Below are 72,089 nucleotides of genomic sequence, written 5' to 3'. Positions count from 1 at the left end.
TTTGTGTTTATATTTGTTTTGTTCAGAGCAGCAGCATTTTTTGTTTTATCCCATAAATCTTTTAATGTAGAACAATCTTATTTTTTCCCCCTGGTTGAAGAAATCAGGTCAGTTTTCTTGTAGAAATGCCACATAGCCTATAGATACGCACCTACTTTCTCATGGTGTTATGTAACTTATTTCTTGGTCTTCTGGTATTTCCTGTGAATTAGAATATCTTGAAATTTTTGAAATACCTGTATTTTTGTAAAATGTTAAAAGTCCACAAATTTGATTTCAATCATGTGATTTCTTTAGTATTAATTTATTCAACAAACATTTGAGCACCTCCTTTGTGTCAGGTGCAGTTCTTTTTTTAAATTTTTTTTTCTAATTTGTTATATGTGACAGTAGAATGCATTACAATTCATATAACACACATAGAGCACAATTTTTCATATCTCTGGTTGTTTATAAAGTATATTCACACCATTCATGTCTTCATACATGTACTTAGGGTAGTGATATCCATCCCATTCCACCATCTTTTTTACCCCCATGTCCCTTTCCTTTCCCTCCCACTCCTTTGCCCTATCTAGAGTTCATCTAATCCTCCCATGTTCCCCTTCCCAACTTCACTATGAAGCAGCCTCCTTATATCAGAGAAAACATCCGATATTTGTTTTTTTGGGATGGGCTAACTTCATTTAGCATTATATTCTCCAACTCCATCCATTTACCTGCAAATGCCATGGTTTTAATGTCTTTTAATGCTGAGTAATATTCCATTGTGTCTATATGCCACATTTTCTTTACCCATTCATCTACTGAAGGGCATCTAGGTTGGTTCCACAGTTCAGCTATTATGAATTGTACTGCTATAAACATTGATGTGGCTGTGTCCCTGTAGTATGCTGTTTTTAAGTCCTTTGGGTATCGACCGGGGAGAGGATAGCTGGGTCAAATGGTGGTTCCTTTCCCAGCTTTCCAAGGAATCTCCATACTGCTTTCCATATTGGCTGCACCAATTTGCAGTCCTACCAGCAATATATGAGTGGCCTTTTCCCCCTGCATCCTCGCCAACACTTATTATTGTTTGTGTTCTTAAATAGCTGCCATTCTTGGAGTATTACTCTGCACTAAAAAATGACAAAATCATGGAATTTGCAGGGAAATGGATGGCACTAGAGCAGATTATGCTAAGTGAAGCTAGCCAATCCCTAAAAAATAAATGCCAAATGTCTTCTTTGATATAAGGAGAGCAACTAAGAACAGAATAGAGAGGAAGAGCATGAGAAGATCACAACTAAATAGGGATGAGAGGGGGGAGGGGAAGAGAGAGAGAAGGGAAATTGCATGGTAAAGGAAGGAGACCCTCATTGTTACACAAAATTACATATAAGAGGAAGTGAGGGGAAAGGGGGAAAAAAAACAAGAGAGAGAAATGAATTACAGTAGATGGGGTAGGGAGAGAAGACGGGAAGGGAGGGGATGGGAGGGGAGGGAAGGGGAGGGGAGGGGGGATAGTAGAGGTTAGGAAAGGCAGCAGAATACAACATACACTAGTATGCCAGTAGGTAAAAAAGTGGACGTGTAACCGATGTGAATCTGCATTATGTATATAGGGTAAAAATGGGAGTTCATAATCCACTTGAATCAAATGTATGAAATATGATATGTCAAGAACTTTGTAATGTTTTGAACAACTAATAAAAAAAATAAAAAAAATTGGAAAAAAAAAACATAAATTTGCCATATTAAAAAAAATAGCTGCCATTCTGACTGGAGAGAGATGAAATCTTAGAGTAGTTTTGATTTGCATTTCTCTAATTAATAGAGTTGCTGGACATTTTTTTCAAATATTTGTTGATTGATTGTATATCATCTTCTGAGAGGTGTCTGTTCAGTTCCTTGGCCTATTTATTGGTTGGACTATACAATTTTCGTGTTTAGCTTTTTGAGTTCTTTATATACCCTAGAGATTAGTGCTCTATCTGATGTGCGGGTGGTAAAAATTTGCTCCCAAGATGTAAGCTCTCTATTTACCTCACTGATTGTTTCTTTTGCCAAGAAGAAGATTTCTAGTTTGGATTCATCCCATTTATTGATTCTTGATTTTAATTCTTGTGCTATAGGAATCTTATTAAGGAAGTTGGGGCCTAATCTGACATGATAGAAATTTGGGCCTACTTTTTCTTCTAATAGGCACAGTGTCTCTGGTTTAATTCCTGGGTCTTTGATCCACTTTGAGTTGAGTTTTGTGCATGGTGAGAGATAGGGGTTTAATTTCATTTTGTTGCATTTGAATTTCCAGTTTTCCCAGCACCATTTGTTGAATAGGCTATCTTTTCTCCAATATATGTTTTTGGTGCCTTTGTCTAATATAAGATAACTATAACTATGTGGGTTAGTCTCTGTGTCCTCTATTCTATACCATTGGCCTACCAGTCTATTTTGGTGCCAATACTATGCTGTTTTTGTTACTATTGCTCTATAGTATAGTTTGAGGTCTGGTATAGTGATGCCACCTGCTTCACTCTTCTTGCTAAGGATTGCTTTAGCTATCTGGGTCTCTTATTTTTCCAGATGAATTACATGACTGCTTTTTCTATTTCTATGAGAAATTTCATTGGGGTTTTGATGGAATTGCATTAAATCTGTATAGTGCTTTTGGTAGTATGGTCATTTGGCAATATTAATTCTGCCTATCCAAGAAAGAGGGTGATCTTTCCATCTTCTAAGATCTTCCTGAATTTCTTTCTTTAATGTTCTGTAGTTTTTGTTGTAGATGTTTTCACCTCTTTCGTTAGGTTGATTCCCAAGTATTTTATTTTATTTTATTTTTTGAGGTTATTGTAAATGGGGTAGTTTTCTTCATTTCCCTTTCTGAGGATTTGTCACTGATATACAGAATGCCTTTGGTTTATGGATGTTGATTCTGTGTCCTGCTACTTTGCTGAATTTATTTACTAGTTTTTGGGTGGAATATTTTGGGTCTTCTAGGTATAGAATTATATTGTTGGCAAATAGTGCTAATTTGAGTTCTTTTTTTTCCCTATCCATATACCTTTAATTTCTTCTGTCTGTCTAATTGCTCTGGCCAGTGTTTCAAGATCTATGTTAAATAGAAGTGGTGAAAGAGGGCATCCCTGTCTTGTTTCAGTTTTTAGAGGGAATGTTTTCAATTTTTCTCCATTTAGAATGATGTTGGCCTGGGGCTTAGCCTCGATAGCTTTTATGATGTTGAGATATGTTCCTGTTATCCCTAGTTTTTCTAGTGTTTTAAACATGCATGGGTGCTGTATTTTGTTGAATGCCTTTTCTGCATCAATTGAGATGATTATATGATTCTTATCCTTAAGCCTATTGATGTGATGAATTACATTTATTGATTTCCGTATGTTGAGCAAACCTTGCATCCCTGTGATGAACCCCACTTGATCGTGACATTGGGAATTTTTTTTTTCAGTCTATATCCATTGTTCAGTAACTTTCTGTGGATATTTCTATATAAGTTTACCTATGACCATATGATTTCTTTTCTCTTTGGGAGATACTTAGAAGTAGAAAGACTTAGACATAAGGTAAGTATCTATTTTTTTTAAAGAAATGGTTAACTCATTTTCCGAAGTGTGGTTGTACCAATTTGCATCCCCATCAACAGTGAATAAAAAGTCCATTTCCTCCACATCTTTCCCAACACTATGTACAGGCATCATTTTGATTTTAGCCATTTCAGATGGTACCTATTGTGGCATATTATGATGGTTTTAATTGGTAGTTCTCTAATGACTAAGCATGTTGAACAAATTTTTCATATGCAAAATTTATTCTCTACATCTTTTCTTTGATAATGTATCTATTTCAATCTTTTATCCAATTTTTATTAGGTTGTTTGTTTTCTTATTGTGATGTAAGTGTTCTTTATATATTCTACATACAATTATGAGTGTGTGTGTGTATATAAAATCTTTTCTCCTAGCCTATTGTTTGCCTTTTCATTTAAAAAGTGACTCTTAAAGACTTGGACTATTCCCTAAAGAACTTAAAAGAGCGTACTATAGGGATACTGTTACAACGATGTTCATAGCAGCACAATTCACAATAGCTAGACTGTGGAACCAACCTAGATGCCCTTCAATAGATGAATGGATTAAAAAAAAGTGGCATTTGTACACAATGGAGTATTACTCTGCACTAAAAAATGACAAAATTATGGGATTTGCAGGGAAATGGATGACACGAGAGCAGATTATGCTAAGTGAAGCTAGCCAATCCCTAAAAAACAATTGCCAAATGTCATCTTTGATATAAGGAGAGCAACTAAGAACAGAATAGGGGGGAAGAGCATGAGAAGATCACCATTAAACAGGGACGAGAGGGGGGAGGGAAAGAGAGAGAGAAGGGAGATTGCATGGTAAAGGAAGGAGACCCTCATTGTTATACAAAATTACATATAAGAGGAAGTGAGGGGAAAGGGAAAAATAATACAAGGGGGAGAAATGAATGACAGTAGAGGGGGTAGAGAGAGAAGAGGGGAGGGGAGGGGAGGGGAGGGGGGATAGTAGAGGATAGGAAAGGCAGCAGAATACTACAGACACTAGTATGGCAGTATGTAAAAAAGTGGACGTGTAACCGATGTGAATCTGCAATATGTATACGGGGTAAAAATGGGAGTTCATAATCTGCTTGAATCAAATGTATGAAATATGATATGTCAAGAGCTTTGTAATGTTTTGAACAACTAATAATAAAAAAAAAAATAAATAAAGACCAAAAGTTTATAATATTGATGAAATCCAGTGCGTTGATTTTTGTCTTTAATAGTTCATGCTTTTTGTACTTAAGAAAACTTTGCTAAACTCAAGATCATTAATTTTTTTCTCTTCTTCCTTTTGAAATTTTATAGTTTTAGATTACGCACTTTGATCTATGATCCATTTTATTTTATTTATTTATTTTTTTAATTTTTTATTGTTGGTTGTTCAAAACATTACATAGTTCTTGACATATCATATTTCACACTTTGATTCAAGTGGGTTATGAACTCCCATTTTTACCCCATATACAGATTGCAGAATCACATCAGTTACACATCCATTGATTTACATATTGCCATACTAGTGTCTGTTGTGTTCTGCTGCCTTTCCTATCCTCTACTATCCCCCCTCCCCTCCCCTCCCCTCCCCTCTTCTCTCTCTACCCCCTCTACTGTCATTCATTTCTCCCCCTTGTATTATTTTTCCCTTTCCCCTCACTTCCTCTTGTATGTACTTTTGTATAACCCTGAGGGTCTCCTTCCATTTCCATGAAATTTCCCTTCTCTCTCCCTTTCACTCCCACCTCTCATCCCTGTTTAATGTTAATCTTCTTCTCATGCTCTTCGTCCCTACTCTGTTCTTAGTTACTCTCCTTATATCAAAGAAGATATTTGGCATTTGTTTTTTAGGGATTGGCTAGCTTCACTTAGCATAATCTGCTCTAATGCCATCCATTTCCCTGCAAATTCTATGATTTTGTCATTTTTTAATGCAGAGTAATACTCCATTGTGTATAAATGCCACATTTTTTTTATCCATTCGTCTATTGAAGGGCATCTAGGTTGGTTCCACAGTCTAGCTATTGTGAATTGTGCTGCTATGAACATCGATGTAGCAGTGTCCCTGTAGCATGCTCTTTTTAGGTCTTTAGGGAATAGACCTAGAAGGGGAATAGCTGGGTCAAATGGTGGTTCCATTCCCAGCTTTCCAAGAAATCTCCATACTGCTTTCCAAATTGGCTGCACCAATTTGCAGTCCCACCAGCAATGTACAAGTGTACCCCTTTCCCCACATCCTCGCCAGCACTTGTTGTTGTTTGACTTCATAATGGCTGCCAATCTTATTGGAGTGAGATGGTATCTTAGGGTGGTTTTGATTTGCATTTCTCTGACTGCTAGAGATGGTGAGCATTTTTTCATGTATTTGTTGATTGATTGTATGTCCTCCTCTGTGAAGTGTCTTTTCAGGTCCTTGGCCCATTTGTTGATTGGGTTATTTGTTATCTTATTGTCTAATTTTTTGAGTTCTTTGTATACTCTAGATTTTTCCCAACCTTTCACCTTCAGCCTATGTATGTCTTTTCCTATCAAATGCGTCTCCTGTAGGCAGCATATTGTTGGGTCTTGTTTTGTGATCCATTCTACTAGCCTGTGTCTCTTAATTGGTGAGTTTAAGCCATTAACATTTAGGGTTATTATTGAGATATGGGTTGTTCTTCCAGCCATATTTGTTTATTTCTGTTACTAAACATGGTTTGTTTTCCTCTTTGATTATTTCTCCCCCCTTTACTGTCCTACCTCCCACTGTTGGTTTTCATTGTTATTTTCCATTTCCTCCTCCTGTAATGTTTTGCCGAGGATGTTTTGAAGAGATGGTTTTCTAGCTGCGAATTCTTTAAACTTTTGTTTATCGTGGAAGGTTTTAATTTCATCTTCCATCCTGAAGCTTAATTTCGCTGGATACACAATTCTTGGTTGGAACCCATTTTCTTTCAGTGTTTGAAATATGTTATTCCAGGATCTTCTAGCTTTCAGAGTCTGTGTTGAAAGATCAGCTGTTATCCTGATTGGCTTACCCCTAAATGTAATCTGCTTCCTTTCTCTTGTAGCTTTTAAAATTCTCTCCTTATTCTGTATGTTGGGCATCTTCATTATAATGTGTCTAGGTGTGGATCTCTTATGATTTTGCACATTCAGCGTCCTGTAGGCTTCTAGGATTTGGGATTCTGTCTCATTCTTCAAGTCTGGGAAGTTTTCTCATATTATTTCATTGAATAGATTGCTCATTCCTTTGGTTTGGAGTTCTGTACCTTCCTGTATCCCAATGACTCTTAAGTTTGGTCTCTTAATGTTATCCCACATTTCTTGGATGTTCTGCTCATGGTTTCTTAACAGTCTTGCTGAGCTGTCTATGTTCTTTTCAAGTTGAAATACTTTGTCTTCATTGTCTGATGTTCTATCTTCTAAGTGTTGTACTCTGCTGGTAGTATTCTCCATTGAGTTTTTAAGTTGGTTTATTGCTTCCTGCATTTCTAGGATTTCTGTTTGTTTGTTTTTTATAACCTCTATCTCCCTGTATAGTTGATCCTTTGCTTCCTGGATTTGTTTGTGTAATTCATTGTCAAAGTGATCTTTCATTGTCTGATTTTGCTGTCTAATGTCTTCCTTGATACTCCAGATCATCTGAAGCATGTATATCCTGAATTCTTTATCTGACATTCCATCTGCTGCAGCTGTTACCTCTTCTAAAGTTGAGTTGACCTGCATTGCTTGTGGTCCTTTCTTTCCTTGTCTTTTCATACTGCTTGCGTTTCTTTCTGCTTGGTGAAACTGTTGTGTTTTTGAAATGTTTTTTTCCCCCTATATATTTATATTGCTCTTGTATAGTTGAAAAGTCTCCCTTGCAGGGTCGGGCTGCGGTCTGCCTACCTTGCAGGCGCGGGCAGCGGCTCTGCTCTCTCCTTACTCCAATTGGGGTGTCGTGACTACCACGCTGGCAGGTCATTGGGCCTGTTCCAGGCGCGGGCGGCGGCTCTGTTCTGCCCTACTCCAATTGGGGTGACGAGTGTACCACGCCGGCAGGCCACCGGGCCTGATCCGCCGGTCGGTTGCAGGTCTGCCTACCCTGCAGGCGTGGGCAGCGGCTCTGCTCTGCCCCTACTCCAAATGGGGTGACGTGTCTGTCGCACCGGCAGGCCACTGGGCCTGTCCCGCTGGTCGGTCGCAGGTCTGCCCACCTTTCGGGCACGAGTGGCGGCTCTGCTCTGCCCCTACTCCAATTGGGGTGTCGTGACTACCACGCCGGCAGGTCGCTGGGCCTGTTCCTGGCACGGGCGGCGACTCTGCTCTGCCCCTACTCCAATTGGGGTGACGTGTGTACCACGCTGGCAGGCTCCTGGGCCTGATCCGCTGGTCTGTCGCAGGTCTGCCTACCTTGCAGGCGCGGGTGGAGGCTCTGCCCTGCCCCTCCTACCACACCTGCGGACCGCTGGGCCTGATCTGCAGGTTGGTCGCAGGTCTGCTCACCCTGTGGGCAGGGGTGGCGGTTCCGCTCCGCCCCCACTCCAATTGGGGTCACGTGACCACCACACCAGCGGGGCCTGATCCGGGCGCGGGCGAAGGCTCTGCTCCGCCCCTACTCCAGTTGGGGTGACGTGTGTACCACGCTGGCAGGCCGCTGGGCCTGACCCACCAGTCTGTCGCAGGTCTGCTTACCTTGCAGGCGCGGGCTGCGGCTCTGCCCTGCCCCTCCTACCACGCCCATGTACCACTGGGTCGCGGGTCTGCCCACCTTGCGGGCGCGGGTTGCGGCTCCGCTCCGACCCCTCTCCAATTGGGGTCACGAGATCACCACACGAGCCGCTGGGCCTGCTCCGGGCGCGGGCGGCGGCCCGGCTCCTCCCCTCTGGCTCGATGACAAATCGAGAGAGACTCGGGTGTCTGTGCCTTACCCTCCCTACCAGGAGACCAACTGTTTCTTTCTCCGCTGGTATTGATGAAGTTCTCTCCTCCACCGCTTTCTGATGACATCAGATCTCTGCCATGTTGGTATCCTATGCGAATGGCAGCATTTCGTTCCCTTTGCCGGATAACCAAAGCAACGGGTGAGTCCTGACCGGCCCTCAGCAGGACCCGGACCGAGAAGCAGTTTCCGCGGGCTCCTTAGCCCTGGGCCAGAGCAGTTCCGGGAGCCGGAACTCGGCTGCTCCGTGCTCAGTGTATGCTCTGATAAGAGCAGGCTCCAAGAAGCACTCAGGCACTGAGCCTGAGTAATCTGTTTGCAAGCCGCAGGCGAATGGCAGCCTGAAATTACCTGTTCTATGGCTGAATGAGCTGCGGTCAGTCGAAAACAGGGATGGTGACGTCAGCTCTCCAAGGTGGTGGCCGCTGGCCTCCTCTGTGGTCTGACCGTGTGGAGAACCGAAATGGACCACTTCCTTCCCCGTCTTGAACCCAGAATTCAGCACTGAGTACGGTGCTTGCACGGCTGGCAGAAACTGCAGCGCTGTATCCCTGCGCCACTATCTCCTCCTCGTTTCCCAGCGTGCGCTGCAGACTCTAGCCGTGGGGCGATTTGCTGAATAAGCAGTGTTACCCTCCTTGCGACAAATCTCTCGCGTTTGAGTCCCCGTAGCTGATCCTCGTGCGATGGAAATCCTTCCTCCAGGTTCCGGAGCACCCCACTATTGCTGGAAATTCCTAACAAGATAGCCTTTAGCCGTCCTGACTCGTCATACTCCCACACAGTGACGCAGCACACGGGGGCAATGCACTCCCCTCGCCGCCATCTTCCTATCTGCCCCTATGATCCATTTTAATTTTTTATGATATGAGGTAAATGTTAAGGTTAATTTTTTTGCAAATGTCTAGTTATTCCAACACCTTTTACAAAAAAGATTATTCTTTTCCCCACTGAATTACTCTAGCATCTTTTCCAAAAAAAAAAAAAAAAAAAAATCAATTGACCATATATGTATTGGTCTATTTCTGTGCTCTCTATTCCATTCCCTTGATTTATTTGTCTATTCTGATACCAAAATGACATGATAATCTTGACTTCATAGTATTGCTTGACATCAAAATCCTTTAACTTTGTTATTCTTTTTCAAGTTATTTTAGCCATACTTTTTTCTCTGCATTTCCATAACGCTGGGCTTTTGATTGGGTTTACAATGAATTTATAAATCAAATTGGGGATAACTGACATATTTACCATGAGAAGTTCTCTGAGTGTCCTGCAACCTTGCTAAAGCATTTAAAAATTTATTTCCCAGGAGTTTTACATAGACAATCATGTTCTCTCTGAATATAACTGTAGGGTTTGACTGAGGAAGTTTCCTTCTTGGTTTGCTGAGAATTTTATCAAGAAATATTTTTAGATTTTATCTAATTAATGCTTTTATGCATCTATTGGGATAATCATATACTTTTCATAATTTTAGTATTATCGGCATATAATTTCCTTTTCTGGTTAATTTTTCTCTCTTCTACTTAATTTCTCTTTGATTTTATCTTTATTATTTTCTTTCCTATGTTTGTCCTAGGTTTAATGGGCTCTTCTTGTCCCAGTTTCTTAAGGTAAAAGTTTCAATCATCAATCAGACATTTATTCTTCAATGCTATAAACTTCTTTTTATGTACTTCTTTAACTGAATTTCACACATTTTAGGTGCTTGTGTTTGATTTCTACTCATTTAATGTCATTTATAATTTCTCTTTTGCTTTCTTTGTTGACCCATGGAGTATTATGAAGTCTGTTATTCAGGTTTTAGAGGCTTCTGCACATTTTTTGTTGATTTTTAATTTAGTTCCATTTTGATCAGAGAATATAGTTCAATTGCTTTTAATCCTTTAAACATTTTTGAATTTTGTTTTGTGGCCCAGACATGGTGTATCCTGATAAATGTTTTGTGTATTTGTCAAGCATGTGTATTCTGCTATTGTGGGTAGTAGAGTTCTATAACTGTCATTTAGGTCTAGTTGATTGATAGCCTTATTCAAGCTGTTCATATCCTTATTTATCTTCTGTCTACTTTTTCGTCACAGTTTTCACAAAAGGCATAATGAAATCTTCAATTCTAATTATGGATTTGCTTATTTCTCTTTGAACTCTATCAGATTTACTTCTTTGATTGTTGAAGTTGTGTTATTAGATGTATAAATATGTAGGATTCTCTATCTTCTGAATACACTGACCCATTTGTGATTATGAAATAACCCTGATAATATTTTTTTGCTCTGAAATCAACATTGTCTGATATTAATACCGTTACTCTAGTTTTTGTTTGGTTAGTGTCTGCAGCTTTTATTTCTCTCCATTTCTGTATCTCTAACTTATTTGACTGCTCATAGTGAAAATAGACTTCTGTAGGCTCCAAGAAATTTGACTTGCTATATTTTTGATGAGAATTCTACTGTCATTTTTATCCCCATTCCCTTGGGTATAATGTATCTTTATTTTTCGTTGATTCTTTATCAGTGGTTTTAAACGATTGGCTATGATGTATCTTTGTGTACAATTCATCAGGTTCGTTGTATTGGGAGCTTATTGCTTCTTTATGGTTTTCATTACATTTGGGAAATTTGGGGTCACTGTTTTCTCACATAGACTTATGCTCCCTCTTCTTCAGGGACTCTGTTTATATATTAAACTGCCTGAATTTGTTCCAGAGCTCACTGAATCTCTGTTCAATTGTTTTCAGTCTTTTTCTCCATGTATTTTATTTTGGATATTTCTATTGTTGTTTTGAATTTGTTAATTTTTCCTTCTATAGTGCTTAATAGTTTATTAATCCTGTTCACTGATTTTTTTCATTTATTTATTATATATATATATATATATATATATATATATATATATATATATATTCCATTTTGGTCTTTTAAAGAATATCTTATTTGTGTTTAACATGTTCAATCTTCATTTTCTTCAATATACGTAATATGCTTTTTTTTTTGTACCAGGCATTAAGCTTCAGGGGTGCTTAACCACTGAGCCACATTCCCAGCCCTTTTCAATGTCTTTATTTTGAGACAGGATATCAATAAATTGCTGAGAGTCTCTTGCTAGGTTGCTGAGGCTGGCTTTGAACTTGTGATCCTCCTGCCTCAGCCTCCTGAGCTGTTGGGATTATAGGCATGAGACATCAGGCCTGGATGGAATATACTTATAATAACTTTTTATTGTCTTTTTAAACTAATTCTATAATCAGTGTCATTTTTGGCTCATTATGCATTGAATTTCTTTACTCTAGGCATGTCTGGAATTTTTGGATCAACTCTTAGAACATATGAATTTTACCCTGTTGGAACCGAATATTTTCAAATCCCCATATTCTTTTTTAAAAAAATCTTTATTTTATTTGCTCATTTATTTTTATGTGGTTCTGGGGATTGAACCCAGGGCCTCACATATGTGAGGCAAGTGCTCTACCCCTGAGCTACAACCCCAGCCCCAAATCCCCATATTCTTGAGCTTTTTTTTTTACAGGATCCATTATATTCTTTAGAATACAATTTGCCACTTTCAAGTCTTGCTTTGAAGCTTTATTAGGCAAATGCAAAACAATCTTTAGTCTAAGGCTAACTTTTCTCCACTATTGAGGCAACAACTTTTTCAGGACTCTACTCAGTCTCCCTTGATTGTTAAGATTTTCACTGTGGGTGAGAGACCACGGAGTGCCCCCATCTCCTGTGACCCTTGGTTTGAGCTGCTGCCCTCTTGGCAAGGTTCCTTGCCCAGGGTTGGGCAGTTTGCTCCCAGGTGGGCACTGGTTAGTATGCTGCTGTAAGTTGAGGTGGGCCCTCTTCAGAAGGCTGAGTTCTTTCTTTGCACATTTCTCTTTCTGAAGATGGTCCTGTGAACCTTAATCACCTTGACTTTGTTGGACTCCCAGGTCCATTTCTGATTCAGGGAGACTTTGAGGTTTCACTTTTGTTTCCCTTCTCTGCACTGAAACTGGGAAACTTTTTCTAGTTGGTAAGCCAAGTTTGGACAAACAGAGGCCATATCGTTTTGTTTCCTTTCTCTTGAGGATCACTGTCCAGAGCTGCCTGATGATCAATATCTGAAGACCACTGCATCATGTATTTTGTCTCTTCTTTTTAGTTTAATGTAGGAGGATGACCCTAGCTCTTATGCTGCATAAGGGAGCATCTCTCTTAGAGATGTTTTAATTTGTAATTGTCTATTATGTGTGAGATTAAGAATTTTGACAGGGCACGATGACACATGCTTGTAATCCCAGCAGCTCAGAAAGCTAAGGCAGGAGGACCACAAGTTTAAAACCAGCCTCAGCAATTTAGAGAGGCCCTAAGCAACTTAGCAAGATCCTGTCTCAAAAACAACAATAACAACAACCCCCCCCCCCGCCGCAAACAATTTGAATTATGTTTATGAGCCATTTTAATTTATTTTGCTCTCTGAAATGTCCTTTCCTTTTATCCCATTGGGGTTGTTAATTTTTTTCATTTCTAGGACTTCTTCATGTATTATGGAGGTTAGTCTATTTTGGGGGAAATCTTTGTCTCTAATTTGTGTTTTTATTTTGCTTAAGATTATGACAAATTCCAAGGCTGATAGGGAAAAACACCAAGAATGACTCATATGAGGTTTCTTACTAGCTTGGTTGTATGGAATCTTGAATTTAAAATTAAATCATTTATAAAAAATAAAGATATAAGTTGAGATAAAATCCACTCACTTTAAAAATATTTTGATCAATGGTTAACAAAGATTTTAGCTTCCTAAAGTGAGGGCTTTGAAGAATTATATAATTTGTCTCCATGCTGAGGGAATGGGGTGGGGATGGGAGAAATGAAGTCAACCAAATTCGTTTCTTTTGTCCCATCATAGGAATTTTTAATTTGAAGTCCACAGGCTTCCAAGGGATCTCTGTACTTGAAGGCAAAAAAGATTGAATCTTTACTAACTTCTAATTGAAATGTAGCATTTCCTTCCATAAGAGACAAGGTTACAAACCACAAGAGTATTAATAAAAACCACAAATTTGTCAACACCTTTTTGTATGATAGTGTAGTTATTGTAAATATATGAAGTGTTATTTACTTCATACATTATGTTATAGTCATACTTAATGTTCATTTCTATTCATCACTAATTTAAAATTAGGTAGTTTTAGATTTGGTGCTATATCTTGTTATTTAAAAAGAAGCACTATTATTACCTTATGAATATGTTTCAAAATATTTGGGTAACTATTTTAACATAATTCATTTTCTTTGTAATCATGTGTTTTATTTTGTGTCTAAACATCATTCTGACTAGAAGCCCATAGACTTTTATAGATGGGCTGAGGGTAAAATAGATGAGGAGTCCATGTTTTAGTTATATGTAATAAAATTCCTGGCTGGAGTCACCTCAAGAAGAGAAGAGGTAGCAATAAGGCAGTCCCTAGCTTTTCATTTGCAGCTCCTCCTCAGCTGGATGATTTGAGGATGTAACCTGACTCTGAGAGAATTTGACCTTCCGCACTCATTTCAGGCCCAGTGAACTGCAGGAGCTCAGCAGTTTGCCTATCTGCTGTGATCGTTTCCATCAGGAGCAGGGCTCTCTAGGTCTGGGGGCTGAGACTTCTCTGCAAGGTTTAGCTGATGACAGAATTGCCTCCCGTCTCTCCTGATGAGCTGCTGTCTAGATGACTTTCCACATCAATGAAATAGCTTTAAATCTGACATTCTGGCCTGGGGCCTCTTTTCCATTTAATCAGCACCAATTCCATCTCCAGTCTTGGAATCCATCACACTCAGGACACAGGGCCTGTATCATCTCCCTGGTCTCCATCTCCACCTCTGCCCTCGAGGTCCTCCTCCTCCTCCTCAGTCCATATTCTTTCCAGCTGTGGCAGGTGATGATGCCAGGAGACTGAAGGCTTCCAGCATCCCAGCCCTGCAAGACCCTGCTGAGACAAGCTGTCAGCTTCCACTCTATGACAAAAAGAGAATGGTAACAAAATCAAGCCCAAAGCAAAGGGCGTGCAGAGTTGGAGTCTCTGATCTTGTCATTCTTTGAGCACAAAATTCTCTGACCCAGAATGCTCTTTTTCTCAGACTAACCAAAGACAAAACCTTTTTTTGGTCTCTGTTATCTGAAAACATTTTATCGCACGCACCTCTGTTTTTCTGTTTAACCATAGTTAGGAGAACTAACGTTTCACAGTTTGTGAAGTGCTTTTTTCTAGTTACGAATTCATTTAATAATCAGAGCAATTGTGTACCTCAAGTTTTCTTGTTTGAAAAATAAGATGTCTATCTAGGCCCAGAAAGGTTCAAGGCTAATTCCATAAATGTTCTAGAACTCGGAGCTAACCTGGGACCCCTGCCTCCAGGAGCAATGTTAGTTCTACTGCCCTGTGTTTCCTGCTATAGGAAGAGATAAATGGGCCAACACATAGGAGAGCGCTCAGTCTCGTGGCTTATATGCTTTTTGTGTTCTGCATGTAGGCTTTGTTTCTTTCAAACAGTGTTTTTAAATAATTTGTATAAGTTCTCAGGGTTTAAATATTTGAAAAATTTTGCAAAATATAGATGTCTGATCTTTCTCCACCTTCAAATGAAGCAGGCCTCCATGACCACAAAGCAGCCATTCGCTCTTGCTGAGGGTTGGTTCTCCTTTTAGATGGAGTGTGATTTTCTGACTCTGTAGTCCCCACCATTCTGTATTGCTCCCCACGTTGAGGCTGAGTGTTAGTTATCATTTGTTATTGTCTCTGTGCCGTTGTTTTTCTTGTAGCAAAGTTAAAAGAGGAAAAAATAAAAACATGGAACATATTTCCATCTTCAAAGTGGGAAAATATCTAAACCTTATGATGGTTAATCTTAGGTGTCTACTTGACTTGATTGAGAAATCTTTAGAAACCTGGAAATGCATTACTTTGGGTGTGTCTGTGAAGGTGTTGCCAGAGGAGATTAGAAGTAGGAGAGAAAGATTCTCCCTCAAAACGGGTGGGCACCATCCAGTTGGCCAGGCAACAGAATAAATACAGAAAGTAAATCAGTACCTCCCCCTGAGAGCAGGGCATTCTCATGTCTTGCCTTGGAAAGGAGAACTCCAGGCTCACTGGCCTTTGGACTCTGGGTTTTATACCAGCGCCATCCTACTCTCCCAGGTGCTTGGAGTTTTGGCCTCAAATTGAGTTACGCCATTAGTTTTCCTGGTTTTGTAGCCTATTTAGAATGGGACTGAGCCATGCTACTGGCATTCCAGGGTCTCCAACCTGCAGATGATCGGTTGTGGACTTCTCAGATGCCATAATTCTATAAACCAATGTCTCTAATAAATCTCCCCTCCTACATCTGGATACATACTTGATTGGTTCTATCTCCCTGGAGAACCCTATGACTAATTCAGACCTAGAGAACTTTGTGTTTATTATTTTTAGCCTGATTTGCCAGAGCCCTGTAGCAATCTGAATTTGTCATTTCTTACAGAAGCAATTTATCTCTAATCTGGATGTTCACTGTTACCATTTGGGAAACTTGGAAAAATACAAGTCTCTGGGTTGTTACACAGACCCATTGAGTGATACTTTTCAGAAGTGGGCCCTAGTAATCTGTAATTTGAAAAACTCCCCATTTTATTCTGATCAGACAACCATTGATTTAACTTTCCTGGCTTCTTCTTTGGGATATCTCTTATGGAAGGCAGATTTAACTTTTCCCTGAGCCTCCTTCAACAACTCTGAGGTAGAAAACCCAAGTAAGCAGAAATTGACTGATGGATGGAGGCCGTCTGGTGGAAACAGCCCATCTGGAGTTTGTAATGGGTAGAACCTCAGTTGCTTCACTGATTTGCCTCTTAGGTCACTAAGAAAAAAGGCATCAGGAGATCATATCAGTTCTGAATCTCATTAAGGAACATGCTTACTTATAGAAGCATGTCCTCAGTCATGCAGAAGGGGCTATGGCTTGATGGTGCCCTCCAAAATTCATAAGGTGGAAAATTAACCCATGATGCAGCATAAAGGGAGGTGGGGCATAAAGAGAGGTGTTTAGGTCACGCCCTCAGCAAGGATTAAAGCTACTGTAAAATGGGTTTTCAGGTCAGGCGTGGTAAGGGCTTGCAGGAGTAGGTTTGCCCCTCCTGCCTTCTGCCATCTGAGGGCACAGACTTCCTCCCATTCAGAAGACAAAGGTACAAGGCACCATCTTGGAGCCAGAGACCAAACTTGCCAGTATCTTAATCTTAGACATCCCAGCAACCAGAAATGTGAGAAATAAAATTTCTATTCTTTGTGAATTACCCAATCTATATAGTATTCTGTTGTGGCATCCCACAGTGGATTAAGACAGGGACCTAAAAAAGCATTCTGCACTTTGAAATATTACTTCTACTTACTGCCTTTAGCTTCTTCATCTGAAAAACTGAAGTGTAGGAAGAGATAGAAACAGTTAAACAAAGTCAGGACTTGAACAGTGTTTTCCTAAGCCCTAGACATTATTCTTCCAATATGGATTTAATCTCATAGAACTGACCTTTTTTCTCTGAGATTTTTTTTTTAAACAAGATCATGATGGCTTAGGGGTGTGTGTGTGTGTGTGTGTGTGTGTGTGTGTGTGTGTGTGTTTCTGTGTGATTCGCCTCAAAGCAAAAAATAAAAAGTGGGACTTTCTTGTAATTTACTTGCTACCACTTTTTTATGTTAAAGATGAATTTGCTATAATGTTAAATATTTTGTTATCTGGGCCAACTGTTCAAGGGAATCAGAGATATGCTTTCTTTCAGCTTTTTTTTTTTAGGGAAATAAAATTGGTGTTAGTAGTCGTGGATATGCTTTATTGAACATTAATTCTGTATTAGGCACTCTTATTCACTTTCTACTTATTACCTTATTTAATATTTATAATACCTTCTGCAGTAAGTCTTTACTCCCATAATTTACTTATGAGAAGTTGGAATGGAAGCTCTGAAAATAAAGTCAGTTTTTTTGCTATTTATTACTATTCATTGGGCAGCTATCATGCCGTAGCCACCTCGTCGTAAGAGCTAGGGTTTGAATCTCATATTCTGATTTGCAAACCCACGGAAACTTTGTTTTTCAGGGCATTTCCCCATCTTTTCATTGGGTCCCCAATTGTTCTTTATTTCAATTTTGGTTCCCATAACATTTATTTTCTTCATATTAATCTCTCTGATTCAATACTGTATATATTCCATCCAGGTCAGGTCTCCTGAGGTTGGAACCAGTGTGTATGGTGAGGTGAATCGGAAGAGGACATGACCTGAGAACACTTGCCAGGAACAGTCAAAGGGAGGCTGCTGTGCTGGAGCCAGTGCCCCCGAGATGTCTTCACACTATCTGGATTTACCTCTTGAGAACAGTTAGGTGGGACCATGATGCCATAAATCTAGCAGGTCACTAGACAAGAAATACTTCCATTATTTGGAAATGAACTATAATGAGTGAAAAAATAAAGGTAAATATTAATTTATAATTAGTATTTTCATTACATCTTGAAGTTACTTTTCAAAGCATTTTCACATATATGATTTTATTGCATGCTCAGATAAATCCAGTAGCATAAACAGAGTCTGTACTTACAAAGTCAGTCACAGCATATTGGTAACTATCAAAGCTATGCTCCCCTTATTGTCCGAGAACTGTGTTATCTCTGAGTAAAGCAAGACAAATAAACCATGTCCAGATTAGCACAATTCCTGAAACCAGTTGAGTAGAATACTTAAATTATGTATGCATCATGGTTTCTGGGTGGGAACAAGAGTGTTGTTGTATTTGACAATAGATAAACTATGGAACCAGGCTAGTTGTTCATCAATAGATGAATGGATTTAAAAAGTCATATATACACAATGAAATTTTTCTTTTCTTCTATTTTTAATTTTTAATTAATTAATTAATTAGTTCTAATCAGTTATACATGACAGTAGAAAGTTGTTCAATTTATTGCACACAAATGGAGCAGAATTTTTTACTTCTCTGCTTGTACATGAAGTAGAGTCACACCATTCGTGCAATCATACATGTACCTGGAGTAATGATGTCCATCACATTCCACTGTCTTTTCTACCTGCTTTCCCCCACTCTTCCCCTTTGCCTCATCCAGTTTCTTCATTTATCCCATGCACCCCCCCATATGGATTAGTATCCACTAATCAGAGAAAAATTTTGGCCCCTGTTTTTTTTTTTTTGAGATTGGCTTACACAATACAGTTTTATTCAACTATAAAGAAAAATGAAATTATGTCATTGCAGGAAAATAGATGTAACTTGACACCATTGTGTTCAGTGAAATGAACCAAACTCAGAAGGTCAAGGGTCATATGTTTTCTCTTATATGTGGAAGATAGAGAGAAAAAAGGAAAAGAAAGGGAGTGATCTCATGAAAATTGAAGGGAGATCAATAGAGTAAAAAAATAAAGGAACCAGGGAGAAGGAGGAAGGGGCAGGAATGAGAAATACTGGGGAAAGATATTGGCCAAATTGTACTGTTATAAATTTGTGTACACAAATATGTAACAACAAATCCCACCATTATGTACAACCATAATGCACCAATAAAAAAAGGAGTGTTGCATTTTAAAATAAAAATTTGGGCTGCCACTAGTTGGTGTAAGAATGGAAAGGCATTGAAATTATGGGAGACATTGCTAAACAAATGTAAAAAAATAGTTGGAGCAAAAAATTTCAGTGATGTTGGAAAGAAAATAGTTGAAAAGGGATTTATTTATATGCCAAAGGAACAGGATATTGGAAAATAATCACCCAGATTATATTTCACAATATGATCCTTTGGGAAAACTTCATGTAATATAGCTTCTGTAGGTGTGGATAAACCTGAATCATTTTAATGAATTTTTGATAGAATACCAAGCTTAGAAGTGTCAGGGCTGTGCTTCTAGAAGAAGTAATTCTCTTTCCAATCCATTTTTCATTTTAATGTGCAATATGGTGGCCTGCTTATCACTCTTTTCTTTTTCATGTTCATCTTAAGTGCATTTTTCCAAAAACAAACCCCTAAAACCAACAACAAACAAACAAACAAAACTCAAAAACATAAAACAGTCACTGGCAACTCCAAAGCCACTGAGCTGATCTCTTACCCTGCAAGTGTTTCAGGTGATGCTGTCCTTAGTATTCTATGTCATCTTTCTTATGCTTTCATTTACTTTCTTGGCTGCCAAAAGTCTCCCATTTATCTGTCTCTTTCCTCTTCTGTCAGACCATTCTGAGAGGTAATTTTTCATCTTGTCTCTTTCCTTATCCCAATGGTCCATTCATTTCCTTCAACCTCCTTTCCCTTCTTCCTCTATACCCCCTTATGACAGCACTTTCTCTTGTGAAGTTTTAAAGCATTCAAAAGTTGACAGCTGAAGGTGGTAATTAGACTAGAAAGCAAAAGTGAGTTGACTTAATAACTATTCCAGGGTTTCAAATCTGTCAGTGCTCTTGCTTGCCAATGGTGGGGACTCAAGTGAGCTTAAGGAAAGGAGAATACATTGGTTGCTCACCAGAAAAGGACGTTGGGACAAAGCAGAACTGAAGGTAGAAAATAGGACCTCAGAAACTGAACCAAGATTCAGTGCTACCAGGTCACTGCCTCACTTTTCTCCCATTTTCTTCCTGATTCTTTTCAAGCTTATGGCCATGGACTTTCAGCTCCAGATTCAGAGCCTCTAGAAGGCAAAGGCCTTCCCACACCCCACTCTATAGATTACTCCGAGGAAGGGCATCTGATTGGTTTTGCCAGTCATGGTCATATGTTCTCTTCTGCGTCTTAGCCAGACCTGAATCATGAATTGGAATGGAAAGGATTAAGACATGGCACCATGTCTGACAATCCCACTGGAGCCATTGATCAGAGTGGCTTTCCCAAGGAAAGGATGCTGAAGAGAAAAAAAAAAAAACCAAAACAATGTATAAGTACTGCAGAATTTAAAAAAAATATATTTTCCCCCCCAGAAGTACACAGGAAGAAGTCTCTGTCTCAGGTATTACACTGAATTATAGTGAAAAATTACTTTGAGGAAAATTATAATATAGGGGGTTCCCAAATATCTTTTTTAAACCATAACATTGTATCAGTTTCTTTTTTAAATGTCCACTATTATGCCCTTCAATGAATCCATTATAACTACTGCTTAAGTAGTTGCCTTTCATATTTTCTCTGGGCTTGGAAATTGAATTTGCTTTGGCCATTTGGACAAATATGATGCAAAACGGTTGTGAAACGTGCTTGTGCATTGGATCTTGTTCTCTCCTGCTGCTCTTGACAACCTGGGCACACCTGTGTTAGCCTGCTAGATTTTAAGTAGCTCCTTGTCTGGTTAGATCCATTGTCCTTGACAATAGCCACCCCAAACCAGGCATGTTAGTGAGGCCAGCAGCTGACAGCTGACCACAAACACAAGTGAGGGCTTAACTGTTTTCATATAAACATGGGTGGCACATTGTTGCTAAGTTCAAGGAGCCTCGGAGTGTGGTGTGATTGGAGGATTTGGGGAAAGTATTTAACATTAGGCATAGAAAGTACAAGGACTAGTCAAGGGATTGACCAATAGTGGTTTGGACTAGTGCTGAAGGTAGAAACCAGTTCTCTGTGTGTGGCAATGAGGGGGTGAGTTTCTCATCGTCACTGATCATAAATGTTTATCTCCTCTCTCAGGAAAGTGAAGAGGAAGAGGAGAGAATGAAACTGTAGGACACCCTGTTGGTTGATATTTGTATAAATAGCTATTTGACCTGAAGATATGAAGATGGTACAAAAGAGTGCTTGCCAGATGTGATAAGGAAGAGGTTAGTCCAACTGCATGGAACCTAGGTGAAAGCCTTGAGCATGACCTTGGCATAGAGTGCCAGCCCTCTCAAGAACTTAATAGAGGGGATTTCAAATGGAGTTGTTCTTTGACAGTCAAATTATACAATTACAAATGGATAACTCTACAGAAGGGGTGGAATGGTTTCCTAAACCAAAGCAAGCTTTAGCTATCACCAGTTGATGATGATAATGTATTTGAAGAAAAAGCAGATCAAGTTGTCAGGAGAATTACTTCATTAGCCACAGAAGTGGGGAAAACTAACACTGGCAGTGGAGAATCAGTAGCCACAGTCTAGACTCTATGACAGGTACATCCTCATTACAAATGACGTCATTACAACATTTAATCAAATATTCATTTTCCCCTTGCTCAAATCCATGAACACTCAACACTTTTCTGAACACAGTTTGTATATGAAGTATATATTGTGTATAAATATATATATGTGTGTGTGTGTGTGTGTGTGTGTGTATATATATATATATATATATATATATATATACCATATATAATATATAAACACAGTTTATATATACACCATATATATACATATATACCTCATATATATACACCTATACCATGTATGTGTGTGTGTGTATATATATATATATATATATATACACACACACAATATATATATATAGTAGTTGTAGAACATTCATTCAATTCATCCATTCAGGATAAAATACCAATTATTTACTTTGGTTTAGGTATTTTTTTTTTTGTTTAGGTCTTAGAGATACAGACATGAATTAATGAAACAATCCCAGTCCTCTATGGTTACTTTAGTTGTGGCTATGGAGAAAAATAAAGTGGAAGAGGGAGGGAGGAAATGCTGAGACTCTTCTGATTTTTTCTTTTTTTTTTATTGGTTGTTCAAAACATTACAAAGCTCTTGACATATCATATTTCATACATTTGATTCAAGTGGGTTATGAACTCCCATTTTTACCCCGTATACAGATTGCAGAATCACATCAGTTACACATCCACGTTTTTACATATTGTCATAATAGTGACTGTTGTATTTTGCTATCTTTCCTATCCTCTACTATCCCCCCTCCCCTCCCCTCCCATCTTCTCTCTCTACCCCATCTACTGTAATTCATTTCTCTCCCTTGATTGATTTTTTCTTATGGTGGTCAGGCAAAGCATCTTTGAGAAAGTTGGTGTAAGTGAAGATTTGAAGCAGGTAAAGGAGTGAAATTTATGATTATCTGAGAGAAGACCATTGCAGGCAAAGGAAGTAGCTCATAGAATATTCTGGAAGTAGAATGGCCTTGGCTTATTCCAAGTATGACAAAGAGGCCAGAGTGAGTGGAGTGAGCAAGAGGGAGGGAAGGAGGAAATGTGTTCAGAGTGGTAATGGTGGGTAAGGGTGGAATGGGTAGCCTGGGACTTTACAGGCCTTGGTCATGACTGTGGTTTACTGTGAGTGAGGTGGGAAGCAACTGGAAGGTTTTGAACAGAGAAGTAATGTGATCTGACGAAGGTTTTAACACGATCACTCTGGCTTCCATATTGGGACAAGTTAAATGGAGAGGAGTGGGCTGGTGGAAAGGGAGACCAGTTGGGAGTTATTGCAATGATCTAAAGAAAGAGATGGAGAGATAGGGACTTGAACTTGGATAGTAGCAAATAAAGGTGGTAAAAGTGGCTGAATTCTGGCTATATTTTGGAGGCAAGCACCAGGATATGTTCAAAAGTATGAAACGCTCTGTGTGAGAGAAATTGATGAGTCAAGAATGATTCGGTGTTTGTGAGTCTGAGCAACTAGTAGGATGGATTCTCACTCCGACAGTGAAGCTGAAGGACTCATTTGTGGGTGAGCTCTAGTCAAAGCTATTAGACATCCCAGTCTAACAGACAAACTGGCAGCCGGGGGTTCAAGAGAAAACCACAGCTGGAGGGAGACATAATGTTGAGAGTCGTCAACATGTAGATGGTATTCAAAGTCATGAGACTAGAAGACCTTATCATGGAATGTAGAAATAGAAAAGGGAAAGTTCATGGACAAGCCTCAGAGGCATACTAATATTAAAAAGTGGGAGAGGAAGAGGATTCGCAGAGGGTATCTTGGGAATGAGTTTCTAGTAAGGTAGGAAAAATAAACATCAGAGAGTAAGACCAAGGTCTGCTGCCAGATGCCACATTAAGAATTGGTTTCAAAGATGCATAAGAGGTCAGTTGTATTAGCCCAAAATATGCTAATTAGGACAATAAAATCATCATGGGCCATGTGACAATCATAGTCATCATTATAAATTAATAAGTAAGATTTGTAATCTAAGTCTTCTGTGGGCTAGACCCAGAGAAATGAATCTGCTTTGGGCTTGCTGACCAGATTGGCCAAACCTGAGCACCTGGACCAAAGTTAATCCATGTCACCTCGTGAAGCTGTTTGGCAACTACTCCGTACTCTGGTTTTAGTGACATCTATGCTTTGTCACATGCAGAGTCTGAGTGGGAATACAGTCTGTACATCTGCCTGTAACCAGCCTGCCTTGTCAGAGCTAATCCATCAGCTATCTTAAGGGTCACCCCCTCTTGGATTGGTCTTTCATGGATTCACCATCGTGGATGGTGCAGTAGAAACTACGGGCTTTGGTCCCAGAATTGAATTTGTGTAGCATAAAGAAGCCTTGCCTAGGAACTGGAGAATTTTGTTCTTGGTCCAGGTCACTTAACTGAATCTATAACTTAGGGTAAATTATTAAACTTCTCAAGGCTTCTATGTGTTATCAGGGTAGGGTAGGTAACACAGAAGTCATAAAAATTGACACTGAAATCTTAGGGGCTTAACGCGGTGCACAGTACACAATCTCTTGGTGCTGGTGTAGCTACCCCAGGCCTGTGAGAAGGCTCTGCTCCTGGCAGTCACTCAGGGACCCAGCCTGATCTGATGGAGGTTGTGCTATCTGGTAGTTTCTATGGCACCCCTATCATCCTTTATTACTGGAGGAGAGAGAGAGAGAGAGAGAGAGAGAGAGAGAGAGAGAGAGAGAGAGAGACTTACACCTGGGTTTTTCATTACCTTGATTCAGAAGAATTGTGCTTCACTTCTCAGAGTCCATTGGTCAGAACCAGTCACATGGCCTCATCTAATTATAGTCCATTGGTGAGATGTAGAGGAACAAATTGTCATCTTCAATGACAATTATACTCTAGGTCATATAAAATTTCCACATTAATAAAGTTACTGCTGCTGATGCTAATAATAATAATAATAATAATAAAAGTTACCTCATAGAGATGTTGGGAGGATTAAATGAGATAAAGTATATGACGTGCTTAATTTTAAAGCCTGGTCTATAGAAAGTGTATCACAGATTTTAGCCATGACAAATGTTAAGTGGGCAACAAATTACAGTGTTATCATTATGTGATTCTCCTAGGAGCACAAAAACTGGGGCTAAGCTTTTTAAAATTCATTTTTAGTGACACATAATAACTGTACATATTTATGAGGTACATTGTGATGATTGGATGTGTATATACATGATGTAATGAACAAATCAGGGTAATTGGCATATTCATCACCTCATCCATTTATCTTTTTTTTTTTTTTTTTTTGCAATGAGACCATTCAAAAACTTCTAGCTATTTTGGAATATGCAATATATTATTGTTGATGATAGTTACCTTCTTATGAGATTAGAACACTAGGACTTATTCCTATGGACTTGTAACTTTATACCCATTGACCAATCTTTCTCCATCCTCTTCTCCCTCTCCACCTTCCCAGTTCCCTAGTAATCACCTCTCTGCTCTCTACTTCTGTGTGGACAACTTTCCACATATAAGTGATATCATATAGTATGTGTCTTTATCTGATTTATTTCACTTCCACTATAATGTCCTCCAGGTCCAACCATGTTGTCACAAATGAAAGAAATTTGGCCTTTTTTTATGGTTGAACATTATTCCGTTGTGTATATACATCACATTTTCTTTATTCATTCATCTGTTCTTGGACATTTAGATTATTGTGAATATGAATCCCTTAAGCATTTGGGTCATTCCAAAGGCATTCTGCTAAAAGCTTCAGCTCCAGGGCCATTGACAAAGAATTCCAGGAAAACTAATCGTTAAGCCAGCTGCTCTTCCCTCACCCTCTTGGTTTACCCATTTTGCCGGTACTCCTGGCCAAAGGTGCCTCTGAAGCAGCTCAGCAAAGAGTCTGAGGACATTAGAAGCCTCCAGCTCATTCTTCTGAATGGTTTTTCAGGGCCCAGTGTTCTTCCCATGCTCCCAGGCTATTAGAGCATGAGACCCTGCTGTGGTCTTGAGAATCATGTTGGAGCAGCTCAGTTTTCCTAGCAGTAAGTAACCAGAGCGTTTATAAAAATGGTCCTGCTCAAATAGCAGACTTTTCTGTTTTTTTTGTTTTGTTTTTAGCTTTCTATTCTCTGTTTGGTTTGTTGAGATAATAAAGACCCCATGTAACCTGATGAAGAGCAAAAATCAGAAAATAATGATGGAGGAGAGGCCATATTTGTTGGTGGACATGAAAATGTACAACAGATTATGCTAAAGAAAAAGCTAGGTGGCCTTTGAGTCTAAGATTTGTAGAGAATCCAAAGAGAGTGCTGAAGCCTGAGAGCTGGTTTCGTCCTCTCTCTGCCCCCTTGGCTTTTCTCCCTCAGAAGCAGGCTTACAAATCCTCCTGTTCCTCACCACATCCATTCCTTTGCCTATGTTCTTTCTCCAGGATCGCTCCACCCTCCCTCTCCTCTAGTCCACCTGTTGAGTGAGATCTTGCTCATTCTTCAAGGTCTAGCTTAAATGTCACTCACTGCTTCCTCATGGTCTTCCAAGTCTGATTGCAAAATTAAGCCTTCGTAGGATGTTGGCACCCAGCATCGTGTCGGTGCTCAGTAAATGTTGAGTGGAAATCCCTGTCTCCTTTATTAATTTTATTCTTTTGGGTACGTTTATGGAGATTGTCAACCGTGACAAAATTTTGTGGAAAGTTGCTTCTGCCCCCCGGGTCCCTTCAAGAAGTCTTAAGTGCTGAAATTTTCTGAAACTTTTAACCTCATATTTCTTGAAACAGTTCCCAAAACTCAACCTTAACTAAATTGCATCCTCTTACCTTGCTGAAATTGACTTTCAAGTCAGGCCTGCCATCCTCACCATCTAAGTGACTTCTTCCAGGGGAAATCTAAGCTACTGCTGTTGGAACTACATGGGGAGCTTCCCAGGTTGCAAAGCCCATGAACACACATGGCCTTGTTCAGAAGGAAGCATGATAACAAGGTTGGTAAAGCAGGGGACAATCTGAAGTGCTGTTGAGGTTGAAGTGTTGGCGAGGATGTGGGGAAAAAAGCAGTCTTACATTGTTGGTGGGACTGCAAATTGGTGCAACCAATCTAAAAACGCAGTATGGAGATTCCTTGGAAAACTTGGAATGGAACCACCATTTGACCTAGCTATCCCACTCCTTGGTTTATACTAATAGGACTTAAAAACAGCATACTACACTGAGGCAGCCACATCAATGTTTATAGCAGCACAATTCACAATAGCTAAATTGTGGAACCAACATAGATGCCCTTCAATAGATGAATGGATAAAGAAACAGTGGTATATATACAGGATGGAAATATTACTCAGCAATAAAAGAGAATAAAATCATGGCATTTGCAGGCAAATGGATGGGATTGGAGAATATAATGCTAAGTGAAGTAAGCCAATCTCCCAAAACCAAAGACTGAGTGTTTTCTCTGATTTGTGGATGCTGATTCATAATGGGGGTGGAGGAAGCATGGAGGAATGGAGGAAATTTGCATAGGGCAAAGGGGAGGAAGGGGTAGGGAGGGGGCATGGGGGTAGGAAAGATGGTGGAATGAGATGGACATCATCACCCTAGGTACATGTATTAAGACATGAATTGTGTGACTCTACTTTGTGTACAACCAGAGAAATGAAAAATTGTGCTCCATTTGTGTACTATGAACTGAAATGCATTCTGCTGTCATGTATAACAAATCAGAACAAATTTAAAAAAAAGAGTGTGGAATGTAAAAAAAAACAAAAAAATGATTTAAGGCCTGAAGAAGAGCTAAAGGGCATAAAGTCTCTACCACGGCCACACACTGTGCTTGAGTGCTTCCTTTGTGCCTGGGCCTTCCACAGAGGAACCTTGGAAGCTTCCTCCAGGGAGAACAAGACTGGTTTCTAGTTAGAGGCAGAGCTGACAGTGAACTCACCTCCCTCTTATTCCAGCCCCATGTTCTCAAACACAAGGCCAAGCCCACTGGATGAAGAGAGGTTATGCCCAGGCTGTTCTGACGTCCACTGTGGTTGTACGGCTGTTGTCCATTTGTTAGTGCCCTTAATCATTTTCATAGCATAAAGAAACTGTCAGCCTTGGGATCATTAGAACGGGACATGAGGACCCCTTTGGCATGATGCCATCTAGAAATAACGCTGTACCAGTTTGCCTAACCTGGAAAGCTTCATGCCATCCTTGAATAGTATGAGAATTTCCCGCTGAACAGCTGTCGGCCAATTGAGAAGTAATTAGTCCTAGAGCATAAGTAGTAGCTGATCACAGAGGGCACTTCCTCCCACCAGCTGGGGCTCCAGATGCTGGCCCCGTATTTCAAACAACCACTTGGAGGATACGGCTCAATTCCGGCGTGTGAACATGCCCTGTCAGAATTGGCTGCCTCAGAAGTATAAAAGTGCTTGTGGGCAGGATTCCTGGGCCAACCTCAGTCTTCCACTTGCCTCTTGTGGTCACTGACATCTGAGAATCCCTGCATTATTTGGCTCTGGAGATTTGAGGAGACTTTGGACTCTAGGTTAATCTTTCTCGAGTCCTGTTTCTCAGTGGGTCCAGAAAGCTTATTCAACAGTTATCACACAAAGTTTTAGCAGGGCATAAATGAAATCAGGTAAGCATTCTTTCAGGGGTCTGGAAAATCAAATAAAAGCCTTGGAAGAAATTTGGATGGTGTTCTTAAAGAGGAAGCAGTCAGCCTGTGGCCTTTGACGCAGTGACTGAGGAAAGGGCCCAGGCAGCCTTACTTCAGTGTCATTAATTGCTTTCCTTATAGTCCTCATAGTTGACTCAACAGAAGCCACAGACATGAGGAATGTTGGACCTGTCTGCAGATGGGTGTGGCCTGTGTGGTGTTGAAAACAATTTTTGAATCACACAACACATTTAAAAATCAGGAAATCATGAGTATTTACATAAAAATCAGAATCCCCGAAGTCTGTTTTTCTCTCTTCTCTATTTTATATTCTTTGTCAAAAAGAAACTCTGCTCAATATGTTCACTAAACTCATCGAAACAGTTCAATAGCAAAACCAATGAGTTTTAAATTGTCTTATTTTATCTTTAAACAATTTTTAATTTTTAATTGACATAGTAATCATCCATATTTACAGGGCACATTGTTTTAATACATTATTTCAATACATGTATACAATGTCCAGTGATCAGTTCAGGGTAATTGGCATATCTGTCACCTCCAATATTTATCATTTCTTTTATTGGAAGTATTCAAGATCCTCTCCACTAGCTATTGTGAAATATTCAATTAATTATTGTCCTTGCTAGTTATCCTTTTTCATATGACATTAAAGTTACTCCTGCGTCCCTGCACCCATTAACTATTCTTTTTCCATTCATCCCTCTTCTACACCCTTCTCAGGATCTGGTAATGATTATTCTGTTCTGTACTTACTTTGAGATCAACCTTTTAGCTTCCACATGAGAATGAGAACATGAAATATGTGACTTTCTGTGCTTTATTTCACTTAATATCCTCCAAGTTCTAAGTTGCTACAAATAATAGGATTTCATCCTTGTATGGCTAATATTCCATTGTGTATTTATAACACTTTTTCTCTATCCATTTGTTTCTCAAGGGACATCTAGGCTGATTCCACATACCGTGAATAGTGTGCTACAATAAAACATGGCAGTGCAGATGTCTCTTCAACCCTGATTTCATTTCCTTTGGACATATGCCCATTGGTGGGATATTTGGGTCATAGGGTAGATCTATTTTAGATTTTTGAGGATCTTCCTTACTATTTTCCACAATGGTTGTACTAATTTCTGTTCTCACCCATAGAGAATTCTTTTTTTTTTTCTCCTCTGTATCCTCACCTAGCATCTCTTGATAAACTCTATAATGTGGTAGTGTGTGATCTCCTTTTTTGAACCAGCAGTTGAAATTTTAGCAGATGCTGGTGTTTGCTCTTCACCCTTCTATCCAGTTCACCCTTTCCTGTTGTACACCTGGCCACTTATTTCCATTACCTTCTCAGTCTGTCTGCACATTTGACTTATAAACTGAAGCACAACTGAAAAGGCAGGAGGAGGAATACAAGATGGGAGCATCTTCTTGAAATAACCTTCGTATTCCCAATAGCCAAGACTTTGAATTGACCTAAATGTCCATCAACACTTAGATGGATGAAGAAAATATGGTGTGTGTATACACAATGGACTAATATTTAGCCATAAAGAAGGATGAAATTGTCATTTGTGGCAGCATAAATGAAGCTATAAGACATTAAGTGAAATAAGCCAGGTGCAGAAAGACAAATTACCCATGATTCCACTTGTATATGGAATCTAAAGAAGCTGATCTTACAGGAGACAGTAGAATAGTAGTTACCAGAGACTAAGAGTGGGGGTTGGAAAGTAATTAATTAAATTATAGGTAAATGGGAAGAATACACTGGATTTCTATTGCCCAGCAGAATGACTATACAATACTGTTATATTGTATTGAATATTTCAAAATGGCTAGGGAGACAAGGATTTTCAATGTTTTTACCACAAAGTGTCAAATGTATGTGAAGATGTATTAAAAACTCTGACTTGATAATTATTCAGTGTGTATATGTGTATATTTATATACACATATATGTATGCATACAAAAACTCATAATAGCACTGTATCCATAAATAGGAAGCACTATGTGTTAACTAATAACAAAAAACCCTTCCTGACCTCCCACCGATTTAGAATTCCCTTTGCCAACTTGTCATTTGACTATAAAGTTAAGAATGCTTAGAGTGTGAAGGCAGGACTGAGACAGGAAAAGGAAGGCAAAAGTGGCTCCTTTTTTTTCAAAGAAGTGCCACAAATGCAGTGGCACCCAGCTCTATTTGGGAGACTGCTCAGGATTGCTTCTTGTCCTTAGAGAACACGGAAGCTTCCCCATATATGACACCTAGATTCCAGATTTTAGAAAAGATGAGTTGTAACAAATATCCTTATAGGATTTAGATACTACTTGTTTAGATATTGTGACTATAATGAAAAAAGAAGCAAGCTAAGGGATGCAGCTACCAATTCCCCAGCACCTACCTTTTTAGAGCCCACTCACTCCATCCTGTTGTTTTCATACAGATTTAATACAATTCTCCCACAATGTTGGTCTTGCTATTCAATTTTATGGATAGAAAACAGGGGTGAAGAGAAGAGGTCTGATTAGGACACACCAGAGATGTAATAAAAGTGAGTTTTAACACAAAGTGTGCCTGCTATAACATCAGTGACCTTTTTTTAACAGAAGATCTAATTTGATATCCTATTTAAAAAAAAAAAACATGATTTCAAGAAGCACATTATAAGGATGATATATATGTATATATAAAATAAAATACATATATAAAATGCCACCATTGTATTTAACTAATATATCATTGAACAGGGTGTTTTCCAGTGGTACAGATGTTCTACCTGCCTTTGGGCTAGGATCTTCTCACAGGTAGCTACTGAGGGACCCCTTCTAAGAATTTGTGACAATTTTCCATTTACTTTGCACTATTAACTTTTAAAAGATGTTTTCCAATCAGAAACTCTTTCCTAAGATGGTGTGAAAGTATTGACAATTACCTCTTAAGCCATTTATTATTTATATGAGGGAGCTCTAAGAACATTTAATCAGAAAACCTGACTCCAGTGTGGAATGAAGTGTTGACCAGCAGAATTTTCCTTGAGGAATTTACACTTCATCTGTAATCTAAAAGGTAAGTAGGACTTGGCTGAGTAGGAGGTGAGCAAAGGGCTCTACGAACAGGGAACATACTTGTCCTGAAAGGGAGATACTCTCTAGAGGGAGATGATTCCTTAGGCTTCTTTTGGCATTTCATTGAGATTCCCCAGTATCCATAAATTTAATCTCTTCTCTATTTATCATCCCACTCTAAGTTCCTATTTTGAAAACCCCACTTTTCCATTATGAATCTCTCGCTTTAAACATCCATACAATAGCCACCATTTAAGTGCCCGCTTTTTTAGGCATTTAACATGCACCCTTCATTTCGCACAGTCTTCACAGGGCTCAGCAAAACGGGGAAAACTGAGACCCACGGCCACATTAATGGTAAGAGTGAAGCTTCAAATGCTGGTCCATTTAACTACAAATACTAGACATCTTTCCAGTTGACCTGTCCTTGTCAAATTCAGGTAATGGTGGCATTATGCCAGGGATTTTTCTTCATCACATAGTATACGTAATTTATTAGTATCAACGTTACGCAAAGGTTGTGGCAGGAGAACTGTGATCTTTATAATTCCTTCCCTCCATTTAACCATTGTGGTTATAAGGCAAACAATAAACCACAGGGACATTTCACAGGGTGTGGGGCCCAGACATAAGTATCTTTTGAAGCTCCCTGGGTTGGCTGCATAGGCAACAATGCTGAGAATCCATTGGGACCTGATCTGGCTTGTAATATCTCTCACTGCATCTCCTATTACCATTGCCTTGACCAGTCACACTGGTTTTGCTTTATCAACCAGCTGAGCATACCTTTCCTCTAGCAGGCCAGGCCCCTCTGAAACATCTGGGCCCTATATACATCCATTTGTCTAACCATTCTTTTTTTTTATTTTTAAAAATTTATGACAGCAGAATGCATTACAATTCATATTACATATTACACATATAGGGCACAAATTTTTCGTATCTCTGGTTGTATACAAAGTATATTCACACCAATTGGTGTCTTCATATATGTACTTTGGATAATGATGTCCATCACATTCCACAATCATTTCTAACCCCATGCCTCCTCCCTTCCCCTCTGCCCTATCTATTCCTCCCATGCTCCCCCCTCCTACCCCACTATGAATCAGCCTTTCTGTATCAGAGAAAACATTCTGCATTTGTTTTATTGGGATTGGCTAATAGTATTCTCTAACTCCATCCATTTACCTGCAAATGCCATGTTTTTATTCTTTTATTGCTGAGTAATATTCTATTGTGTATATATGTCACTTTTTTTAATCCATTCATCTACTGAAGGGCATCTACATTGGTTCCACAGCTATTGTGAATTGTGCTGCTATAAACATAGATGTGGCTGTGTCCCTGTAGTATGCTGTTTTTAATTCCTCTGGGTGTAGACCAAGGAGAGGGATAACTGGGTCAAATGGTGGTTCCATTGCCACTTCTCAGAAGGTGATATACAATCAATCAACAAATATCTGAAAAAATGCTCATCATCACTAGCAATTAGAGAAACACAAATCAAAAAAACTCTTTTTAAGATTTCATCTCACTCGAGTCAGAACGGCAGCTATTATGAAGACAATAAATGTTGGCAAGGATGTGGGGAAAAAGGTACACTCATACATTGCTAGTGGGACTGCAAATTGGTGCAGCCAATATGGAAAGAGATATGGAGATTCCTTGTCTAACCATTCTTCAAGTCTTTGCTTAGAACCTCACCTTTGCTAAGTAGCCTTCCCTGATCATCCTAGTAATACTGAACACTATTCTAATATTCTAGATTTCTGACTTAAGTTGTTATTTATCTCCATGCCAGGATGTAAACTCTTTGAAGGCAGAGAACCTTGTGTATTTATGGATTCTAAATACCCGGCAGATTTAGAATTGCCATAAGATTGTATACACTTTTAATGCCATAGGAGAGCTGTGTGGTCTGATATAGTAGCCAGTAGTCAATCATGTGTAGCTACTGACCTTTCAAAACCCACTTAATTTGCATGAGAAATTATTCTAGATAAGATGAACAATATGGCATTTGGTCATGTTAACTTTTTTAGACAATGTTTTCCTGGGAAACCAAATGAACTAAATAACTGAATACTCCAATTTACAGCTTATGACACAACTTTTATTAGAAAAGTTATACATAACATAGCATCAACTATTTTCAAGAACAATATTAAACCCGATAAGCAACAAAAACCAGACTAACAAAATGTGTAACAAGAAACTAATGACCTTTCTATAATCAAACATTCAATTATCTACAATGTCTTTTTACAGAGGGGGAAAAATCCATGGTTTACAGGCACATTATATTGAAAATAAAACGGCAATAGCAATTTTATACAATTACCATTCTCAAGAAACTGAATCATTAAAACAGTAATTACGAGTTTACAAATTTAAAACATTTCACATAATTTTAAATTACTGGGTATACACTGAAGTCTGAGTTTTGAAAGTGAGTCTTTTTTTCCCACAAAAGTGCCAACACTTAAACTAGAACTTTCAGTGTAATTTTTCCCTAAAAAGTTAAGACAAGTTTTGATAATCATAATAGTCACATAATTTCTGGTACTATCTGGTCTGTTAATATTAAAGCCTTTATTTGAATGCTTTTCTTCATTTAAATTATAGGAAACCGGATATAGGATTTCAGTTGCAAAGCTATTAAAAGTTCCAACACAGGAGTGTGCAGCATTGGAAAAAGAGATCAGTACTAACATTTATAATAAATATCAGAGAAGCCATTAGTTTTTACAGCATTGTCTGCTTAAAGGTTAAGTCAATCTGGTGTATAATTTCCCATCAGTCTGCCCTTTTGGTAGGGAGGGGAATTTCTATTTTCATGATCTGAACACTCAAATATATCCAACCACATTTTAAAACTCTGATTTATAGCTCCTGGAAGTCACAAATGTTTTTAATAGTCATTCCATTTTAATAAGTCTATTTCTGTTCATTTTGGAGCTGCACTAAAACAACAGAACTCAGGACAGCAAAGTTCTTCATAAAGACTCAGATGGAATGATTTACAAAGTAGACTGCTTTAAACCAAGCCAATCCTCTTGTTGTAGCTGACGGGGATCAGTCACAACACAAATTCACATACATTTGCTCATTATGGAATTATGCTTTCAAGAAGATGATCTCTGATGCAGGTACCACTGCTAAGTACAGTGTTTAACCAGATTGCCAGTTTTACTGATGAGAAGACATTTTCTTTCCTGTCAGAGACATTATACCATAGTTCTTAATTAAACTGTCAGGCATTTTCCTAGACAGGTTTTCCTTTTCAACAGTGATGGAGAACTAAGATAAAAATATGACTTGTCGACAGTTATTCAACATTATTACATGCACCAATATTGCACACATCTGTCCTGAACTGTTAAAATAATCTTCTGGGTCCTTGGGGGTGCTCTTTTCTCCATCAGAACACAAATACAACCCATATAAGCAGTTTCCCTTAAAGATGAAATGGACATATTTAAAATACTGGGGAAAAAAATGAAGAAAAAAAAGGTAGAGATTTTGGATAGACAAGAACCTAAAATTTTTCTTAAAGGGTTTTTTTGTGTGCCCTACACATGGGGGCAATTTGTATGTACTAGTGAATGAACACTAGCTATAATGCTTCTAGCTCTTCAAATAATATGGAACCTTGGTCCAGGTGTTGCAATGATGTCACTGTATGGTTCTTCCTGTGTCAGCTCAATAGCTTGCTGCTTTTTGAGAACCAAGAAGCTGTAGAACTTTGCTGCAGCCTGTTTTCTGTTTGTGTTTCGACATAATTCAAGCAAACTGATGGATTCAGCTCCAGTTTTGGCAAGAGCTCGCTGAAATAAAACAACAAAAGTGAATTGAAGTAACACACACTATATAGTAGTCATTTAAAAAGGATGCCAGTTTTGGTACTGGAAAAAGTGTTGTTCTTTTGGGGGCTAGGGTTGGAAAGGTATGTGAGTGATTCTCATGTTAAGCTGGAAAGTAAAGGGCGAAAACATATAGTACTGTTAAACTCAAAAGCCCAAGGAACAAAGTTGGCCCAGTATATATTATTAAAATAATGTTTTTATTTCGACATCTAACATGGTAATAACAGTAAAATCTAGTACTTAAAAAGTGAGAAAATAGTTTTAAATGTCGGCCTTTAAAAAAAAAATCTATTCTAGGAAATTATAAGCAACACACATGGTATTTCATAGATGCTCAAAACGTCTTATCTGTACCTGGTACATTTAAGTCCCAATGGCAATTGACATTGTGACATCTGATGCCACAAAATGGGAAAATATTCTTCTGAATACTTTCCAGGCTTACTCTTGGCCCAACAATTTGTTTTTAACGAAAATATTTTAAATAATGAGGTTCTCAAAAAAGGTTCACAAAGCTAAGTTTTCTGGTTATAACATGAAACTTTATTTTTGAAGGAACAATGCTAAAAGTATTTGATACAGAATTTTCTTCTAAAATGACATTGGCATACCTGAAGACCATGAAGCATCTGCTGAGTCCTTTTGTTCCATCTCCTTTCTTCTTGATCCTGATCACCCCCTGAAGCATCTTCATCCTGAATGAAAATAACCACCCAAAAAGCTAACAACACTGCTCTGCTGAAAAAGGAATTATTTCCATAGCTCCTGGATGATCTTAAGTTAACTTGGGCCATGTAATCTAACAGAAAACTCTACTAGATGCTAAAAAAAAAAAAAAAAAAAAAATCACTTGGCACTAGTATCAACTTTGAAGTTTGTCTACTTAAGTTACAAAAGAAAGCCTTCTGTATGTGCAGGCAAACATTTAGCTGAATATAAGGTTTTATATTGCTCATGAGGATGTGGTGTACCACAGTGTGGTCCATAGACTGCTGCAGGTCATCGGTTTTTGGTTATTGGTACTCCTGTCAAGGAACTTTGGTAATGATATAAATCAACTATGCCATTAACTAGGACATTTATTTCAAGTAAATGTGTGAAATGTGTGTGTGTATTTGGTAGCATAATTCTAGGTGATTTATATTCTGGCATTTTACCATCATACTATCATGGACCAATACCAAAGGACCTGCAGACTGCTGAGTAATTAGTACTGATCTATATGGTGTATTAAAAAATGATCTATAATCCTTATTATGTTTTACTTTAAGACTGATGTCTAGCCAGGCGTGGTGGTATACAACTGTAATCTTAGCAACTTGGAGGCTGAGGTAGAAGGATTGCAAGTTCAAGCCCAGCCTCAGCAACTCAGCAAGACCCTGTCTCAAAAAAAAAAAAAAAAAAAAATTGCAAAGGGATGGGGATGTAGCTTTAGTGGTTGAACACCCTTGGGTTCAGTCTTCAATTAAAAAAAATTCTGCTGCCTAAACAACTTCTTGAATTCTTTGAATTCTAAAGTTGGTGTGAATGTGGGGAAGCAGTTGTGATATTCTCTGGGTACTTTAGCACATAGGCTGGAGTAGCTATGAAACTAAATTTTGGCTTTAAAATAATGTATTTATATTAAAGATAAGCATAACTGCTATGACTGACATAATGATAAATTATAAATATAAATAAATACCAGTAAAGCCATATTCAATCCATAAACCATTTGTCTTGGAAGAAATTTTTTGAATAGTTTCAATGCTACCTGAAAAACGTCTTAAACTTAACATTTAAGGAAATTAAATTCTAAAGTACCTGTTTTTTAAAACATAAAAGTTCCCTAAAATCTTTATTCAGACTACTTTAGCTGAGTCATTTCCTGCCCTGATCTATTTAAAATAAAATAAAACCACAGCCAAATGGAAGATGTTTGGTTATTTAATTTCTAGGCCACAGACAGAGAAGAGGTTATACCAGAGGCAGATGATAACAGAAGAAAGAATTGACCACTGATCACAAGAAAATGAAAAGCAACTGACAAGCAATTTAGAAGTCAAGCAAGAAGTCAGTGTAGGGACAGTCCATGTCCTTCAAAAGCCCATGAGGGAGCCCATGAATTATAGCACATCAGAACATTTGATATACCTAATGATAAATCTATGCCACTAAGAATTTGTTAGTTGAATTCTGACTCTATTTTTCATCACTTTGATGCCCACTATATGAATTGAAGACAAAATATACAAGAAGGTGAAGACTTTTGCTAAATCTGGAATGAATGGGAATTTATACACCAGATATCTCTTTTATAATTTTCTTACCTCTTCCTCTTCATCATCCTCTTTCTCCTTCTCTTTCTCCTTTTCTTTTTCTGGCAGAAGTTCTAACTCTGGTATTAGCTGACAAATATTTGGAGGTTCTTCTGGGGGCAGCTCTACAGGTGGTATTTCCATCTGTTCTACCTGCTGTGGCTTAAAGCAATAAAAATTAAGGCATTTTAAGATACACATTTTAAGAATAGCATTTTAAAACATGCAAATATAGTTAAGGTTTTCCAGATGGAAAGATTATATCTCCCCACTTTCCTACTATCAAAAATTGATCTGCTTTTTTAAAATTACAAAGTGACAACATTAAATTAGCTTTAAAAAGAAATTAGCCATTACCCTAAAATGCAAGTGTTTGTTTTTTGTACTTTTTAGGAGTCATGGTTAAAAAGTCTATATGAGAAATTTAAAGCTAAGAAAAAATCATAGGCGTTAAAAATAAAATAAAGCAAAACCCATTTTCCAAAAAACCACATATGGACTCCATGGCAAAATAAAAAGTTAATTATCCCAGTACTATCAAAGGTTACTGCATGAAATCCTTAATGGTAGCAGACAGCAATAAGGAGACCTTTTCTGGGTCTGTTTCCTGTATTTCCTTCCTTTTAGGCTTACTATAAAAGCTGAGAAACATTAAAAACAAAGTCTTTAAGAAACCAAAGAACTATCAGAAGGACAGTGATACTAGAGTCACATACCCACTACTGAGCTCATTCTGAGCTCCCATTCTGAGCTCATAAAACTGGCAGTTTCTACTACCAATACCTCTTAATGGAGGCTGAACTAGGAATCCAAGGTTACCAAAAAAGGACCCCTTTACTCAATTTATCCTATAACTTGAGAAGCCTAAATCAGACCCCTCTATACTTTGTTTTCCTGTCCTAACTGAACTTAATGGTAGCTAAGTATGAATGAAGTTGCCAGTTGCTTTAATTTTTTTGGAAAACTATATGCTGATAACTTAATAAGACACCTTAAAACTGCCCAGTATTGGGAGACTGCCAGGAAATGTTTGCTGAAGAATAAACCAGAATCAAAGTTCAGAGTCAAGGATTCCACACTGGCCAAGGTTTTGCTCACTTTGGACCTCTTTGAAGTAAGACTATTCAAAAGGAGTCAGGCAGATTCTGTAGACTCCCAGAACATCTTCTCCCACTTAAGGCAGACTACATTCATATCTTCAGCTCCCATCCCTTTCCATTTTCTGTCTAACCCAAGATAATTCAAAAGGACTCCTTAAATACCACTTGCTATGGACTATAAACATCTTCTAATGATGTGCTTACTTACAGGTATCACAGGCTCTGGATCAACTTGTCCAGCTTTTCGCTTAACCCCCTGAGGTGGTGGTGGGGGCATGGCCGACTCATCCAGGTTTGTTCTGCTGGCCTCCATCACTGACTCTTGGAGGCGGCTGGGCTCCTCCAAAATAGGCTCATCTGCAATTAATCATATGAAAAGACTTAAGCCATACGGTTCTGAATAGCATTTTGAGTAATTTACTTTCAAAATTGGTACACTTAGGCACAGGCATAGTTACTCTCAAATTAAGATAGCAGAGGTAAACTTTTCTCTGCTTAAGACTACTTAGTTTATAACATATATGTAAGGGGGGAAAAGGTCTTAAAAATCCAAATCTCAGTCCTGAGGACAATCCTTTAGCAGACAATCAAGCCAATTCAGACAAGTCATAACCCTTACACCTTTCTGAACCCAAAGCTTCATATCTAATAAGGTAAATGAGATCCAATGCACTTCCTGTTCAAAAAATAAAGGTAAATTCTGGCATTTAAATTTCTGAGAACTATCCCAAAAGAACAGACCAATAACATCTCGCTGTTGATGCTGCTGTTGCTGGTCCTCTCTAGGAACCTCTGGATTTTCAAATTCTTTGAGGAACTCATCCAAATTATCTGCCTCTCCTCCTTTTCTCCTTTTTCTAAGATCTTCTGGTACAAGTGGTGTAAGACAGCGTGTAAAGAGCTATAAAAGAAAGAAAAAGTAAATATAAAATAAATCACACCAATGAAAACAGACTGACATTTCTAATATTCATTAATGCTTTAATAGTTGTAATCAGTATGCCATACCACTTTTTTTTTTACCTAGCATTATATTTACACTCTAGTCTACCTTAAAATGACTCCAACGTCAGTTCTCAAATTGTCAACTAAAGCATTCTTCAGAAAAACTAAAAGTAATTTATCCGCTCCCACCCCTTGAGGTTTTAAATTTAAATATTTGTCTATAGTTTATTTTCACATTCATGAAGTGAAAATTCAATCCAACTTTTACCATAATAGTTTTCCATTATGCTTTTCACTTAACATATAGAATAATCTTAACTATCATTTAACTATTTTTAATGGTTATAATATTCCTGTGTTTGTGTGAGAGAGGATGTTTCTACCTGAAGAATACTATTTCATATTTACTGTATTAATATTTTAGGTGACGAACACCTGTAATCCCAGCGGATTGGGTGGCTGAGGCAGGAGAATTCCAAGTTCAAAGCCAGCCTCAGCAACTTAGCAAGGCCCTAAGTAACTCAGTGAGAACCTGTCTCTAAATAAAATATAAATAAGAGCTGGGGATGTGGGTTCAGTGATTACCCCTGGGGTTCAGTTCCTGGTACCAAAAAAGGTTTTACCATAAATTTCCTACACTGGAGTATTTTATAGACTCAATCCCAGTGACTTGGGAAACTGAGGCAGTAGGATCACAAGTTCAAGGTCAGTCTCAGAAACTTGGTAAGAACAGCAAACTAGCAAGACCATGTCTCAAAAAGGACTATGGATATAGCTCAGTGGTAAAGCACCTCTGGGTTCAAGGCCCAGAATCATTAAAAAACAAAAACTTTATTTTGGAAAGAGCTTGAAATCAGCAGAGGCAGAGAATATTATATTGGTTAGGAAAAAAAAAATTCTCTTAAAGTGAAAACTTTCTACTGTAGCAAAAATTAGAACTATCTCATGGTTTACTCAGAAAATAAAGAATGCAGACTTAGGCACAATACAAATTAAGGCATTATAACTAACAGTTTCTTTTAGGAAGCTGAAAAGAGAACTATTATTAAAAATGTCAGTGGCTTTTTCATATCAGAAACATTCTATATCTATCTTTTAGAAATGCTGGTGTCACTCATCACTATTTCAGATGAGGTCATGGTCAGTATATTGTGATTTATGGATGAAAATCAAGAAAGATGCCATGTTGTTGAAAAATATTTGATCAAAAATGATTCAGAGGTTTAAAACATTTTTTAAAAAAATATTTATCTTTTAGTTTTAGGTGGACACAATATCTTTATTTTATTTTTATGTGGTGCTGAGAATCAAATTCAAACCCAGTGCCTCACGCATGCTAGGCAAGCACGCTACCACTTGAGCCACATCCCCAGCTCTAAAATATTTTCTCCCTAAAAAAAAAAAAAAAAAAAAAAACCCAGCAGAAAATATATATAAATAAAAAATTCCATATTACCTTCAGTAGTCTGTTATTCCATAAAGGCTGAGCAGGTAAAGAGAAAAGTTTTTCCACTCCTCCTGTTTCTTTCCACATCATCAATTTCTTGGTAGGTGGTGCCAGATCCAAAGTAGTAACAATATCAGAATAATCACTAAGTTGGGCTCTAATTGTCTTGCTATCCAACTCTTTGACACTGTCAACAATTAGCTTCCTCTTCCTCTTGGCTTTTGTTTCTTTGACTAGAATAAAATATAGTCATTTTCTTCAGAGGCAAGGATAGAATACACCGCAACTAGACTTGGCATGACTATATCCTTCTTTTCTATGCACAGGGCCCTAGTAGGAAAATTAAGCCTCATGAAGGCAAAAGTTTTAACTAAGATTCTCTAAGCACTATTTAGAACAAAGGATGGCATATACTAGGTGTTCAATAAAATCCTGCTGAATGAAAATAATATGCACTGAGTTTTAGCATAAACAGTAAAATAATGCAAGGGATAATACACTTTAACCCATATAGCTTTATGCTAAAACACTGAATGTATTACACTGGATTCAAAGTTGGGCTCAAGTCTTAGGTTCTGAAATTTCTTAGTTTCTGAACCTGGAAAAATGATTAACTTCAGCTTGCTTAAGTTGTCTTCTTTTTTAAAAAATCTGAAATAAGGCCAACCATTTACAGAAGTTGTAAAATAGCATTGCACAAATGGTTATAAATATTATTTTTATTGGAAAAGTTCTAATTTATATATATGGCAGTTGTATAAGCTGCTTGATAAAGTGAACCAAGTCCAAGCCAAGTGACATGGACCTGAAACTCCATCTTAAATAAATATTTTTTCTGTGTGTTTATTTCTTACAACTATGCAAAACAGGCAAAATTATCTACACTTAAGAAGCTCGTGGGATTAAATTTCTCAAGATTTTACCCTGGCCAGATGTTATACTGCATAACTTTTTATATACAGAACATTTATGAGGTTCAAATAAAAAAAAATGTAAATATAAGTGATAGTCTGTTACCTGTCCTTCAGGTACTGAATTCCCCTTCTTAAAAGTAAAAGTTCAAGATCTTATAATTATCCATGTTTCCCTAATTAGCATTAGAATCCCATGAAAATAAAGACTTTTCACCTTTATAGCTTAGTTCTTAAATAGAACTAAGTGAAATGTCCTAAAAGATCTGGAAATGATTTCAAGTATACTTGCCCTACCATCTCCATAAGTCATCAATAAGTTTCACATCCGAACTATGCATCTTAAATTGCCTCTGTTACTCAGGAGCGGTTCTCCAAGAAAATATTGTTGCCCAATGTTTCTCAATGAGCACTAAATTCAGAAAACTCTGATTTTACAGAGTAGCTGTTATTTTCACTATTTTTTAAAAGAGTACTTTCAGGTTGTTCTAGATCGTAGCCCAAATGTACATAATCTAGAACTTTGGAAGATAAATCGTCAATCTTGTACTTTATTGCAAAATGTCCTGCAATGTTTTCTAATTGTTACACACAATTAGAAAGCTAATATCTTGGGAATTCTATGACACCAAAATATACACAATAGAAGAAAGCTTGATCTATATTTTTATACTTCCAGTAACCTGTATAGGTAATTCTACAAAATTCTACTCAAACTATAATTGGATAGAATAAAGACTGTGATACTGACTATGCCAAAGAAGAAAGAAGCTTAGTTATCTTCAACACAGGGAGCAGATGATCAGCAGGCAGACAAGAGCCAGAAATAAGATCTTACACATTCTACATGACCGTAAATATCTGAAGGTTTGCTCACCAGTTATATCAATGGGTTCCAAAGCAAATGCTTCTTCCTCATTTGGAACAAGTGTTGTCTGATCAGTCATAGTTGGCATTGGTTCAACAGGATCCACTGAATCAGGACTGTCAGGCCCACCCACTACAAAAACAAATATGCTTACAATAGGCTTGGGTATAATAATATATATCCCTACAAACAGAAAAAGAAATGTCTCTTTGAAACTAAAAGAAACCCCACTAGTACTAAAATACTTTTTCATTTATGAGGCAGTTCCTCCAGAGCTGAACTGCAGTGGACAAGAAAGGGGAGGGACACAGGGTTAAACACATGAAAATTAGAACTAGTCATCAACCATAAGTACTATATTCAAAGACATTTATGGTTCACTGAAAACTAAACCTTTTGGTGTGGTCTATGTTAAATTATCTTTTGGATGTCATATAATCACCCCAAGAATCACTGCTGAACATGAAATGCTTACTTGATACATTATCGTCTTCATCCATATCATCGTGTGCAGGCTGCTCTGGCAACATCACCCCTGCCTCAGAGAGGGCGGGGGGATCATCAAAGATACCGCCATCATTATTACTAATAAGTTTGTCATCTGAAATAGGGAATGTAATTTAGCTAAAATTTGAAAAGGAAATGCTACAAGAATAGTCAATCACTGGAAAAAGAAAAATTATGTTAAAGTAGATGAAATTTGGGGTATTAAACCTGAAATACATTTATATGTGTTTCTCAAGGTTCTTTGTAAGCATATAAAATGTTCAGTATACCAAGAATTTGTCATTTATTTTTTAAATTAAGTATCTATTTCAAAATGTTCACTTAACATATATATCAATATAAATAGAGCAGTTTAAAGAAATAGCAAAATTTAGAATTTTTAGATAAACATCTTTTAAAATTGAGTTATTTTTAACATTTTAGGCTCACTGTACAGAACTTTTACTGAATCCATTGATCAAATTAACATATGTACCTAGCTGCTCAAGCAGAATTTTCAACTGCTTCAAAACATCAGTGAATACAGAAATTAGAATAGCCAACTTTCAGTGACCTACCTAATATTCCACCATCATTTCCTTCTCCAAAATTATCATCTTTATATTGGTCTTCATATTCTAAATGGTTAATTTTCTCATTCAGATTGCTGGTGCTCTGTTCAGGTTCTAGGAGTAGGTTAGAAGCACTCGTGCTTACTAACATGTCATCATCCTCAAATGCACTGCCTTCTCTCATTATCTCACGATCATCCATTCCAAAGTCACCTAAACAAATTTTGGTAAAGCATTAAATGAGAAAGGTTGGAAACACCACTGTTAAAAAGACAACAACTGATTTATTAGAATTATGTTACACTTGCTTACTGAAATCTTTGAATATTAAAACATAATTTTTCTTTTTTTAAAAACTAACCCTAGGGGACATGACTAGAACAAAATCAGACTTACATCCAAATTTAGGTTACCCTAAATATGTCAGGTAAACCCAAATATATATTATATGTTAGGGTTCGTTAACATTCAGACTTAAACTTTACAATGCTTTTTCATCAATAAAATGTGGCTTGTTATCAGTTTTGAATACCTAAGTTTTGGACAGTGGTTACAAATACAATTAATTGTTCCAAAATGATTATTTTAAAAGTGAGCATTAGTTCAACACTGGATCTTTTCACACAAATCAAAACATAGCTTCTTTTGTGTATGAGGAGCAGGAGCAGGCAAAGAGTGACTCTATAATAAACTGATGTGTTAATGGAATGAAGCTTAATATGCCAACAGGAAGGCAAATTCTTTTCTTGATGAAAATGAATTAGATGAAACTTCAAGTCTTTGTCAGCATGAATGTAATATTAAGTACATTTTTAAAATTGCTAGCAGTGTCACAACATAATTATAATATTATAACTAATAGCAATTTTTTTCTTTTACCAAAATCATTTTCTTGTAGTATACTGATGTTCCCAACTTCCTCTCTCATGGTTATCTCTTCCACTCTACTCTGGTTCAGGCTGAACTGCTGGGCTACATCAATGTCACTTTAAAAGAAGTTCAAATACATGTTAGATTCAAGTCTCATAATAATGTATTTATAAGGGAAATATATACCCCAATTCTCCCTATAAATACAAACTATCTAGTTTTAGAAGTCTGATATTTAAAACTCAGCATTATTTCAAAATAATTCATGCATGACGAGATCTAAGCTGTATTTAAAGATTTTAAATCACTGATGACCAGCAAGCAAAATATGCTGAAATCACTATCTAAGGCAATCTAAGGCAATTTGCATATACTCTTAGATGAAAAAATTAGAAATGATGGGCTACATAGGATGGGTTTTCATCAGGGCCCCACAACTTATTACTACCTGTGAGAACTCTGAAGTTCTTTGGCTTTTCTGAGACTCAATTTCTCTATCAAAAAATAACCACCTCATGTAGTTTAAAAATATAAAAAGTATGTAATGTTCACCAATCTGAGATACTTCTGGCCAAATCTAGATCATAAACAATTTACACAAATGACTGTTTGCTTAGTAAATAAACAGGATGCAAACATAAAAGGGATGCAAGATTCCTTAGAATCTTAACACTTGTGGGACATATTAACCAAATGCGGTCTGTAGACTTTGTGTAATCTCAAACTGAAAAGAAAAATAAACAAACACACCCAAAGAGGAGAAGGATAAGAAAAAGTCTATGTGTCAACTGAGGACATTAAATTCTGACTGGATAGTTCATTTCGGAATTACTAGTGTTTATGAGGTGTGAAGTCACAGGTATGTTTTAAACATCCCTTATCTTTAAATCCAGAAAAATTGAAATATTAGCAATGAAGTTAGATTATCTTATTTAATTTAAAATAATCTAGTGGGAGTGGGAGGTGAACTTGAAAAATATAGATGAAAAAAATAAAACTGGCAAAATATTGATAAAGAAGCTATACATGAGGTATATAATAGTAATTTATTAGTTGTTCAAAAAATTGCACAAGATTTTTTTTTTTTTTAAATAAAGGTATAAGGAATGGGGGGAGGCCGAATAAGTGTTCAGCATAACAAACACACATACAAAATGAAAACAGATCAAAAAATGTACTCAAATTAGGAGTCACAGATCATTTCAAACACCAGATAAATCTGTTATAAAATAAGTGGTATGGAGGGGTTTCTTGATTAGAAAACCAGTCACATACTCCACATCAAGGTAAAATAACTGCATTTTAAGGACCTGAGAAAAGGGAAACATTATACCACAGGCCTCTGCTATATATAACAGCCACCTCTATGTAACTTTCCCTGTTAAGAGCAATTTTCTTGCTCTTCATAGAAAATTATGTTTATTTAAAAAAAAAATGCGGATCTGAGAATAGTTTGGCCAAGAAGATGATCAGTAGGTGACTTTTATACCTCTGAAAAAACTGATATCATTATATAAAAGTACACCCCTGGACAACTGTTTAGTTTAAACAAGTTTTGGCCTTGTACAAGTACATCAGAATTCTCATGTCTTGGTTGTGTAAAAGTTCGTGTCCGTGAAATTCTTACAGAAGAAGCACTTTCTAGTTTATATATTTCATATGTATACACAATCCTAAATGAAGCATATTCATTTTATCTAGATGTTAACTCAATGCTGAAACATTCCAAGGAAAACTATGCATGTGGAAGCCAATAACATGCTTCTTTTATAAGCCAAGCTAACAATAAAAAAAAGAAAGAAAGAAAGAAAAAGAGGAGGTAGTACATACTCTAAGTCTGGCAGTGGTTGATCAAAGTCATGAAATTCTTCAGGTAAAGTAATGGCATTATAGGCTGCCTCCCGATTTTCTTCAGGCAGGTCAACAACACCTAGCAAAGAAATACTAAGTTTCAAGGCCTAGCTATATCACAGAGTGGATCAAAGAGAAGTGGAAATAATTTCCTGAGGTTATATTCCAAAAAGGTTGATAACATGCAAAGCAATTTGAAGAACAAGTAAGTTTTTATATTATCATGAACATAATACTATTACAAAAAAAGGTTAAAGCACCAATTATACATTAAGCTGATAGGCCTACAGAAATGATTACAAAAGAATACAATAAACGTTTAAAAGGAGTTTTGGTTCTTTTTGGGACAATAAGAATAAATAATTTTAGCTATGCTTAAAAATTTTCATGATAAAAAAATTCAAATAAAATGACAGGTATAAGCAGAGAAAAAAAAAAAAACAAAAGTTACCTACAATAAACACACATTACTTTAAAAGAAAAACAAAACTGCTGGGCACAGTGGCACACACTTGTAATCCCAGTGGCTTGGGAGGCTGAGGCAGGAGGATTGCAAGTTCAAAGCCAGCCTCAGCAATTTAGTGAGACCCTGTCTCAAAATTAAAAACAAGACAAAAAAACAAAACAACAACATGCGGGTGTTGGGGGGTGCTGGGGATGTGTGGTTCAGTGGTTAGACATCCCTGGGTTCAAGCCCAGCACCAAAAACAAACAAACAAACGAAAGACAAAACTAAAAAACATGTTGTTTCAACAAAATGCACACAGTGGCCACATGTGAGAAACTCAAGCATCACAGAATTTGCTTAAATACTTTAAATAAAATCTGAAATCTCAAACATTTATTGTTAATGTAGTAAAATGATATACTAGAATATAACCCCAGTAGAAACTATTGTATAAATCACCTGTTTTTTACATTTGGATTATTTCAAATAGAATAAAAATTTCATCAATGCTCAAAAAGTTACAGAATTATTTATTCACAGAAATACCATGGTAATTATGTATTAAGATTATTTGGGAAAAATTTAAAATCTTAAAATTATCTTTTCTCAGTTATCTTTAAGAAGCAAATCATCACATAATAATTAATTTTCAAAATTTCAACCTCTGATGACAGTTTTATGTATACTGTTGAAAAAAAGGATAAAAGAATTACTCTACAGACAAGACAGATGAAGTAAAATAAGTTTCCTTTGAAGCAGTGCCTCCCCAAACCTTGTGCTATCTTTGAAAGGTTCTTGTATTGCAATAAAAATAAAACATGCTGACCTAGAATGTTTAGCAGTTTTCTGCACAAAACATGGTAAATTCCAAAGTTTAAAAAAAAGCAATAATACCTGGCCGAAAAGCCATCTTTATCTTAATGAATGCTTCATTACAGTCTGCAAGCAGATATTTGGCTTTCCTGTGATAGATTCGAACTACTCCCAGCAAGAGATGTCCTGATGTTCGCAGTGCCATCTTCACCTTCAAATGAAACATTAATATTAATCTAATTTATAGTTAATTCTATAGTTTTAGAGATAACAATGCTTTGAAGTTTGTACTTTGTTATGTACAGGGAATTTTTACTTTCTCTTTATACCTTTTATCATTTAAAGTTGCCTCAAAATCTCCTGATTTTATTTTTTACTGTCTTGACCTATAAATTTCTTTAATGTACCCCAAAGTTAGATTAGACAGATGAATAGTAGTAATTTATAATTTAACATAGACATGAAGATAGTTATGAAACAGGAACCATATCATTCCACAGACTATGTCATTAGCACAGTTTTGGCAATTACGAATAGGTTTTTGTACAAATGCAAGTTTTGGACTGCTTAAATACCAAGAAGCCTGACTGTTGTACAGATTCATATGAAATTATCAAACTGTCTTATTTTATCTTACTGGTCCTGGGGACTGAAACCAGGGGCACTTAATCACTGAACCACATCTCCAGTCCCATTTTTTACATTTTATTTAGAGACAGCATCTTGCTAAGTTGCTTAGAGCCTTGCTAAGTAACTGAGGCTGCCTCAACCACTAGAGCTGCTGGGATTACAAATGTGCCCTAGCCATCAAACTGTCTGTACAACATCTGTACAACATCAAATCCCAAGGAAAATGAATGAGATTTTTTTGTTGCTCCACATCCTGACCACCATTTGGTGTTATCAGGGTTTTGAATTTTGGCTATTCTAATAGTGGTATCTTGTTTTAATGTGCATTTTCTTGATAACACGATATGGCAAATATACTGGTTTTCTGTGCATTTTCTTTGGTAAGCTGTTAAAAGTTTTCAACCCTTTCTGAAATAATTTTTTTCCCTATTGTTGAGTTTTAGGAGTTCTTTGTACATTTTGAATAATAGTCCTTTAACATATATTTTTACAAAGATTTTCTTTCTTTCTTCTTTTTTTTTTTTGTTCAAGGAACTGAACCCAAGGCACTTAACCACTGAGCCATAGCCCCAACCCTTTTTATTTTGAGACAGGGTCTGACTAAGTCCTTAGGGCCTCACTAAATTGCTGTGGCTGTTCTTGATCCTCCTGCCTCAGTCTCCTGGGTCACTGGGATTACAGGTGTGAGCCACCCTGCTGGCTTTTTTTCTCTATCAGGATTTCATTCTCTTGACAGTATCTTTGAAAACAGCAGGTTTTTTTGGTTAGGAATTGGACCCAGCAACTCACATCGATAAGCACAATGCTTTATCTGAGCTTCACACCCAGATTCCAGAAATTTGAATGTTAATGAAGTGTAGAGAATAAATTCTTTCTTTGATGGATTATGCCTTCAGTGCTGTATCTTAAAAGCTATCATCAAATTCAAGATCATTTAGATTTTCTACTATGTTCATTTCTAGGAGTATTATATTTAGTATTTTACATTTAAGTCTATGCCCCACTTTGAGCTTTTTTGGGGGGAAAGGAGTAAGGCCCTATGTCTAGGTTCATTTCTTTTGCATGTTGATGCTCAGTTGTTCCTATTCTTTTTTTTTTTTTTTTTTTTGAGAGAGAGAGAGAGAATTTCAATATTTATTTTTCAGTTTTCAGCAAACACAACATCTTTGTTTGTATGTGGTGCTGAGGATCGAACCCGGGTCGCATGCATGCCAGGCGAGCGCGCTACCGCTTGAGCCACATCCCCAGCCCATGTTTCTATTCTTTGAAAAAACTTTTTTCTCCACCATTTCATTCTTTAATGGTTGCACTGCATAGGACCAGAAATAAATTTCAAAAATTAAAAATAATGTAAACTACTCAAAACAAAAAGAAAAAGGTTAAATAAATCATGTACAAACAAAATAATAATTTATGGGTCCATAATTCCTTATCTAAAGTCCTAGGGGCCAAGTGTGTTTTAGGATTCAGAATATTAAAGGTAATACAGTATATATGCCATATATTACAAAATTCCCAGGAGGGTCTAGAACAGCCCCCATGATCACAAATAGTAGTTCTTTCTACAGTGAACTTATAAATACTTAAGTTACTTCACCTTAGCTGAGGTCAAGTCTGTTTCAAATTCTGCATTTAAGTTCTTTGAATATAAGACTAAGACACTATAAATCACAAGCATTAAATGAGGTAGAACTATGAACAAATCTGTTCCTGAATGCAGTATAATTACAGAACAACATAATTCAGTTTGTTTGTAAGGTTTTCATTTCACTAAAATTTTCAAATTAATACTGTCTTGAAACATAGGAATGTCGAATGTCTTTAACACTAATAAATCCCACAGCTACAACTCTAAAGCCAGATAAAATTCCATATACAGAAGATAAAATATGTATTTTTCACAATTTTTCAGAGTAAGTCCATATACAGACACTTTAATTCTAAGCACAAACTTTCACTTCTCCCACTTAAAAATATGTATTTTTTTCTTTGCAACCTACACCTCAGATACAGCCTTTATCTCTAAGATGTATAAAGAAATAAAAAAAAAAAAAAAATCAAAACAAAAACAAAAAACCCAAATAACCCAATCAATAAATGAGCAAAGGAACTGAAGAGACACTTCACAGAAGAAATATGATCAGTCAACAAATATATAGAAAAAATGTTCAACATGTCTAGCACTCTAACAATTAGAGAAATGGAAAATTAAAACTACAATGAGATTTCACCTCACTTCAGTTAGAATGGCAATTACCAAAAATACAAGTAACTATAAATGTTGGGAAGGATGTGGGGAAAAGGTATACTCATATATTGTTGGTGGGACTGCAAAATGGTGTAACCACTCTGGAGAGTAATAGATTTCTAAGAAAACTTGAATTGGAACTACCATTTGATCCAGTTATCCCACTCCTTCGTCTATACCCAAAGGAGTATCAGCATACAATAGTGACACAGCCATATCAATGTTTGTAGCAGCTCAATGCACAATAGTTAAGTTATGGAACCAACCTAGGTACCCTTCAACAGACGAATGGATAAAGAAAGTGTGGTACATATACTCAGCCATAAAGAATGAAATTATGGTATTTGCTAGTATATGGATGTTACTATCATGTTAAGTGAAATAAGCCAATCCCCCAAATCCAAAGGTCAACTGTTTTCTCGGATATATGGATTCTAACTCACATTGGGTTAGCAGAGGAAGGTTTATGGAATTGAAGGGTGGGTAGTGGGGGAAAAGGAGGGAGGGATGGGAATAGAAATATAAATATGTGACCAGTATAAGTCTACATATCATGTATAACCACAAAAATGGAAAGTTATACTCCATGTGTGTATGACATGACATTTACATATTCATTCAAGTATATATGACAATCTACTGTCATATATAACTATAAAGGACAACAATAAAGATTAGTTTCCCTCACCAGACCGTGAACAACTTGAGAATGGAGCTGTGTCCTCTCATTTCTGAGGAGTTTACAGTTTCTGGCATTCTGTATTCTCATACCAGAAATAAGTAGTTAATGTATGAAAGTTAAAAAAATAAAAATATGTATTTTTCACAACTTTTCAGACTAAGTCTCTGCTACACCCTTGGCTTTTCCCCTAAGATTTGCTCTTCTGGCAATAAAGAACTACTCTTTACTTAATACATTATGCCAACACTGTCTCAACTGTCATTCCTAAAAACGATATTTCAGAATGCTTGTCTATACTGCTATGATACAGAAGGTTTTTACTACATAGGAAAGTTGGTGCATACATTTTGTCCATATGTACATATAAATATGAGGTACAAAACAGGACCTCTAACACACAAATATAAATAGATGTATTATACAAAAATTACTTAGAACTCTTCATGTTTTTTAAGTCCACATATCTGTTCTTCATTGAAATAATTATGATGTGATGGTAAGTGCACCTCTTGTGCTTTAAAAGTTCCTTTCTTGATATAGTACCAATTCCATATTACTTTAAGTTGTACTGTTTGTGAAATAGAAATGTGGGTATTACTGCTTCAGGCACTTTTAGAGGGTGTTAATAAGAGCTCCTCAAGGAACAGATCAATAAACAATACAAAGAAAGTAAAGGACATTCACAAGGCTTCCATCCTAGTGAGAGACAGAAAGTAATTAAGGAAGGGAGCAAATAGTCCATGGAATTGTGTCACTTGAAAAGGGCACAGCAGGTATAAATATCCTATGATGAAGAAAAAGCTTAGTTAGTATCGTTAAGAAACACCAAGTAGGTCTGTGAGGTTGAGGTAAAGTAAGTTGTGTATACAGTATTTACTGGGTAGGTAAGATAAATCTGGCCCTGAAAATCTTTTAAATTAGTGAGTCCTTTATTTTGAAAATTCCTAAATCAGGAACATTTACATACTTATTTATATATCTAGAACCGTAAATATAAAATATTTGGATAATGCCCTCATCTTATGCTTATATACCACTAGAATAAGCAAATGAAATATCAGTGTACTTACAAAACTTTTAAAGACAATATTGAACTGTGATCATACTAATCAGATAAAAAGACAAAAAGATAAAGGAATACTGGAAAATCTATGGAATTTCCTTGTCTCTGATATACATAGATAGATGATTACCTAATAAGTTCTTTTTAAAGTTCTATTTCACATATCAATAAACAAAGTGGATAAAAATATCAACATCAAACATACCTTCGGTGAGATGATACTCTCCACGCTGCTCTCTAAATTACACTCAAACACATGGGCTTTGGTTAGCTTCTTATCCCAATGGGCCGCTAGCCAAATTTTGGCCAGAGGCCCTCTTTTACTGAGAACAAAATGTGCGTAGAACATTGTTCTGGTTGCCTATGAACTGCGAGAAAATCTGAAGAGAAAAAAATTTAATGTAAGTACCATAAAAGAATTGAAATATTTCTTAAAACAAAGAAATAATAATAATAATAAAAAAACCACACCATCCAAGTTTCTTATTTTTAATATGAGATACAAAAGGTTTGAAAGCATAACATGCATTTCACAAAACATCTTATTGTTTTAATTCAGAGGGTAAAAAAGATCCCAAAATATTAAGAGCTAAAATGAAAAGTGACAAATGAGTCAAATTGCTTTTATACTTTGTTATCTTAAAAATGGTCACCAGAAAACTCTTTTCAAAAGTTCTATCAATTTCTAACTTGATTATTAACAGTGGCAATAGTTTGCTTATTGCACCAAAACTACAAACTTTATTTTTCATGGCAAGAAAAAATGTCTAAGAGATATTCAGGCACAGATACTAATGTGGAAATGTCCATTTCTAGGATCCCATTAAAAACTTGAGATTCTCAGCGAATGTTCTGTGTAATAATTACTACTTCGCCACACAGCATTGTGCCTTTTGAATTTCCATAGCCAGCCAAGCAAAACTAAGTAGGTGGGTGCTCTCATTTTATAGGTGGGTATTTTAGAAAAATTGAGGCTCAAAAAAGTATTATTTATATAGTTTTCTTAATTCAGGACTTTGAAAAATACTTGTCCGCTCAAAATTACAAGCGTGTCATTGATAATTTTCTTCAGCAAGCTAATGTATTAATATATAAGAAAAGCAGCCCCCAAACTTGGGCCTGGTGGAGTACTGTGCAAAGTGATATTTCCCTTATTTAATTTCCCTCTTTCATAGATTACAAAAAAAAAAAAAAAAAAAAAATCTATTTTGACCCCCAAAAATCTGTCTTTGTCTAAAATGTCCAATTGTTCATGATTAGCAAGATGCCTTCTAAGATGCCTTCCTTTTTCCATAATGGCAAGCACACCAATAATACATAAAAAGTACTTACCAATTTTAACTTTAATTTTGAAATATAGATTCACAGATAGTTATAAAAATAGTAGAGATGACCCCAATACCTTTTATCCTATGTGCCCCCAGTGGCACTATCTCATGTAACTATAATACAGTATCAAAACCAAGACAATGATATTGGTTCAGAGTGTTATGTGTAGTTCTATGCCATTGTATCACATGTAGATTTGTGCAATCACCACTGTAAATAAGATACAGGATCATTCCATCACCACAAAACTCTTCACACCCATCCCTTGCTCCTCACCATTCCTAAGCCCTACAACTATACTGTTCTCTACATTTCTGTCATTTTGAATATGTTACTTGTTGCATTTACCAATAGTATATTTCCTTTTATTGCTGAGTATCATTCTGTGGGATAAATAATATACAACAACTTTCTTAGCTGTTCACCTCTTGAAGGAGGCTATTGGCTATTTAGTTTTGGGCTATTACTCATAAAGCTACTATAAATATTGTGTGTAGACCCTAAGTTTTCTCTACAATAAATGTCCTAAAGTGTAAGAGCTAGGGACTATGACAAGTATATGTTTAGTTTTAGTGAAATTTTAATGCAACTACCAAAATTATTGTGAGATTTTCTTCTTACAACTAGAGACAATATTATTCTAAAATTTATATCACGAGACAAAGAAACTAGAAAAGATAAAACTATTTCAAAGATGGAGAATAAAATGGAAAAAATTAGTCCACATGATTTTAAGATTTATCGGTACAACAGTCAACATTGTGATGCTGGTAGAAACAAACTCACAGATCAATGGAATAGAATAGCGAACTCAGAAACAGACACAAATAAGCCTGATATTTTACAAAGATACAAAAGCAACTCAAAGGAATAAAGGATAGATTCAACAAATGGTGTTGAAATGATTGAATGTCATCTATAGTAAAACAAACATAAACACCCAAACCTCAAATATCATCAAAATTAATTTGAATTAGATCACAGACTTAAAATTAGGAAACATTTAGGGGGAAACAAAACAAAACCACCTCCGGTACCTAAAGCCTGGCAAGAATATTTTAGATAAAAAAGCATATCAAAATCCATGATGGAAAAGTATTCAATAAACTGTTTTTCATCAAGTTATAAACTTTTGCTCTACAAAAGACTCCATATAAGGGTATGCAAAAACAAACTACAGACTGTATTTGACTAGAACTTGGATCTGGAATATGTAGAGTTCTCAAAGCTCAAGAACAAAAAGAAAAACCAATCAAAAAGAACAAAAGAAATGAAAAAATTCACAGAAAAGGATATAAGAACATTTAAATATTACTAGCCATTAGACAAATGCAAATTAGAGCCCAGTGAGTTAGCATCATACACTTATTACAGAAGCTAAAATAAAAAACAGAAGTTAACATTGAATGTTGGGAGAGTGCAAAGAAGCAGCATGATCTCTCTTATGCTGCCTTAAAAAAAAAAAGATTCAGAGAAGATCTTGTAAATTTTAAAATGAAAAGTAACTTATTATATTTTTCAATTAAAAATGTGCCCATTCTTTCCTTATAAAGAAAATCTTACAGTGAAACACATCACAGGAAGAGATTTCACATATGTCAAAAATACCTGAGAGGATTGGGCATGGTGGTCAAAGAGTAACATAGTCAGTTTTACCTCATCTCCCATTTTCTATCTTTAATAACAAAGGGTCCTGAAATTCTCATTCTCTGAGCCTAATGCTCCCAGAGGATCATTAATCACTGTAGGCAAATTTTCTCTAAAGGAAATAAACAGGCTTTATCAATTCCTAATAGTGTAATCTTTTTCTCTCAAATTTGAAGTTAAGAACTAAGGAATACTATATCAGGAAGAATTCAGAGCAAATGCTCTAAAACGTTTCTCAGAGTAAAACGAAAGCCTCCCATACAAGTATTATAAATAAAACCTAGAGAAATTTATAGTATCCAATATGTCAGCAATGTTTTTAGAAACGTAGTCACTGTCATGAAGCCCCAAGTTCCACTATGGAAGCAAAACACTGTGTAACAACAAGAACAAAAAACTTCTAAAATGCTGTCTTAACATGTGACAATTACTAAATACATATTTAATGAATAAGTAAATGAGGTACACCAAGTGATCTCATAGTTGACATATATAAAAGTCATGGAGCTTTTAGAAATTAGAACTACTGGCACTTTTCAACAGGTGTCAGTAGTTTACAGCCAACATTTCAGCTGCTGGTCAGAGCACCATCTCTAAACTATCCCAGCTATGCAGAGGCAGTGATTCCTAAATAGATGCCTTCTTGGCATGGGACAGGGGAGGAGCCATACTAAAATTAATCTGGAAAACAATTAGCAAGAGGAAATCACCCTATTAACTAAAGGAAGCAAAAGGAACAGTGGTAGAGCTGCTACCAACTTATATCTGAAATGAATAGAAAATTTAATTACTGCTACTTTTTAAAATCAATTTTATCTTGGTAATACCAAACTTAAAAAAAGAAAAGTTGGTTAATCTGTATAGGTTTTGAAGATTTTAAAATTTGGTAATCCTTTACAAAAGACCTTAGCAGAAAAGACAGCATTTGACAGCAGAGCAGAGAAAGGAAAAAAAAAAAGAAAAAAGGTAATTTTCTTAAGATTATTTCAAAAAGCAAAGTCAAACTGAAGCTCATGTTTCTTCTATTATGTCAGTGATCACCAACACTTCACTCATCTATTAGGATAGTGGCAGTGTAAACAGTACCACGCCTTTTAAGGACAATTTGACAACACCTCCAGTAATCGATGTAAAAGATGTATCTAGAAACTATCAACCACACACACAAAAACACATTAAAAAAAAATTACTATGCCAAGTATTTTATGTAACCAACTTCTAATAACTAATACGCATAACAAATACTAGCCCATTTTACATATGAGAAAATAGAGCAAAGGGAAGAGAATAAATGTCACTAGTATTTCATGTAAGTGGAATCTGAACTTCAGTGCCCACACATCTAACTACAACACTACTGCCTTGCAGCATAACTTTCAATAACATAATAATAGAAGTAACCTACCTAGCCATCAATAAGTATCTTGAAAATTAATACAACTATATAGCAGAATACAGTGCAACTTTAAGCAATAATATATAATTTGTATTAACAAGGAAAATCTCCAGAATAAGCTCAGGATACTTGGTGGAGGGGGCAAGAGAACCCTGTGATGTGTGTGTTTATGTGTGTGCGCATGTGTGTTTATAACCATTTATATTTTCAGATCCACATCCTCAGATTCAACCAACTGCAGATCAAAAATATTTTTTAACAAAATGTGTCTGTCCAGTAGACTGGGAGGGGAAAAGGGGTCACTGGGAACTGAAACGGAGCAAATTAAATTTCACGCAGTATAATCATATACAAATGGAACCAACTATTATGCATAACATACATAAGTATAACATACTAATAAATGCATAAAATGACTGTATTGAACATATACAAACTTTTTCCCCCTTGTCATTATTCCCTTAACAACACAGGATGACTCTTTACATATCATTTACATTGTACTATGTATCACAAGTAATCCAGAAATGACACTGTATGTGGAGGTTGTGAGTAGATTACATGCAAATAGCATACTGTTATATAAAGGACTTGAACATCCACAGATTTTAGTATCCTGGAGGTGGGGCCTGGAACCAATCTTTTGGATATCAAAAAATGATGGGCTCTCCCAATTTTTATTTAAACACACGTATATAGATATTGTGGGGTTGATTCTAGACTACTGCAATAGAGTCAACAAGTTTTTTGGTTTCAAGGTACACAGGAATGTTATGTTTATAAAACACTGTAGTCTACTAAGTGTGCACTAGCATAAAGTCTAAGAATCTTAAACAATTAGGTGTCTTAATTTAAAAAATGTTTTGTTAAAAAATGCTAATGATAATCTGAGCTCTGGAAAATAGTGCCTATTGACCTGCTCAACACAGGGTTGTCACAAATCTTCAACAGGATTAAAAAAAAAAAAAAAAAAAAAAGCAGTACTATGAAGCGCAATAAAATGATGTATGGCTATCTTTTTGACCTGTGGTTGACAGAATCCATTTATGTGGAATCCAAGGATGCAGAGGCCAACTATATACATTTCCAAGCACCTGAGTAAGCAAAAAGTATCTGTGGGATATACATGAAACTGGTGACAACAGTTACCTCTGGAAAGAAGATTTGAAGGGAAAGTCCTATGCTTTTGTATATGTGTTTGTCCATACATACACATGTATATACATTAACTTATTTATACATAAACATTGCCTATTTAAAGTAGAAACTACCACACTGGGAGTTCAGACATAATCCAGCTTTGCCATTAACCAGTAAGTTAAGTTAACCTCTATGTAGCTCTGTTTCATTACTATAAGAATGCAACTATCTCCTTGGGAAGTGGAGGGTGGAGGGAGGCATTTCCATCCAACCTTGCACACTAGAGCTCTGTCCCTTTTGATTCTAACATTGACCTAGGGTTTTACAGTAAGAATAGTCCTAAATTCAAATTCAACTCCCTCCTTACTTAGTTGTTTTGCAACAGCGAAAAAGTTATTTAACATCTAAGTTTTAGTTTTCTCAACTATACGGTGAGGATAATATTCACCAAAACGATTAATAAAAATTAAACACATCAGCATACCTAACACAATGCACCACAGTAGATGCAAAGAGTGACTTTTAAAAACCATCTTGTAGCAAAAGATTAACCAGTCAGCATGATTATGCCTAACTATGACAATTAAAATATTATAATTTTTACTCCTCAAAAACTGGAAAATTTCCCAATTTACTAAATTATAAGATTTATCAGAATCTGTTCTGCTAAATAGGAATTCATGAGAAAAGATATTCTCAACCGAATGAGTAATCATACACCACTCTAAAGGGGAAAGTTTAATTCTAGAGAATGCTAATGTACTGCCTTTATAAACACAGAAAGGTAAAGGTTATGCTCTACTAAAATTCCGACTTGTATATATAACGCACTATTAGTTATGCATTGCTGTCACCTCAACTATGCAAGCTCTTACTAATTTAATCATTGGATATGGCATATGTTCTCATCAATGCTTTCTCCAAAATAATTATATGTTTCCAATATTAGTGGTATTTTTAATGAATCCAACTTATGAAAGCTCAGTCGGTTTCCAAAATTCTTTAGATTCACACAGTTGGCAATTATTCTCATATTAAGAAACTGGGATGCTTTTGAAAACAAATTCTACCCAATCTAATGAGAGCAAACATTAACTTTCGCTCGTAGAGAGATGATGAGCAAACCTTTACCAGAAACCCTTCAAACACCGACGTGCTTTAGAACGCTTAAGACAGCCTAACAAATCAGAGTGACCAAACAAACCCTCCAGGGTTTCCTTCTTACAAATTTGAAGAAGGCCGCCTAAGTCTGGCAGTACAACCTGAGAGTGTCACTCCAGAACATCACAGATCATTCGCAAAGCCTCTCAGCGAGACGAAGAAGGCATCAAAGTGTCTCCCAATCACCCGATATAATTAAACATTTTAAGAAAGCGTTCAGAAAAGTTAAGGGGGAAACCAATTACGCTCACGTCCCAACAATCGGAAGCAACTTCCCTTCGTCGCGCTTTCTACAGGTCGGTCCAGTTTTTAACATCCCCGACGCGGGGGGAAAACCTAAAGGGGGAGGCAGTGGCTGGCGAGGGCCCCACCGCCCTGAAGTCCACCGTGCAGCAACGGCAGGGCCCGCACGTCCCCGATCCACATCGCAGCTCGGCGGACCGCGCTGCCCCTCCGAGCTGGCAGCCTGGACCCGGGCCTGCCACGCCTGCTCACGCCCCAAACCCGCGTCTTCCCAGACAGCCATTTTCACCGAGGAGTAGGCGGCCCGGTCCGAGAGCGCGCTGGTTCAAACCTCCTGCCATCCCTCCGCGGCCCAGGCTTCCTCTGCTACTCAGCTAGAAGAGAGGGGCCGGCCCCACCAGGGACGCGCGGAATAACGGCTTTTGTAGTTTCAGAATGGAACCAAACCATTTGTTACCGAACAGGCGATGATGCGGGCGGGGGCTGTGCGGGGTCCCGGCCAAGAGCAAGCCCGGAGCTGAGATGCCTAGGCGGGCGGGGGGTCGGGGGCACGGCGGGGCCAGCACGCAGGGGCACCGCAGGCGCTGCCTGGTGCCTAACTCTCCCGCCCACCCGAGTCCCGCTCCCCGAAGGCAGCACGGAGGGGAAGGGGTGGGGGGGAGGGAGCCGAAGGACAAGAGTCGGCCAAGCCTCTTACCTTTCCTCTCCGCTGGGAGCTGGGCGGTCTGGGTGGCCTGGGGAGGGGAAAAGGGTTGGGGGAGGGGGCGGGGAAAGGGGGGAGCCCTAGCGAGGTGTAGCTTCGGAGCAGCTCCCGCCCGCAGCCACAGCCGCCGCCTCCTTTCCGATTCACTCAAACAAACAAGATGGCTGCCGTTACACCGCGGCTCTTCCTGCCGCCCAAATCCTCGGTTCAAATCGGCAGGATGTTTACGGTCAAAATGGTCCCAGTGCGCCTGCGCAACCAGCCTGCGACTCTGAAAGAGCGACGCAGGCGCAGCAACCATTTCCTTTTCTTTGGAACCCGCCCCCTGGCTGTGGAGCCCGGAACTGAGCAGGCGCAAAGGTGATTCTCTAGCGACGGGGTCGCCATTGACTTGGCAAACTGCGCACGCGCAGGGCTGCCCAGTAAGTTGAATGTTTGAAATCAGGTTGATTCTTGCGCTTGTTTTAAAGAAAGGGTGTGCAGTTTTGTGTGCGCCCTACCCCAGAATATATTTTAATGGTCTTATAGCAGCGAGGGTAACATGAAAACTTTGAACTAGCTCTGTAAAATATAAGGGCTCATTCATTCATTCAGCCTACATTTATAGGTTTGTCAAAGAGTGCTAGCTTGGCTCTGGGATATGAATATAACGAAAACCTCCGAGCTAGTATGTATCTGCCCAAGTGAAGCCCGTGGTATAGCTAGTGAGGACGCTTATTAAACTTTTTACAAATACTTTTTTGTATCATGAAGAACAAATACAGACGGAGGAATAATTTATTTTTGTTCCAGTTTTAGGGTGTACTCATTTTACACTCAACTCTCAACCACTAGCCCACCTTCCCCTTCATGAATTTTCATAATTTCTTCACATATTGTACAACCCTAGTCCCCTAAACTTGCTGGGTTTGATTATTTTGAACAAGGTAAAGGTTCTGTTCTGTTCAGGGTGCCGCTGTATTAACACATTCATCTTGAACTAAAATGTCAAGTTAAATTTCTTTTTGCAGGAGTTAGCTGCGAAGAGTATCTTCTCTGCCTAGAAATACTTATTGACAAATGGGGATTTATCAATTTTAGTAATTGTGAATTTGTTTGAAATCCTGAGAGGGCAGATTTTAATTGCAGATTTGGTCTTCATTCGAAAATGATTTTTTCCTTTTGTGATGACTCAGTTGATGACGTGTATGGTTTGGGATAATCACTGTCTGAGAAACTATGTTGCCAATGTCTCGAGTGTGTCTAGGAAAGTAGCTGTGTTCTATGTCTTACTATTTTCCATGATGACACATGCGCAGCCAAGATTTTTTTGTGTGTGTGTAAGATAAAGACTGCCATAGAAATAATAGGAAACAGACTATAAGTGAGATAAAAATTGTTATAGAGACGATAAGTCTTTCAGTACCAGAGTTGAATTACAACTTTGTAGGCTTTTACTCTTAACTAACAAAGCTTTTAAATCAGGATTTGCTATTATAATATTGAAAAATTATAGCAGGGGGGTTAGATTAAGAGGAATAAGGCAAAAAGATTTCAGTACATCAATGTTAGTAATGAGTGGGCATTAGATATGTTGTACCAGAACTTTAAAATTTTGTATTTAAATGAAGAAAAAAGTATGAAATATTTGTTTGAGGATTCTAAAGTTGATTGAAGAAAAATTCAGAAAGAGTGAATAACCTCTTTTACGTTTTGTATTAGAGAAAAATGACTGGGAAAAAAACCCAATATCTTGTTTATCCTAAAAGATCAAAAAGGGAATGTATTCTATGATGAAATTCATAGTAAAATTACTCTTACCAGGTACAGAAATTATAGGAGAAGCAGAGGAATTGAGAACAAAAGTTATTTGAAATATTAATTTTTAATATACTAGATATTAAGTTAGTGATAATGTGTATGCTCACGCTTGTGGAGGGGTTGTAAGACTAGGGGTTGTAAGCGCTAGAATTAATTCACAGTTACGTCTTCAGCTTCAGGCAAGAGTTGTGAGTTGTGAGTGGTTTCCAGAGAGTTGCTGCACAATCTGTCAAGGCTGGGCTAAGGGTATACTCAGGTAGGTAGGTATCAGCAAAGAACAATTACCAGGGCCCAGGAATGATGGAGGGCTGGTCTCTGGACCAGCTGTGAATGTGGGCTTGTCAAGGGTTGAGATGGAGACTAGAGAAAACCTGATGCAGAAGCTGGATCACAGTTTATGTTAATCACTTGGATTTTTCTCAGAAAATTTCATTATGCTAACAGTATTTCAGTACTGGGAGCATTTTTAACACTTTTATTATTTCCTCTATTTTCATGCCCATCACTCTTATATAATAGTGCTGAACCTTTAAGAATAATGGGTGCTTAATAAAAGCAAATGGATAGTGTTGCCCTGAAACCCTCTAGGCATTTATTCCAGAATTCTGGTGTTTTATTGTTTTAATATAGTATATACATTATTCCTTTCATTTTGCAAAGTGGTTTAGAAAAATTATTAGGCAAACTGGGGGAAAATAGGGTTGGTGTATAGCTCTTACAACCAGTGCAACTAACAAAATACTAACGATCCTAACAAAAATCATTGCAAAGTTTAACAAAAGTTTTAAACAATCCCCAATCGAGGAAATAATATAGCAAATATAGTACTTTAATTTCAAAGAAAGTGAAGGTGTTTGATGGTAGGGGTGTAAGGAAATGTAGAAGCTGCCAAATTGTAAAAACAAAAAAAATGTAGAGGTGCTAGAAATTTTTATAGTGAGCACTTCAAAAAACACAGAAGAGGGCTAAACTGAGCCAGGAGCTGACTTGAAAAGTGAACGAACATCACACACAGTACAGTACTTGGTTCTGTTTGGCTTGATGGGAGCAAAAAGTTCACATCCTGTGGAAAAAAAATCACAGTTGAATCAGTGTAATTTCTATGTTATTTGAAAATCATTCCTCTATTTCCTGATTGTGTATGAGGAATTAGCATTATTACAAAAACTTGCACTGTAACTAACAGATTGAAATTCTTTCCCTAAGACTAAAGTTGCTATATTATTATCAGTGGGGTTGGATATATTCATGGCAGGTGTCTGAAATAGTGATACTTTCCCAATTTTAATGGGTTTTCTACTTATGTTAGGATCTTGTTTTAAGTGAGTTTGAATCCAGTATTTGGGTGGGGTCTGAGAATCTGCTTTTCTAAAGCAGCTTCTGTGTAATTAATTCTAAAGCTTCTGGCATGTGGACCACATTTTTTGAAAATAGACATTGAGGGGGTTGGGGGTAGTATTCAGTTGGTAGATTGCTTGCCTCTCATGCACAAGACCCTGGGTTCAATCTCCAGCACCACCACCACCAAAAAAAAAAAAAAAAAAGACTTTGGCACCATCTAGACCTCGGTTTGCATTATGGCTCTTCCATTTATTAGCTGCATGACCTTGTACAAGTTGTCCAAATTGCTGTGTTTTCTCATCTATAAAATCAGGCTAATTTTACCTATTAGTGCTGCAATGCTCATTACATGTGATAATGTATACAAAACATCTAGCTTAGTGTGTGGCACATTGTTTGAGCTCAGTTAATAATAGTTGTTATTTTAATATTATCGTGGTTACTGTTATTGGTGTTTGGACATCTACTTATTTTCCTTCATTATTTTTATTTTATCTTAAGTTCTATGGTAAAAGCTGAGAATTGCCTTGAAACATCTTTGCCTTTTTCTTTTGTTTGTCATGTGGCACCTGGCTTAAAGATGGTGTTGCTCAACCTCCTGTGCATCTAAGTGTGGTCAAGCAGATACATTTTATTTGCACATTTCTAAAAGATTTATGAAAAGAGCAGCTCATTCTCTCTTCCTGTTTGGAACATAGATGTGATAGCCTGTGCTCCAGCAGTTATCTTGGGACAATCAAAATAAAGGTTAAACCATGGATACAAAAGCAGTCAGATGGATAAGCCTAAGTCCATGAAAACTTTTTACAGTTGTCATTTAAGCCTTCAATTGCTTACTTTCAGACTTATTTTTTAATAAATGAGAAAGTCCTGTCTTGATATTATTTTTGTTGCACTTAATGGTGCAAGTACTTTACAAGATACAGGGGATACAAAAATTAATGTCCGATCTCTAATTTTTTTTGTATTGAGGATTGAACCTAGAGGGCGTAACCACCGAGCAACACATCCCCAGGGCCCTTCCCCCCACCCCGTTTGGGGGTACTGGGTATTGAACCCAGGGACACTCAACCATTGAGCCACATCCCCAGCCCTACTTTGTATTTTGTATGTAGAAACAGGGTCTCATTGAGTTGCTGAGCTCCTTGCTGTTGCTGAGGCTAGCTTTGAAGTTATGATCCTCCTGCCTCAGCCTCCTGAGCCTCTAGGATTACAGGCATGAGCCAACATGTGCGGCTTCCCCAGCCCTTTTGTATATTTTAATTTGAGACAGAGTCTTACTGAGTGGCTTAGAGCCTCGCTAAGTTGCTGAGGCTAGCTTCAAACTCACAATCCTCCTTCCTCAGCCTCCAAAGCTTCTGGGATTACTTGTGTCACCAAGCCCAGCTGATCTCTAAATTCAAGTAGTTCAATTATCCATATCTTTATCAGTTGTCTTCCATAGAGTACTGTTTTTATAATTTAGTTAGGGGGATTTTCTCTTCTATCAATTTCACTTTCAAGGATCCCTCTATTTTTGATCATGTTGGTAAGTCTCCTGCCAAATGTATTCTTCCAAGTTTTTGTGGTACATTCTATTCTTTAAAAATATAACATTTTAAACCAGAATGGGAAAATCAAGACCTGTAAAACAATACTTATATAGCCAACTTATCCAGTTTCTTTTACTTCCAGAGTCACTACCTTCACAGTGAAGAATTAAATTTGCAAGTTTAATCCCCAAATTTGCAGTTCCCCATTCTAGACTTCAGGCTACCTGATAATAGTCTATAGCCTTACCTTGAAGGTAGCATTTCACATCATCTGTAACAGTATTTAATGGATTTTATGAGTCCCGGAAGGCTCTATATTATGTCTTTCTCTAAGATACTACCTTTGATCCCAAATAGCTTGTTTCTTTAGTTATGTCAAGTTGATATAAGGAGGTCTCTACACAGCCCAGTAAAATTGTTTCTAGTGATTACCTTTTTCTCTTTAGCATACTGTTGAGCAGAGGTAATAGAGTTGCTGCTTTGGATGATTCAGAATCAACTACTCTTCACTGCCAAAGTTTTGTCTTCTATAAGATTCTTTTCTCATGTACTGTGTGCTTCTTGTCTGGAAGTAATTGGGTTCAATTCATGTTAGGATTTTACTTCAATCACTGATCAAATTTTAAGTTGCAGAATAAATTATTTTACACTGGCCAAATTTTTTGTAGATTTGATAGTGGAAGGTCAGTTTAAATAGAATTATATTTAGGAATTATTACTTATTTTTCATGTGAAAATGATATTGTAGCTGTAAAGAATAGACTTATCTCTTAGAGACACATACTAAATTATTTGCAGGTAAAATGGTATACTCTCTGGATTTACTTCAAAATAATCTCCAAGAAGCAAGAGGAGGAAGAGGTGCACTATCTCACTAGAAGAAGACAAATCTGAGTTTTTAAGCTAGTATTATCTAGTCTGTTTTTTCTTTTTCTTAGTATTATCTAGTCTATTTTATATTGCTGTCCTTTGCCATCATTTATTCTTTGTCACAGTAAGAACATGAGTGTCAATGGAAGAGGTGGATCATGATATTATTATTGGTTAGAGAAGTAACCAATTCAGTGGCAATCTTCATCTATTCATCCTGAGGTGAACTCAGACACTCTTATGTCTTGTGGATCTATACATCTATTCTCAAGCATTTATTTAAAATTATTAGACAATAGCACTATTTTCATTATTTTAAAATTTTTCTTTCATTCCACATCCACTACCCCATGTCTCCACTTCTCTTGAAAAAATTGACTTCTTGAAAGAATTGTTCATGATTTCCATCTTTAATTCTTCTCCCCTATGATACATCTTGTTATTGTAGTAAACATAAGACAATTTTACCACATAATTTAAAATTGCATTATTTAGTAGCATTTAATACATACGCAATTTTGTATGATGTAACAGTCACCATTGTCTAGTTCCAGAACATTTTCATTATCCCCAAAGGAAACCCTCTACCTGTTAAACAGTCTTTCCTATTGCCCACTTCTGGCTGCCCAGGACAGCCCCTTCTCTATAGATTTTCCTATTTTGTATATTTCATATGAATTCGTACAATATGTGGCTCTTTTTTTTGGTACTAGAAATTGAACCCAGGGGTGCTTTACCCCAGCTCTTTTTTTTTTTAAATTTGAGGCAGGATCTTACTAAGTTGCTTAGGGTCTCACTAAATTACTGAGTCAGTCTGGCCTTGAACATGAGATCCTCCTGTCTCAGCCTCCCGAGTTGCTGGGATTACAGGCATGAGCCACTGCACCCAGGTAATATGTGGCTTTTTGTGTCTGGGTTTTTTCACTTAGCATAGTATTTTTCAGGTTCATCCATATTGTAATACATACCTATGTATTATTCCATTTTTTATAATTAATATTCCTTTGTATGAATCTACCACATTTTGTTTATCCATTCATTAGTTGCTATTCATTCAGTTGTTTACACATTTTGGCTATTATGCATAGTGTTGCTATGAACATTTGTGTGCAGGTTTTTATTTGAATATTTGTTTTTAGTTGTTTGAGATGTATACCTAGGAGTGCAGTTTTTGGGTCATCTGGTAATTCTTGCTGAGAAACAGCCTAGCTTGTATCCATTGCGGCTGTAACATTATACATTCCCATCAGCAATGTATCATGGTTCTAATTTTCCACATCCTACTGACATTTTTTATTTTTCTGTTTTTTTTATTCTATCCATCTGAGTGGGTATGAAATGATATTGTGATTTTAATTTGCATTTTCTGAATGACTAAATAATAATTTGCATCTTTTTGTATATTTTTTGCCCATTTGTCTATTTTGGAAGAGCTGTTCATTCCTTGTATACTTTTTTGGACCAATTCCTAAAAACTTATAGGAAAAATGTCCATTGAAGTCTTTTGGCTCTTTTCTTTTTCTTTTTATTATTTTAGTACTAGGGATTGATTTCAGGAATGCTTAACCATTGAGCCACATTCTCAGCCCTTTTTTATATTTTAATTTTGAGACAGGGTCTTGCTAAGTTCCTAATTTGAACTTGGAATCCTTCTGCCTCAGCCTCCTAAGCCATTGGGATTACAGATGTGCACCATCACACCCAGCTCTTTGGTCAGTTTAAATTGAGTTCTTTTTATTATTGTATTGTATGAGTTCTTACTGTATTCTGCATCCTGGACCCTTATCAAATATATTATTTGCAGATAACCATGAGAAAGAAGAGCATGAATCTTAAAAATGTAAAATATTCTGATATTAATTTAGGTGGGTTGAAAGTATAGTTTAAAAAACTAGTTTGCCTATGAATTTACTATTAGTAGAAGTAAAAAATATCCCAAATTCCTTAGTTATAGGCAATCACTGAGTCCATTTCTAATCCCTATCTGCCCTCAGTTACCATTTAGTTAATCCCTAACAGGGAATTAATTCACTGAGTTAGGGCTTTCACCTCTCAATGTTCTTACATTATCTCATGCATGAGCTTTTGGGGTATACCTAATATCTAAATCATAAAGTGTGTATCCCAAATTCCCATAATAGGAAGTTATATCTTGGAGCAGACCCAAGGACAACGCCACAAGTAGGTGCTGTGTAGCCCAGTATGAGTGGATACACATGCTCTAGATAAGTGTTCTATTACATGAAGATGCCTGAAGCAAGTGCTTGGTTTGCTTGTTTTGTCTTGAGTGTGCTGCGGAGGAGGAACTTTCAAACCAGACTTGGCCTATTTTTGAGGATCTTGAAAAAATAGAAATTCTTCTTTTAGAGGTATGTGAATTAAGAGTGCTTTTTGCTTCAAGGAATAAATGGCCTAAATAACAGCAGTTTCAGAAATAAAGGATAAAGACATTTAATAATCTCATGTACCCAAACATCTGGAGGAAGCAGCTTGTTAATAACTTCAAATATGTCTTTTGCATCTTTCTGTTCTGTTGTCCTTAGAATGTTGGCTTGTCATGTTTAGAAGATGGTACTTCTTATTCTAGGCATCATTTTACCATTTAGACAAGAAGAAGAAAGAAAGGAGTTGACATGTGCACCTGTATTTAGCAGATATTGTTGGAATCAAACCACCAATAAGTGTAGGCAATGAGTCATATCATGGAATTTAATAGTTAGTGAATAATAATGTATAATCTGGGCTCTTCAGCAAATCCTGCAGATCCAAATATTAGACTTTTTAAAGTTTCTACCTTATAACATGCCTTACTGCACAGAGCAGGGGCTTTCTCCAATCCCCACACACTCAAAATTCTGCCTTGATCTTCCTGGTAATTCTGGGAATTATCCTCTTTATTTATGCTTATTATATAATATATTTAGAATAACATTTTATTTAACAGTGTATTTTTTTACTAAAATTCTCTGTTCTAAAATCCCTTTTAAGATATAATTTCTATGGATGGTAGCAAAGATTTTAACTTCTGTGTACTTCATTTTTCCCTCTATTTTCTAAAAATGGCTATAATATAAAATATCATAAGATTGTGAAAGAATAAAATAAATTCATGCATTTAAAGAGCTTAGGACAGTGCCTGGTACATAATTCTTGCTCTGTTAATATTGGCTATTGCTCTCTCCTCTCTCTATATATATATATTGATTATATCTACTATAATAGATATAATCAATTATATCTATTGATTCGGTAATGTGGCTGAAAAGTGCAGTTATTGGAAATGTGGATGTATAAATACCTTATATCTAGATGACAGAAGGGAAGAGACTGTTAGGGCCAGAGAAGGAGTGAGGAACTGTAGTTTGCATGTAGTTTGTCTACAAGAATGGCCATTATTCAATTTCTCCACATATGTATATATTTATTTCTCCCATTCTCTCTCTCTCTCTATATATATATTTTTTTTTCTCCATATCTATATCTATATATATATGCATGCCGTTGCATGATCAAGAGATAAGTCTATTTCTACCTTGAATTTGGGCTGGCCAAGAGTGCAGTGAAAGTGATGTTCTGGAAATTCCAAGGAAGATCATAACAAACTTTTGAGGATACTATTGGGTCGTTTGGAATTTCTCTGAAGTTGCCATTATGTAATAAAGCTCTTGCTAGCTATGTAGTAAGACCATGTAGAGGGAGAGTGAAGTGGACAAGCCCCTGGACATTCTAGCCATTCCAACTGAGAAACCAGGTGAGTAAGAAGTCATCTTGCATAGTCAAGCCTCAGCACTCACCATATGAAAAAGAGTGAAGACCGCTGAGACAGGCTCCAATCTATCCACCTCATTCATCTTCCACCATTTATACCACTCCATATGAGGCCTCAGGTTTGGTGGAGTAGATGTCAGTTATTCTCACTTTTCCCCAACCCATTGTCTCATACAAAAAAGTCTGAGCCTAAGACATTTTTTTTTCATGCAACTGAACTTTAGGGTGGTTTGTTATACATCAGCATACAGTGGAAATCAACCATTTAGTTTGCAGAAATTAGGAAAACTTTAAATTTTTTAACGTTATGATAAAAAATGATCATAATAATGACAATGATAGGCATATTTTATTAAAAATATAGTATTTCTCAGGTTTTCTGATTTCTAAATTTACTTCTGCATTTGAATTGTGTATGTTAGATAAATTCCCTTCTAACCAGACTCATTTGTTTCTCTCCCTACCACCCAAACATGAAAAGTCTTGTAAAACATGTCAAGGATTTTAGACTTTATCTTAAAAGCAGTGAGAAATAGTTGAAGGAAGCCGAACATGTTGCTGATGTTATCATTTTAGAACATTTAGACATTTGGGCTGCAGTGGGGAGAAATGCTATGGTCTAGAAGTCTTTAAGTGATGGGTTTGGTACTAGGATGGAGAGAACAGAGATGAGAAAAGGGAATAGAGTTGACAGACAGAGGTGGGTAAGAACTGAAAAGATTGTACCCAGGGCAAATGGATGGATGGATTTGAGGTTACCCTCTAAGTTTTTATTCACATGGTCCTGGAAAAGTCACATGCTCTGTTCCATCTGACCTGACTTGGGCAATTACATATAATTTAATTTCTCTTAATATCATTTTAAGAGGTAAATTTAACTTCAGTTTATTTGGAAACAGGAAAGGGAGAAACCTTGATTCTTTCCCATTTATCCAAAACAGAGCTTAACTGTTGTGGGAGGGGGTGGGAGGAGGTGTTTGTTTATAGGTTCATATTCTTGCCTGGATATATGGTGACAGCTGTGATGATTAGTGTCCCTTGCAACAGAAAAGGAAGATACGAATAGTTCAACTCCTGGGTGAAATCAGAGTAATGGAGGGGGAAGCTTGTTGAAACTTTGTGTTTTGGGGAGGGAATGGTGATTGTGAAATTCGGGGTAGGGTGGTGGGAGGCTCCTTTCCTCAACCACGAATTTGTTCCCATCCTCATGGCCTACACTACAGTATGTAGCTAGGATTAATAGCCTTTGAGTTAGTTTCAAGCCATGAATTCCCCAAAATGGTACTTTGATAGTTTTCCTTGTTTGATTCAGAGGTACGTGGATTAAGTTGCATTTGATCTTGAATTTTTCTAACTTAATATTACTGCTTATAGTTTCAGTTGACATTAACATAATACTTTTTATGTGCTAGGCACTATTCTAAACACTCTTCATGTATTAATTTAACTACCATATAAAACCTTATGAGGCAAATGCTATCATTATCCCCATTTACACGCAAGAAAACTGAAAGCCAAGAAGCTTCATAACTTACCTGAGATCACTAGAAAGTGGTGGAACTTAAAATTTCAAGTAGTAAATAAAAGTGGAAATGGATACTATTTAGTTTCTAGAATGAAATACAATATTATGTATATGTATAATATATTATTTATTCTGATATTAGTATCATTTTATCATTTTACAAATGAGGAGACTTTGGGAGGTTTAAGTGTCTCCTAGTAAGTAGAAGAGTCCCTCTTTTAATTGAGGTCTGTCTGACTATATAACCATAGGCTTGACTATCATTTAATACCTAAATAGCTTTTGGGAATTTGAATGGCCAGTGGTCTCTGCTGCTTCCTACAGATATTTCCAAATACTATCAGGATCTCTTGGGAATAAAACAACTTTGCCTGAAGCCCAAAGATGAGATCAAAAGCCAATATCACTTTTCAATTGTGCAATTATAGCACTTCTTGTGTGGTTTTACAACTCACTCCAGACTGCATTTATTACTATCATCACTTGTTCCAAATACAGGCCATGGAACAAGTAGTTTGCTTTGTGAAATATGGGATAGCATGAGCAATCTTTTGGTTTTCTAATGTGGAGGTAGAGGATGCCAGCCATAACTTCCAATGTTTCCATTAAGATATATTATTAGTGCTTGCATTCATATAGTTGAATCCATAAATTTACAGGAAATTATAGTAATTTTCTTCATCCCAGTAGTCAAAAGTTTTAAAGTAGGAAAGCAAATTGACTTTCATGTAATTTTCTTAGTTCATTTATGCCAGGGAAGCTTTTACTATGTGAGGTATTCTGAGTGTAGCTCAGAGGCAAATGAATCTTTCACTTTAAGTGGTATGAAACATCTGGGAGTTAGTTCTTACCTGTTAAATTAATAGTTCATAGAACTCCAGTTTTGCAGAGTTTGTACTAAATTTAGGACAGAATGAAAGTTCTTTTCCCTAAAGGACCAAAACCTTTGCTGCTAGACCAAGATTTATTTTGATAAAGATTGCAATTTGCTCATTGGTTTAATTAACTTATTCTCATTCTATTTTACTTTGAGATGTTGTCTTTATGGGATTCAATGAATGTTTTTTTAACAAAGAGATGGTGCAAGCAAGAACTAGTTATTAGCTCACATCACAGATAGTTGATGTAGTTATTATGCTGTCAGGCTGAAGTGACATGAAATGATGAGGCAATTTTTCAAGAGTATTTGTCAGATGGAAAAAATTGTATTGTGTT

The 72,089-nt window shown here is 36.9% G+C and overlaps 1 protein-coding gene across 1 annotated transcript; it reads right to left on the bottom strand.

Moving 5' to 3' along the window:
• Positions 1-33,413: 33,413 nt before the first annotated feature.
• On the bottom strand, positions 33,414-60,239 carry Rad21 (RAD21 cohesin complex component). The gene is made up of 14 exons (XM_027949441.2): positions 60,033-60,239; positions 52,625-52,799; positions 47,878-48,007; positions 46,515-46,614; positions 44,694-44,800; positions 43,821-44,027; positions 43,232-43,357; positions 42,766-42,888; positions 40,987-41,210; positions 39,327-39,486; positions 38,794-38,942; positions 37,498-37,647; positions 35,800-35,883; positions 33,414-35,149 (listed from the first exon to the last, which is right to left on the bottom strand). The coding sequence occupies exons 2-14, from the start codon at positions 52,766-52,768 to the stop codon at positions 34,958-34,960; spliced, it is 1,896 nt and encodes a 631-aa protein (XP_027805242.1). The 5' UTR covers positions 52,769-52,799; positions 60,033-60,239; the 3' UTR covers positions 33,414-34,957.
• Positions 60,240-72,089: the final 11,850 nt, after the last annotated feature.

This window comes from Marmota flaviventris, chromosome 15 (genome assembly GCF_047511675.1).
Source record: "Marmota flaviventris isolate mMarFla1 chromosome 15, mMarFla1.hap1, whole genome shotgun sequence".
Lineage (NCBI taxonomy): Eukaryota > Metazoa > Chordata > Mammalia > Rodentia > Sciuridae > Marmota > Marmota flaviventris.
This window is presented reverse-complemented; position numbering and strand designations above follow the sequence as displayed.

Bases quoted from the DNA above. Each gene is read 5' to 3' on its own strand.
- Rad21 (XM_027949441.2), bottom strand. From the start codon at position 52,768: ATGTTCTACGCACATTTTGTTCTCAGTAAAAGAGGGCCTCTGGCCAAA. The intron at 48,008-52,624 runs GTATGTTTGATG...TTTCATTTGAAG, and splicing joins AGAGTATCATCTCACCGAAG to GTGAAGATGGCACTGCGAAC. The intron at 39,487-40,986 runs GTAATATGGAAT...TTTCTTTTATAG, and splicing joins GGAATAACAGACTACTGAAG to CTCTTTACACGCTGTCTTAC.